Genomic DNA, 72,089 nt, shown 5'->3' with positions numbered 1-72,089 from the left:
GGGGTCTGTTTTAGTAGCACACAATCTTAAACATTACTTACTGTTGTAAGTCATCTAGAATGATTGAGAGGTCTAGCTTCAATATTAACTTAATCGGAATAAAAAACACCAGTGCTAATAGCAGTCATTATATTGTAAAGATATTTTATTCAATTATAGTTATAGTATGATTCACTTCAGCCTATCGCAGTCCACTGCTGGACATAGGCCTCCTTAAGCTCGCACCAAACATCCCTATTTTCGCAATGCTCATCCAGGCACCACCGACAATATTACGTAGATCGTCAGTCCAGCGGGCCCGAGGGCATCCCACACTGCGTTTGCCAACTCACGGTCTAGTGAACACAAGCATAGCCCGTTCCATTGCACGTTGAGCGACTTTAAGTTTGTGGACTCGTCCCCTCGTTAGTGTCCACGTCTCGGCACCGCATGTTAAAACAGACAGGACGCATTGCTCGAAGACTTTTATCTTCACGTATAAAGTGGTATTATTGGAGAAAAAATTAATAAACCATCACAGTGATCAATCTGCCAATGGTATTTTATTAAATTACCACTGAGACAACTGTTTTTACATTTCGGTGGAAAAACTTAACTGAGGTAAGGCACAGCAGGAATTTCCTGCTCAAAATCTGACCTCGACCTTACAGAAGATCACAGCAAAATAATACTGCTTTCAAGCAGTATTGTGTTCCTGTTGGTGAGTAAGGTGACCAGAGCTCCTGGGAGAGTTGGGGATTGGGTCGGCAACGCGCTTGCGATGCTTCTGGTGTTGCAGGCGTCTATAAGCTACGGTAACCGCTTACCATCAGGTGAGCCGTACGCTTGTTTGCCGACCTAGTGACATAAAAAAAAACTACAGGACCATAATGCTGTTCAGGGGCCATAGGATCTGGATCTTCGAAAATGTGGAAAAATGACAATAGTCGACTTCACCTTCATTCTCATAATTTTACGAGAAATTACTAGGAATAATTTAAAACAATAACAATCTGAATATTATTCATTTGGTCAATGTGTTTTTAATTTATATATTTTTCATTTATTCTTAAAAAAAAAGAAACTTATATAAAAGCAATTTCCATACGATTTTACGAGTTATATATTTTAAAAACCATAAGCTTTAATATTCTAAATTATTTAAAAAAATAAGTAAATGGCAATATTATTAATTATTTAATTAACGTGCTTAATCGTTTCTTAAATCAGTTAGACAGTTCATTATATTATTTAATAGACAAAATTGATTTTAAATGAAACAATACTTATTATCGATGCTATTTTTACAGATAATTATACTTGAGACGTAAAAATAATGAAATGAATCAACTTTTTCGGATTTTATAAAATAAAATCGAAAATTTGTTTCATTATAATAAGTGAAATTCGCGTAAACATTAGAAAACAATACGTAAAAATAAAACTAAATATATAAAATAATATCCTGCATGTTATATAAACAGATTAAAAAGTGTATTTATTTATTAATATTTTATTGTTAAGGACGGTTTTATGATTAATCACAACCATAAGTATAAGCAGTTATTGTAATAGCAATCACAATAAACTTATTTAAAATTTTTAACATTAGAGTTCAGATTAATATATTTGTAATTTAAAGACAATTATATGTTTTACTTACTTGCTAGAACACAGGTAGAGCAGAGTGCTATCAACAAAGATGTATACATGATGTCCGAATTGTACCAACTCTGAAAATTTTATGATAAAAATCAACCAAATTCCTCTGTTATAAGCCTTTTAGAGAACAATAGACGTATGTTTTTAAAATAATAAAACAGGTTCGGTATGATATATAATAAAAAAGAATTTTTATTGGAATTAGATATTCATATTATGTAATGTTTTTTTTTAAATATTTGAATATTAAGTTACCAAGTTATTTGTAAATATGTAATTTACATTGATTATACGTTTGAGGCTGGAAGTATTATTTTACTAAGTGTACTTCGTAAATAAGTTTTGAGATATTTTTGGAAATTGTTTATATAAAATGCCAATTAAAAAACCAAAATAAATTTTAATATACGTTTAAATTTATGTATTTATATTATATAGTTATATTCATTTTGATTGAACAAAATGAAATAGCTGACGGGGATATGTTAAATGAAGTTGAATTGGCCACGAGTCGTGATTATTACATCTTAGTACCAGTATAAGCTACAAGAGAGAGAGAGAGAGAGTTGGAAGCCAGTAAAATTTGTCCCGCTAAATACAGTTATATTTGCTGATGAAATTAATGTATTGTTACACGTTACTTTATCCTCCTTTCATATTTTAAAATGTATGTATAGAAAATTCCAATGTACCATCATAGAGACGAGTAAACTTTTAATAAAAGTATTTGATTTCTAATTATAAATTAAGGCCGGTTTTACCTGTTGTCGATTAAGTTTATACACTTTAACAGCAGGAGATACATCAGGCCATTAGGACCTGTTTTATCTCAAATAATAAACTACAAATTTTAGATTTATGGGTAGTGAACAGAAATATGCCATAAAATAGGTGGAATTCGGTTATGAACAATTATAATATATTGTAAACTTTTTTCCGACGCCGCATTAGCGCAACGGTCACAACTATGGATTTTGCCTGTTGCGCTGGCGGTTGTGGGTTCGATCCTCGCACATGATAAACATTTGTATTGGCCATACAGGTGTTTGCCGTGGTTTGGGTGTTTGTACAGTCCTTGTTAGTCTCCCCAATGTGCCTCGGAGAGCACGTTAAGCCGTCGGTCCCGGTTGTTATCATGTACACCTGATAGCAATCGTTACTCATATTAGGAATATATCCGCCAACCCGCATTGATTCTTCTCGTATACGGGGAAAGAGGCCTATGCCCAGAATTGGGATATTACAGGCTGAAGCGTAAACTTTTTTATCTATATGATATTGTCATTCGTCAAATAGCTTCATCCACGATCGATGAAATAAGCACTTAGTGTAATTCATTTTTAAAGACGAGAGTTTCTAATACAACTAAAGAATATCATGCAAAATCTCATGAACGGTACTGACTGCAAGTATTTACGGAATTAGTCCATCAACTCTAGAGATACATATATATTAAAATAATTGTGTTAGCTCGCAAACGAAAAAACAAACTGACTTCAATTACATCGACAAATAACATTATTTACCACGTTTACTGGTAATGTTGTAACATAATTTGATCGATATTCACCGAAGTAGTTTAACTGGATAATCTGATAGATGGCGTTGCGACAAAGAATGTAAACTCTTATAAATACGCATCATCCAAGGTCACTCAAAAATACTCATTATTTATTTGATATATGGCGTCGTGACAATGTATTGAACATTATCACAGGGACATTTCCGCACCGTTATGTAAATAGGCGTCATCAAACATCACTCAAAAATTGGTCTTTATATCTCGATCATATTTAAATGGGACCATATGACAAGTATTAGTTTTTTATTTATACAACAAATATCAAAATCAGTGCACCCAGTAAAAAGTTATAAGGTAAGGTTATAAGGTAAGGTAAGGTTGTAAGGTAAATAAGGTATAACGTCAAGTGACGAAAAAACAGTCAAGTAAATACGCATTTTTAGATATAATTCAAAAAGTACTTGTCAAATCTCGATTAAATTTAAATGGAACCTCATGACAAGCATCAGATTTCACGCAAATTATTCGAATTTTTCGCTGTAAAAACCATTCTTGGACTTCAACGAACATTTAAAAAAAAGAATTGGTAAAATTGGTCCAGGCGTTGTTGAGTTATGCGCTTACGAACACATTCTACGATACATTTTTATATATAAAGATTATAAAGAGGTAAAGTTTATAACTTTGTTTCTTTGTAGATCTGATTACGAAAATTCTTTCACTAACAGAAAGCTACACTATTCAGTAGTGACATAAACTATATTTTATTGTGATTGAACAAAAAATTCGGTGAAAAATCTTATATATAAAATTCTCGTGTCACAATGTTAGTTACAATACTCCTTCGAAACGGCTGGACTGATTTTTATGAAATTTTGTGTGCATATCGGTTAGGTTTGAGATTCGGCCAACATCTATTTTTCATACAGCTAAGTTATACGAACGGGTGGGGGGATTTAGGGGGTTTAATAACATATATGGCAAAACAACGTTTGCGGATTCAGCTAGTACTATAGCTAATAATACTCAGCTAGTACTACTATATAAAAACAAACAAGCTCAAATAATATAAAAACTTGCTAAATAATAAACAATCACAAATTATTAAAATATTCCTAACAAAAACATATAATACGGAATCCTAAAATGTAAAGGATCTTAAAAAATATCTTAATCTTAATTTCATGTGTTTACGGTAATTAATTTTGAATCTACATACGTTCGTATAATAAAGAGGTTTTGGATTTTAACTTATGACAGTCTAAATTAAAAATATTATCACATGCATAATGCATAAAACATTTTTTTAATTTCTGGCATTCGTGGAACAGTCAATAATATGTATAATTATTTTACATGTATGTTATTTTGTTGTATGCTGTGTGGTTACGGCAGTAAAGAATATAGTTATGTTCTCTTCCCGTCTTCCCGTGGGTGTCGTAAGAGGCGACTAAGAGATAACACAGTTCCACTACCACCTTGCAACTTAAAAAGCCGACCTATGGCGGAGTATCCATCCAACTGCTTTAAAATACATAAAGAAGAAGTACTGAAGAGGGGCAGCAGCGTCTTCGGTGCGACAAAGCCAGCCTGGCGGTCACGAACCCGCCTGTCCAGCCTGTTGACTATGGGCGAAAAACGTGACTTCACACAATTTTTAGCGCGGACTTGTTGAGGCCTATGTCCAGCAATGGACTATATAATATAATTGATAAATTATAGTTTTAATCTAATCCCATCCTACCAAATGTACTTACTATAAGTAATAAAGTAAGGTTTAAAAATTCACCCGAATACCGACTAAAGTTCGGAAAAAAAATTGTCGCCTTGAATAAAGCACGTTTTGTCTAAAAAATAATTTACTTTAGTATTTAAATACTATCATACAATTACGAATGTATATATTTTTAATTTATTGTAACATGCTTAATAAGTACGGATTACGCTGTTGCACTGAAAAGCACGTTTTTATTAAGTGATAATTGGTATTTTCCTCGCTAGAGAGCTCTGATAAACGCGTGCGATCGCTGCTAATCATAGTGTTATAGCGCGAAGCGCGTTTTTTTCAGACTGTCTAGTGCTGTTGGCGTTAGCAGCCTTGACAGCGTCACTGGGTGGGGTGGCCGGGTACTGAGACCCAGCTGTGAAGGAAAAAGTGGAACCCACTTACTCGTTACTACTACGTTAATCCTTAAGAGATAGACAACCATCGCGGACTCTTTTGTAGACCTTTATAAGGTGTACAATACTGTAGTACATTATTTGGATCCCTTTCGTAGGGTTCAGCCAGCGTTTGCAATGTAAGCGCAAAATGATGTGTCTATTTACGACACCATATTAGAAACCTCTTAAATCAACAGTGTTTCTCTACTATATTATACATGTATTATACATATAGCCCATGCACAAGATGCGTGAACTCATGTGTGTTGCCCAGCGTGGTGACTATGGGCAGCACACATGAGTTCACGCATTTTTGGCGCGAACTTGTGGAGGCCTATGTCCACCAGTGGACTGCAATAGGCTGAAATAATAAATACATATAACCCTTCCTCTTAAATTACTTTACTAGTAGAAAATACCGCATCAAAATCCGTTGCGTAGTTTTAAAGATCTAAGCATACATAGAGACAAACAGACAGCGGGAAGCGACTGTTTTGTATAATGTAGTGAAGTACATTATTAATGTTCTGTTGTCAAGAACTACGGTCGGTACGGTACGGTACGTACGGTAGTACTGCGGTCACCAACCCGCCTGCCCAGCGTGGTGACTATGGGCAAAACACATGAGTTCACGTTATTTTTGGCGTTAACTTGTGGAAGCCTATGTCCAGCAGTGGACTGTATAGGCTGTAATGAATGAATGTCAAGAACTATCATCATCATTACAGCCTATACAAGTCAAGAACTATACTTCTATTATAATAAACAAAAGAGTATATATGCGTGTGTGTTCTTCAAATACATGGTAGTGTGTTTTAATTTAATTAACTTTAACTTAATTGACTTTATGTATTTTTTATACAAAATAATAATATATATTAGCATTTTGTACTCCTCTATATAAACTATACTATAAACCTCCGTCCGCGCAATTTTCGTAAAATGCACTTCACGTATTAATATATCGATCACTACTTTTCCTATTGCTATTGCTTTTAATATCAATTTAAACTTTTCTTGTTATTATAACAACATCTATATCTATACAAATAAATAAAATTGGAGTGTCTGTTTGTAATATTAAAATAACCGCAACTTTTTAATGATTGTGTCTTGATAATTTTTGTCTGTCTGTCTGTTTGTTCCGGCTACTCTTTGAAACGGTTGGACCGATTTTGACGGGACTTTCACTGGCATATAGCTGATGTAATAAGGAATAACTTAGGCTACTTTTTTTAGATTTTTTTTTTATAACTCTGCGAACTGAACTATAACTTTTTTTTAAATTTCACGCGGTCGAAGTCGCGGTTACAGCTAGCGCGGTACTGCTTTTAAGAATTTAAAATACAGAGGAATTGGAAAGTCAAGACAGATGATCAAAGCTTGCGATTCTCTCATGTCGATAAAACGTTTTATATATATTAAGGCTTCCACTGTGTTAAAATTTACTCGAATTTAAAAATCAATGAAATTTCAAGTGATTCGACGTAATCGATTAGTCGATATTTCTGTCTTAAGCTCTGTTCATTTATAGTATTTGGTGACTTTCCACCTTGGAAAATAATTTTCACTATGTGTTATTTTATTTTAATGTTTAATATGTTGTACGACTGTCAGTTAAAGCTATTGTTTTGAATAAAATATAAATACAGAATATAGTATCCGCCACCCAACAGTAAAGGAGTATGGCTAATTAAGCTCTCATTCTTCTCCTACGCGGAAAAAGAGATCTATGCTCAGCAAGTGGGGTGAAACGGGATGAATCAATCAAACAATCCATTTAGCATCTCTGTTTGCCTATAAATTTGATGTTGATTTATATTTTTAACATTTGTATATACCTATATATACATGTTTTGAACATGGAAAATATACTTAGACTTCAACCACACTTGTGTTAAAATCAAAGACATTTAATGAGCATTAAATTTGTATATTATTAATAAAAATAAAATTTGTACATTAATAATCCTCTACCATTGCGTACAATTTTAACCGGAACCAATCAATTAATTTAGAATGAGGTCTTCAAGTGCGACAGTTTTCAGATATTTGTTAACATAGCCGAAGATTTTTTTTGTACAAGTGTTCCAGACTGGTTCTTGAACTAGCTCCGTTACTTCTAGCCAATTTTCATTAGCAAACTTATGTACTGCATCAGCTGTAACAAATTTGGCATTAAGTTTAAGGAAAATTTGTCACTTAATAAATATTATTATAAATCTTATATAAAAAAATCTCGTATCACAATGTTAGTTACTATACTACTCCGAAACGGCTGGACCGATTATGTGCGTATTAAGTAGGTCTGAGAATCGGCCAACATCTATTTTTCATACATCTAAGTTATAAAGGAGGGTGGGGAATTAAGGGGGTTAATAACATATTATATGGCAAAACAAGGTTTGCGGGGTCAGCTAGTACTATAGCTACTAGTACTCAGTTAGTACTAATATATATATATATATATAATGCGTTTTACCTGCCTATTAGTAGAAAAACACAAATTTGGGTCAAGGGCTCAAAAATTACTTTTAATTTCGTTTGAACTTATTGTATTATAAAAAAATAAATTTAGGTGCGTCATCGATTTAATTTTAAATAACGTATATATAACGAAAGTGAGTAATGAGAAAAAGTTATTAGTATTTTTATGTATTTTTGTAAAACAAGTTCTATATGCATATAAATTGGGACAAATGTCATACTTTTTTTTATACGTCAAGATCGGCAACAAGTGTACGGCCCACATGATGGTAAGTGGTTACCGTCGCCTATAGACTCCCACAACACCAGAAGCATCGCAAGAAATTTGCCGACTCCACCCACGACACCACTAAACTCACCAGAGGAACACAATACTAATTAAAAGCGGTATTATTAAGGTGTGAACTTCTGTAAGTTTGAGGTACTTCCACAGACGGGGTGCTCCAGATTTTTAGCTGAATATGTGTGCCCTACTTCAATAGAAGTTAAGAAAAAAGTAAGCAAACGAGCGTAAGTAAATAAGTTGGCAAAATCTACATACTATATATAAGCATATTTTTTAAACACTTAGAAATAACTTGAGACAGATATTTCAGCCTAGTTTCTCGTAAGATAATGCGATCAGCCCAGTTAATCCAACTCTATGTACGTTGTAATCTTGCCCAATCACATCATTGTGTGATGTACTATGTAAAGTTTTTTTAATGATTAACTGTGAACGTTCTTGCTAAATACTCTCTGCATAGTCTTTATTCCGAATCGGTGGTAGTCTCACTTTTAACTAATTAAAATAGAATCAATTAAAACAAAATACAAGCAATTAAAACAAAATACAATTTTGATTTGTATTTACATATGCGAATTCGTTTTGGACACCTGATACTACGCTCTTTAGACATAGTTACTTGATTACTTACATAAGTCTTTTTGTCCGTTAAATAAGTTTTGGAACCTGAATTTTATAGGAGCCAACGGTTTCATCGTCAGTTTGAAATTCTTTATTGATAAATGAGTTTTTCCATCACTCCCTTGGATTTTCTTCAAATCACATTCGGCAGTCATTAAATATTTTCCTAGAATTAAGATTATAAAGTTTATTAGTAGAGGGTCATTTTGTAGAAAAAAAAAAAAAAAAAATTATATTCATAAATATATATATATAATTATTTATTTCTTAACTACATAATAAAGTTCTAATAATTGGGTTAACGATGCGAAATCTATTTTATATTATATAATAATTGTAAATAAGCTTAAAATTTGTGAAACTTTAAACTTTGTAACGTTATAGATATATTTACCTGCAACCAGATTAAAATCTCCTTTTCCCTCCACTGGTAATACAATGAGACGTCCATTGACTTCGTATTTTCCATTTAATTGAAGTTTAGGACAGTTCAGATCATAATGTAGTTTTGTAAGTTCTTCGTCAATTCTGAAAAATTGATGAAATTAAAACAAAAGTATAAACTTTTTTGAGTTACAGTATTTAAAATGTTCAAGATTTGATACAAATATATCAATACAACGTTTTGTTATTTTAAATAAAAAAAGGTTATTTTAGAACACATTATTTTTGTATTGATTTAATTGTTGAGTTGATCAGAATTAATGTCAAATCAAGATGTTACACATCCATCCGATTTTTGGAGTTATTTTGAAGTACATTGACAATATATATTGATTGATTGAAAAAAAAAAATACAAGTAAATAACGGATAATTGTGGTTTTATCGCTAAAAAAGCGATCACTAACTGGCAAAATATGAGCAAAGGATATGAATAAAATAAAGCGCAAAGAGGATGTAGCAATGTACTAATAATTAATAGGTATATACACACATACATCTATACGGAACAAAATATTGTTTATTCATGGTTAAGTTTTGTTTTTTAATTAATATAAACATACTTACATTATAATTATGCTACCTGCAATTGTTTTATTTCTTAACTAAGTGTGTGTAAAGTGTAAAAAAAGCAATAATACGGGTAATATGTAAAATATTAAAGATACAAGGGAAAACCAAAGGCTGTTATTCAGTGTCATAAATGTTAGGTACATTGTTACTTCTGTCTACTGTAGACTTATAAATGGAAAAGGTAAATTAAAGTCAAATAAATATAGCATATCCATTATAAATATTACATACTAACTTTAATTAAATTATTGGGAACTGCTTCAGCATCGACTGTTACCAATTGCTAATTTTATTATACAGTCGTATTAATATAAACCACACAGTAGTATTAAAATAGTTTCGCAAGTCAAAATATTAGTTTGAAACAAAAAAAAATAATAATAATTAGGTCCATTGAAATGGTAATAATAATAAGAACAAATTTACTTCATAAAAGTATGTTCGTTTTATAAATATCAAGAACTGTACATGCGACATAATACTACTCATACTTTGAAATATTATAATTAGTTTACAATAATGACCGTCATTATTTTAATAAGATATAATATGACTTGTTGTTTAATAATTATAAAAAAGATTATGAAAAAAAAAATATTAAATAATATTATATCATTACAGTTGTTTGTAACTTACAAATTTATAGACTACAAATTAGAACGACGAACAAATTAGTTGTGACTATTACTTTGCCGCGTTAGCGCAACGGTAACAGCCATAGATTGTATCTGTTGCGCTGGCGGTTGCAGGTTTGATCCCCGCACGTAACACATTGTAAACATTTGTATTGGCAATACAGGTGTTTAACGTGCTCTGGATGTTTGTGCAGTCCTTGTGGGTCTCCCCACCGTGCCTTGGAGAGCACGTTAAGCCGTCGGTCCCGGTTGTTATCATGTACACCGCGATCGTTACTCATAGTATGGAATATATCCGCCAACCCGCATTGGAGCAGCGTGGTGGATTAAGCTCTGATCCTTCTTCTACATGGGGAAAGAGGCCTATGCCTAGTAGTGGGATATTACAGGCTGAAGCGTATTACTTTGCACTTTATTAACCTGATATACTACTAACCACATATTAACCTGATAATAAGAAAAATAAGAATTACAATTATAATAATTATTGTGATATAATATCATAATAGTTATTAGCATTAACGTATAGTCTAGAACTTAGAACGAGTTGTCAAGTACAGTGTAATTATTGTGTTTGTAGCATATTATAAATTGTCACGATTAGTTTGTTGGTTATTATTAGAGTCAACGATTATGGCAGCTTCGTTACGCGACTTAAAATTACGCAACAGAAAATTACAATATTTGAAATTAAAAGGTCGACAAACAAGGTCGAATGATGATCTTATCCCTGATAGTATTTTTTTTAACAAACATGCCTGGCTTTAAAGAAAGTATTGGTAACATAAAAAATTTAACATAACATTATAAGATGCACGATTCTAGTAGTTTTTGTATGCAAACGTATTAAAAACATTGAAATATGAAAAGTTTTTATGGAGAATCAGTATTCTTTGGTTTAGTCTGTTGGTAAAAGTTATTTTTCAATAGTTGTGATTGTCTTAAGATGTTTATGTAAATAACACCAATTGACACCTGCTCTCAGAAGCACGGTCCTCAAACAAGGCACAAACATAATATTTGTATATAAAGTAATATATATAAAAATAGCTGCTGACCGCAGTCGTTCAAATAAAATATTTACAGTATCCTAAATATTACACTATCAAAAGCAATCATTTTTTTTCCGTTTTGGAATTATTTTCATTAATGCTCCGCTCCTTTTCGTCATACTTTAAGGCGTAATATAGCTAATAGACTTCCTAGAAAATATTAATATATCCCAAAACTATGAATTTAACTTGTATCATACCACTGCTGGGAGTAAACCTCTTTCTCCACGTAGGAGATCCAAAACTGAGGGTTATTTTTGATTTCAAATGAATATTTTAAAATTAGTACATTCAACTAATTTTTGACTTTAATAATGTAAGTAGATATATAATTAGTGACGAAATAAACAATTGAGAAATGAGCCAAGACAAATTCTTATCTAATTGCGAAATTAAAAATTTACTCTCGACTATAAGTAGTCGTGATTAATTTTAAAATAATATATTCTACTATAATAACATATTATTATTTTAATAATATAACCAGTTACTAAAATTGGGTTTTTTAAATAAACCCTAAAAAAATCGAGCCATTTTAGGGAAATGGCGAAAAGATCTTTTAAAAAATTGTCACAATTAAGTATATTTCTATTATTATAATTATTTCTATAAGTAGTTTTAATATTCTAAGCACGTATTTTTTGTCTATATGAGTTATTGTAATTTATTAAACGGGTATAAATTATATGTATACATCTACTTGTGTGTAGAGATACTTACTTTAAATTTGTAACTGTGCAGTCTTTATATCCATCGATTGTAGTATTGAAGAATTTGTACGTTATGATAGATAAGTTTCCTTCGATTAAATCGACGAACATCGGGTCAGAGGATTCAATACCGAGTTCCGGGATCCCGGCAATTATTTTTGGTAGCGCAAGGTTTACTGATTTCTCTATACAGGACTTATCGTTCAGTTTGCATGGTGAAAATATACTATCTGAAAAATAAAAAATAAAAATACATTAATCACAAAATATTATTTTATGATTCTATATTTAATTTAGAAATTATACTAAAATTATATTTATATATATACGTGATACACGCAAAGTGTGACTATTTTAATTTTTTACGTTTACTGATTACGCAATAATTTCAATAAAAATAGGTCCTAGCTCGTAAATTACTATGAGCTAATGATCATTTGAAAGCCACGTTTCTATTAAAATGCGATTATCGCCCAAGCGCAATGCTCACCCTGCTCAGGACCTCCGGCCATCATACTCAACACAGGAATACAACACTACTTGAGACCAGTATTGTGTGGCTGTGACCTTCTGTAAGGTAGAGGTACTTCCCCGGTTGGAATGCTCCGGATAATAGACCAAGATAATTCCTGCGGTACCCTATCTCAATTTTTTAGGGTAAAATTAATAATTAATTGCTAATTACTACATTTAGCGTCGTAGTCGCCCTGTGGGCTTCGCACGGTTGCAAAAACTATCAGTATTCCTTTATTATATTATGCATGTATTATATTATAAAGATCTAAGCATACAGACAGCGGGAATCAACTTTGTTTTATTCTATGTAATGATTATACATAAACATATCAATCTATATATATATATATATATGTCAGCAATAGCACTGTCGTACGCAATTAGCAAGGAATTTATAAACAACACTTGCACATCCTTCGATAGTCAACTACCCTCATTCGTTATATTACTCGAGTTATTCTGACGTGTATAAAACGAATAGTGCAACCGCCGCTAAGGCAGTTTTGGCTCTGGCTTGGCGCGATACATTTGTTGTATGCTGCTAGTAGCTTAACCTAGACTCATTCGATAATTAATTTGTGCATACGAATTAATTGTTACATATTATGGCGGACAACTCGAGCAGTGACGGTGAGCGTTGATACGTATCTCAAAGGGGGCCTCCTTAAACCTACACCTGGGTCGCAAGTCCTAGGCACTGCTCTGAGGTACTCCCTCCGCCACACGATAGACTCGATCGGAACTCCGAAGAGCGTGCACGCATACACGTGTTCGGTGTACGTTACAATTTTGTTATAATCTTTTTAAGTACTACCTACATAATATTGTAAAGAATGCGAGTATAACCTACGTCCGCGCCCTGCGAATATAGAAAAAGAGCTTCCAAGAGTCGAAAGACTACATATATATATATATATATATTAATATTTAAAAGCTTTTATTAAGCTTTATTGTTTATGCATATTCATAAAACTATCCTTTAAAACCTGTTAGACTTGAACATGGCAATGTAGATTTAACGCTTACCTTGTAAGTCGAGTAAATACATATTAATTGTTAAGTAATTACGTTTTTTACAATACAACTAATTAATCGATTACCAGTATTACGTAGTATTAATATAAAACCTTAGGTTATAATATTAACAAAGTTATTCTTTTATTCCTATACTTCTTACTTACTTAATACATTTTCAAAATACATATATGTATAAAAAATATATAAATAAAAATATTTAAAAATATAAAAAAAATAGTGCTCCTCCGGTATCAGGTTGAAAATGCGTTTAAAAGTATTTTTTATCATACGAGTCGATTCAATGGTTTAATAAGAAAAAAAAAACCGAATGAAATATTAAAAGTATTATAAAATAATTATCTTAAAATTAGACAATAAATCTTAATAATATATGTATACACTTACATTTTTTGTTAGAACGTTTTTAGGGTTTCGTAATCAAAGGGTAAAAACGGGATCCTATTACTAAGACTTCGCTACGCTTTCTGGCCGTCCGTCCATCTGTCTGTCACCAGGCTGTATCTCAAGAACCACGATAAAACAAAATAAATTGAATATTTAAGGGGGCTCCCGTATAACAAATATGGCTCTCCCTCCTTTTTTGCTCGATATCAATAAATGCAACAGGCAGGCACTTGAAATATTCACAAAATACTCAGTTGTATTTTTACCTTAATAATAAATAATAAAATAAATTAAAATAAATACTTAAGGGAGTCACCCATAAAAAAAAAAACGCCATATTTTGCCTATTTTTGCTCGATATTAATAAATGGTAACAGGCATTTGAAATATTCACAATATACTTAATTGTATATTTACTTTAATAATAAATAATAAAATTAAAATAAAAAACGACACACACACGTAACGATACATGATAAGCAATAAGACGTACATAATAAATAATAAAATGAAAATAAAAAAAATTGTCTAAATATTTTACCTAGTCGATGGTACGAAACCCTTCGTGCGCGAGTTCGACTCGCACTTTGCCGTTTTTTAGAACGTATAACATGGCGATCAACTATAATATATTCGATACCGGTTATTTTTTGTTTGTTACTTTTTGTAATTTTGTTACGATGATTCGATTTTTACGATTATGATAATTATTGATATTGGTTTGCGAAGTAGTTTGACCTTAAATTGTAAATCAGTAAGCTATTTATATTTAAAAAAAAATGCACGAAACATTATAAATATTTAACCTTGATCTGAACTGATTCAGTCTGTAAATGTCTCCCTGTTTGGCAAAGACCATGTCCTAGAAAGGTTCCAGCTTAACTCGCAATGATATTTCACAGCGGGTTGGCGGTTAATTTCCCTCCATTATGACGCCGCGTTGGCGCAACGGTTACAGCCATGGATTGTACCTGTTGCGTTAGCGGTTGCGGGTTCGGTCCCCGCTCATGACAAACATTTGTATTGGCCATACCGGTGTTTGCCGTGGTCTGGGTGTTTGTGCAGTCCTTGTGGGTCTCCCCACCGTGCCTCGGAGAGCACGTTAAGCCGTCGGTCCCGGTTGTTATCATGTACACCTGATAGCGATCGTTACTCGTAGTAGGGAATATATCCGCCAACCCGCATTGGAGCAGCGTGGTGGATTAAGCTCTGATCCTTCTCTTACATGGGGAAAGAGGCCTATGCCCAATAGTGGGATATTACAGACTGAAGCGTTCCCTACTTTGACTCACAGTTGCTATTAAGTATTTGTAATTAGCACCAAGTCCGAGCTTTACCTAGCCTCCGAGTCACTTTAGGGGGATTCGCAAAGATATACCCAGACAAAACAAAAAATTTATACAAATCCTCAGTATATCTGTCCCTAGCACAAATCGTACCTGCAATCGATAGCATTAGTATTACGCAACACCAGAGTGGTTGTCCTTTTCTTATTGAGTTCAAAAAAGGAGATTCTCAATTCGAATCTATTTTTTATGTGTGATAAATCATATTTTTATTGGGTGCACAAATTTTGTTGCTTCGATTTTTAAACGAAAGCTGGTGCTTATCATGTGTCGTTGCGTGTGTGTGTATCGTTTTTTATTTTAATTTTATTATTTATTATTAAAGTAAATACACAATTAAGTATTTTGTGAATATTTCAAATGCCTACCTGTTACCATTTATTGATATCGAGCAAAAATAGGCAAAAATGGCGTTTTATTATGGGAGACTCCCTGAAATATTTATTTTATTTTAATTTTATTATTTATTATTAAGGTAAAAATAAAACTGAGTATTTTGTGAATATTTCAAGTGCCTGCCTGTTGTCTTTATTGATATCTAGCAAAAAAGGGCCAAATATATTTACATATGGGAGAGCCATATTTGTTATATTGGAGCCCCCTTACGTATTCATTTTATTTTGTTTTATCGTGGTTCTTGAGATACAGCCTGGTGACAGACAGACAGACGGACGGATGGACGGACGGACGGACGGACAGACAGCGAAGTCTTAGTAATAGGATCCCGTTTTTACCCTTTGATTACGGAACCCTAAAAACGTTCTAACAAAAAATGTAAGTGTATACATATATTATTAAGATTTATTGTCTAATTTTAAGATAATTATTTTATAATACTTTTAATATTTCATTTGGTTTTTTTTTTATTAAACCATTGAATCGACTCGTATGATAAAAAATAATTTTAAACGCATTTTCAACCTGATACCGGAGAAGCATTATTTTTTTATATTTTAAAATATGTTTATTTATATATATATATATATATATATTTTTTATTTATACAAAATATTATACATATTTACAATTCACAACTTAAGAACTAAATATTTACAGATAGTTTTGATATAAATCATGTCCGCGTGGAATTGTGCCAAGAATGCTGGTAGCATTATATATATATTTTTATATATATATTTATATATATATATTTTAAAAATGTATTAAGTGAGTAAGAAGTATATAAATAAAAGAATAACTTTGTAATTCTGGTAATCGATTAATTAGTTGTATTGTAAAAAACGTAATTACTTAACAATTAATATGTATTTACTCGACTTACAAGGTAAGCGTTTTATCTACATTGCCATGTTCAAGTCTAACAGGTTTTAAAGGACATTTTTATGAATATGCATAAACAATAAAGCTTAATAAAAGTTTCTTAAATATTAATATATATATATATATATATATATATATATATATATATATATATATATATATATATATATATATATATATATATATATATATATATATATATATATATATACTATGTAGATTGATATTTTTTATGTATAATCATTGCATAGAATAAAATAAAGTTCATTCCCGCTGTCTGTATGCTTAGATCTTTAAAACTATGCAACGGATTTGATGCAGTTTTCTTTAGTAAATAGAGTGATTCCAGAGAAAGGTTTATATGTATAATACATGCATAATAAAGTAGAGGAACACTGATCGTTATTGCAACCGTGCGAAGCCAGGGCGGGTCGCTAGTTATATAATATAAGATAATTCGCTGCGACATTTGCTCATGTAAATTGATTCTATATGTATATAATTTGCTTTTATTAAAGTTTATCACACTTTTGAATTAACTCTGCAATTATAAAATTGATATTTTAACTTGCATTCCCGTTATCACTCCCTTGAAAAGTATAGATTATTTCCACATTTATTAAAAATTTACCGGGCTATATTTCAAAAACAGAATATATCGCCAGATAAAAAACGATTGACATATTGCTCGTCTTGATATTAATAAAAGAGTCTAATTTAAGTCTGTCACTCGTTGATATCGTTTGACTTGCCTTAATCGATACCCAGTAAACTTTATGTAACCTAAAACTTAAAGTTTTTTCTATAACCAAAGGTTTTCTTAAGTTTTTCTTCTTAGACCACTTGTATATAGAAGCAACAAAAAAAAAACTTCGGATACTTAGAGCTTACGGGATAATAACGTAATAACGTATGTCATTTGTTTTATGTTCACACATAGAAAATTATTGTGATGATTATATGTAATGTCAGAAATATTATATGTATAGTATAAATATCTTCTTAGATATTTTCCTAGAACAACGTCTGTCGAATTCGCTATATTTATTTAGATTTTTTTAACAAGTAGTACATCACCGCCCAGTAGGACTTACGATACAGTTGGTAATATTGAATTATTATGTATATATATATTATAAAAATAAGAATAAATAAAGCAAATTTATGTTTAAAAAACGCGATGCAACACTATGTCACATAAAAAGTCACTATAAAATAAGTTTGTAAGATAACACATAAGAAAGATACTAAATAAATTTAAAACTTACTTGACAAAACTCCACTCGCAAAACCAACTAACGAAATAAATGCTGCGACATACATAGTGTCTGGCCTTCTTCTACGGGATGAAAAGTTAATCTGGTACAAGACGCTGTACACACGTTGAATATATAAATGATTCATACCATGATAAACGTTTTGTAATAAGGTTCCGTGTAGCAAAAAATGGTGATTTTCTATTATTTTTTTTTTGTTTTTATAACACATAAAAACAAACTGACACAGAGTCAGGTTCTCTATATGATGCCTCAAGATGTTTTTTTTTTGCCTACGAAACTAAGCACATGATTGACTACAAAGAAAAAAACATAGGAATTATTTCAAAGAAATCTTTTGAACCAGAAAACCGGTATGTTTTAAAGATATTCTTGACATTACTTGAGGAGAGGCCAAAGCTGTATGACATTCACTGGTTAATACAATGTTTATTCTATAGTTATTATAATTAATTGTATTCTAAAATGTACAAAATAATTAACATAAAAAATATCTAAACAAGTAAACTATAAAATGGTTCTTCTGAGCTAGATGGGATAAAATCTCTTCCATAGCATCACTTTGGTGCCAATCACATTCCGTGATACAAAAATAAAGTTTTAAAGATCATTTGCGATCAAAATAAATTTAATGTTTAAATATATCTAGGTTAGAGTTAAAATTGTTACGTAGATGACATAGTCATAAATTTAGTGTTAGGTGTATACCTTATATTTCTGGCTGTAAAAAGTTACAGAAAAATAATTTTCTGTATGCGGAACATCATAATTATGTTGACTTATATTTATATTAAGTCAATACAGCCAATATGTTAAAGTTTTATTTTAAATAATAACAAATTATAATCGCAATCGTTGCGTGTATATAATGAGTTCAATTAAATATTCCTTTGAAATTATTAAAAACTAGCATGACACAAATAGTCTTTGATGAGAGTTTTTATCTTTAATTCTTCCGCCTTAATTTAGAGTTAATAATAACATAGAAAATAATTATATGATGTCAAAAATTATTACCAATTAACTGCAAAACTCAATAATTATTAACTACAAATAACTTTAAAATAAATTTTGTAACTGTTCAATAAATAGTCTTCTAAAATATCCACGTTTCATGTCTTGTACATAACTAAGTATAGACCCATTTGTATACTATCTGTTTTCTCAAAGATTTTTGAAATAATTATATGTAAATCGCTTAGTTGGCACATTAAACCTGTTGTTATTGATAATCAACATGGATTTAAAAAAAAATTAAATCCTCAATGTTAATAATGTATATGTCATATAATGTAGAATATAATGTCTAATTTAGCCTCATTTGTAACGGATGTATCTGAAGTGCTGGACAGTAACGGGCAAATAGACTGTATCTACACACATTTGCTATACTACAGGCTTTTGACTTAGTTGACCACAATATTTTACTACAAAAATTAATTAATTATTTGTCGGTATCTGTGGAAAATTTATTGACTAGATTACATCCGTATTTGCATAATCGAGAAATAAACGTTGTAATTGGTGGTAAACAATCTGATACTTTTATTACTGCATCCGGTGTATCGCAGGGATCATACCTTGAGACAGTACTCTTTGGAATTTTTATAAACGACGTACTAACGTGTTTTGAGCATTCTAAAATATATTTATTTGAGGATGATCTAAAAATGTTTAAACAAATATCAACAACAGATGACTCCATAAAAATGTAAGCAGATTTAAAAAGACTTATATCGTGGTGTGAACGGAATCACTTAACATTAAATCACCAAAAGTTACAATTTATAACAATAAAATTACATTTAGTCGAAAAATTCGAAATATTCATTATGATTATAATATAAGAGGCGATAACTTGGTATGTGTTAATGAAATATACGATCTGGGAATCTGAATGCATTCGAAGCTAAGTTTTATCCACATATAGAAGATATTGTTAAAAAGTCCCTTAAAATGCTGGGATTTGAAATACAAAAGATTTCAAAAAATCATATACAAAAATAGAGCTTTTTAATTCATACATCAGGATCAAAATCGAATATTGTTCAATTGTCTGGAACCCATACTACCAAATTCACGAAAATAGATTAGAAAGAATATAAAAAAGTTATTACCTTATAAGAACAATCTAGAATATAACTACAATAAAATGTTGAAACACTATAAAGTGTTGTCATTGTCTACACGAAGAGATGTTTTGGATCTTTGCTTTTTAAATAAAGTTATTAGAGGAGATATTGACTGTCCTGATTCGGTCCGAAGATTAAAACTGGCAATCCCTAGAAAACCTATGAGGACTTCCAGATCAAAACAAACATTCGTGAGCTGATTTGCTAGAAACGATTTGGGCATGAATACATGCTTTAATAGAATCATAGATTTGTATAATTCAATTTTAAAAGAGGAAGCAGATATTGATATTTTTAGATATTCTGAGAAAGCTTGACGTTGTTGATTGCGCACTACTACCAACATATTTTTTATATACTACTTTTATTAAAGGTTGCTTGGAAGAGATCGCTATAAGCGATAAGGCCGCCTTTGCATACATTACTTGTTTTTGTATCTAATCGTCCTGAAATATATCTTTTTTTTTGTGTGTGCAATAAAGTTTAATAAATAAATAAATAAAGCATTCAAGAGAAAAATTATGATGTTTTTATATTTTTACATTTAAACATAAATTAGTTACGTATATATGATATGTATATACTGTATGAAGTTTATATACTTGTCATTATTATACTTTAAATCAGCTGATTTCTTGTACCCCAAACCGTTTTTACTAATAGATAGATTATATTTATAATTTTTATATATATTTACAGAATTCGCGATGTATTATTATATTAACTGTTGTCTTTCGTTGTTTTTTTTTACACATGCCTACATATTTTTACTTTTTTCTTTTAAATATTTTTTCTGGTTTAGCACGGGTATTATTGTTGTACTTTTTTTTAAATAGTTTGTTTTATATTTTTATTGATGAGTTAATTTGTCATAAGATAGATATTTATTGTTATTATAAGTTTCTAAACAACTGCTTAAAGTGTATTGCATGCCGAGTTAGCTTTTAAGTGTTGTGTATAGTGTAAAATATTCTGTTTAACTATGATAGAAACCATTGTATACTACGTTGGCTTCCTATATAAATAAATAAATCAATAAATTACTAAAAAACGTAGATATGATTGGGTCTTAGAACTAAGATTTAATGCCTTAGAAATCTAGAAATTGTTATTAATACATATATGAAACAGAGTGTTCTTATATTTCTACCAGCCATTCAACATTTACAGACAGTGATTAAACAAGATAATTTTATTTAAATTTGGTCGAGTTCAGAAACGTACTTTTTCAGTTATGCCTAATAACGCATATTTTATTGACTATTTTTTTTTAACTACCCACCTAGTATTACTTTTCGATGTTAATTAAAAGTAGGTTTTTTTCGTTTACGAGCAAACATAATTATGCCGTACATGGTATCATTCTTCGAATATTTATATACTTACATAATTGACACTATATAATCACTGTTATAATTCATTGGCGGTATTTGATTGAGTTTGAGATTATGACTAAGCACGTAGTTGAAAATGCTTGATTAATTTGCGATAAAAATCAACTACTCTACCTACTACTTAATATTAAGGACAAGCTTTAGCGGACATTATGTACAAACATAGTAAGGTTATCTAAGCCTCTCTTCTATGTTACATTTAAACTACCTAGCTAATATTAAATTATCTATATATAAATACGTGAAGCAAAAATGTTGCACCCCTTTTTACAAAAATTGCGCGGACGGAGGTGTATGAAATTTCACACACTTATAGTTTATATAGAGAAGGAGTTCAGAATACTAATATTTCTTTTAAAATTATGTAATAAAATACACTATATCAATAAAAAATCATTACACACACTATCATGTATGTGACACACGCGCATATATACTCTTTTGTTTATTATATCATAGAAGTATAGTCTTTGACAACATAAATTTAAGAATGTTCAAACATATAATTTAAATTAATTGTGGTCGAATTTCAAGCACTGTTCATCATCATCATCATCACAGATGCCTTTTGCAGTCCTCTACTGGACATAGGCCTCCACAAGTTCATGTGTTTGCCCATAGTCACCACGCTGGGCAGGCGGGTTGGTGACCGCAGGACTGGTTTTGTCGCACCGAAGACGCTGCTGCACGTCTTCGGCCTATGTATTTCAAAGCCAGTAGTTGGATGGTTATCCCGCCATCGGTTGGCTTTTTAATTTCCAAGGTAGTAGTGAAACTGTGTTATACCTTAGTCGCCTCTTACGACACCCACGGGAAGATAGGGACTGTTCAACCACTAGTACTTATTACTAGCTACTCGTATAATTAATATGTGCTAGTATTAAATTATTTATTGTTGTTGTGTCGGCTTTTACGGTACGACTGAATTTCAACAGACATTATAAAAGGAGAAAATTTTCGAATTTTTATTTTTTTAACTAGTAAATTGGTAATTGTTTATTTGCTTATTTAGACAAAGGCTTACCCATTTCATTAAATATTACTTAAAATAAGATAAACTAGTATTATGACAAATTACGTTAGTGCATTAGAGCGTCTTGTAATGGTTGTAGGAAGATTGTATGAAACTAGCTGACCCCGCAAACATTTTTTTGCCATTTATGGTATTAACCTTTAAGTATGGACGTCATTTTTTCTTAACACTACTGCGGACGTGTAGTCTCACAGGCTCCTATATACACACAATTTTTTTTTGGAGAATTTGATATAACATCGCTTTAAAAGTAATTACATATTAAAGTTATGTAGTTTAGCAATTAAATAACGTGCTTTTATAATCAAATTTTATTTAAAAAATCATAGAAATATTAAAAATCCAAAATTATGGCTCTTTTCAATCTAAATCTACTTAGGTTACATTTTTAGGTAATAAAAGCAGCCAAACTTATTTCTATAACAAAATAAGTCTTTTTTTCTCAAAATATAATGTATAACAAACCAAAAACATAAAAGAACTACTTCATATAACAAATATAAAAAAAATTGACAACAGTCAAATAACGTAAATTTATTGGCAGTCAGTGCACAAAGATCTAGAACATTGGAGACACACAGGTTTGTTGCACCCAATACAAACATGAATAATCATCCTATGTTTTTTCGTGGAATAGATTTTATATACTCTTAATAATAATAATAATTAAGAGTATATATTTTATTCTTAAGAGTATATACTCTTCTGGTTTCTTGACTGGTTTCTTGATCCTAGACATCTTCTGTAACCATATAAATACCTTAAACTAGAGTCATGGTCAACCTCAGCTCTCCTGGCAGTCGTGTATTTATAAAACGTCTTTGCACATAAGGCACCACAAGCACATGTACTAATTTTTTAAATCTCTTTCCGCAGCTTTTGTTTGGTGCATCTAAGGAAAAATAAATTAATTAAGAAGAGTTTAAAAAAAAAGCATTTTTGCGTGCGTTTTGGCGTGTGAGTGTATGTGCGCGTTCCCACGCATGTGTGTGTGTGTGTGTGTGTATGTCAATACCTTCGGAATAGAGTTTGTATTTTTTTACTTGTAGTTGCTAATATTGCCAAAACAAGGAACACCAGTTCCATTTCACGGCCAGTGTCATACAATATACAAATTTGTTAGCTAGTTAATTGATATACATTTATAAAAGTAATATAAAATTAATCACAATAAAAAGTTACTATTTTAATTTATCCCATTTATCAAACTAATGTAAGGTTTTTGCTATAGTAACCAATATAAAAATAAGTTTTAAAGATATATTTTTAGAACTGATTGTAAAGTAAGAAGTTTTCATTTTTTTTCTATTTTTAATTACCTGCGATTGTTTGAAATTGATTAAAGTCCTCTATACATATTTATGGTCTAGAATAATCGAGACGTCGTATATCTACGAAGAAGTTGTTTAAGTCATTTTCCTTGACTGGTTTTGTTAAATATGATTTCGCGTTGGTTTTAAAAATATATACGAGATGCTAGGTTGAAATAATATAAGCGCTTAGCATAAGTATGTATCCAATCGTATCTATTAGTTAAAAATAAATAATTTTTAATTAAAAATAAAATAATGAGACCAAATTTTCTCCCGAAGCCTTGGATCTGATGCGGCAGAGGCGCGAGTTGCTGGCTGCTTCGCCAGAACAGAGGAAAAATTTTTTAATCGAAAGGTGATGTGTGTCATTTGGTCACATTTAAATTTCATTGAGATCTGATTACTACTTTTTGAGTAATCTTAGATGACGCGTATTTACTTGAATATTTTTCGTCGACCTACTTTGATTTCTTTTCGTTTGCGAGCAAAATACGATTATTGAAATGGTATCAATATAATTTTTAAATTTAGTATAACGGCCTTTATAGAAAAAAGCTTAGTAAGTAATGTCTTTAGGTCATACTTAAAATCACTGTCGTTAAACATTTTTGATATTGAATCAAAATAGTAATAATAATAAAACCGTATTAAATAATCAAAATAATCGCTCACCTTCTCTGTTTGGTGTCACCTGTCCCGCGAATCACGAATCGCAATACCCGTGTTGTCCGTACAAAATGACCGCACAGCTTCGTCTTGATTTAGCTGAAATAGTCAGCAAAAAAAAAAAAAACTTTAGATACTCATATATTTTCAATAATTAAAATATATATTTTATTATACTTCGTTGAAACAAAAGAAGGCAAATACTTATATCTTAATAAATTATTTTTAAATTTTTATGTAGGTAGATGCATATTCTCATATATTAATTTATCGTGATATATAATTTTTACTAGCTTATAAAAAATTAAAGAACGTTTTAAAATAAAATTATGTAATTATTTAGGTATAGGTAATTTTTATATGTATTATTAGGTATTAGATGTAGGATTGAGTATAAAAATTGGAAAATAGCAGGGCACTTAGCTGATCAGATTGAAGCGCTGATTGTATTTTCGCCCAGATTTCTGTGGTGTCCTTCTATCTTTAGAAATACGATCACTTTTCCAGCTGGGTTTCTCCGGCCACGGATGATGCAATAGTTAGATTGTTGAATAATCGCCGAAACGTAATTGCGCATTTCTTATTTCTCGTTGGTCGTTTCCGTAGATTGCAATTTATGTATTCGTTTTGTCATACGGTCGCCAAAATGTTTGTATATTGTATATTGTAGTTGTGGAAATTAACCCTAGAACCCTACATGGGGTGCTGGTGTACCCCAAAGCGATTTGTTTTGTAATTATTTCTATTTGTATAGAACCCATAGGTTTCGACATCCGTGTATTTTAGTTTTGTGTTGAACGCTTTCGATTGATTAGTGCAGCGGTGACAGTTACACTGTGTGGACATGTTTACAAGCTACGTGGGGTGACCCCGTACCCCAGTGTAGGAAAACCGTAAGTATTTTTTTAATGTTAGTGTTATATCATTCATTTTTTTTGAAGACTATTTTTAAATAGTTTTACTATTTAAATTACTTTAAGCTTTGTATATATGAAAAATCGACGTTTTAACCATTTTTGCGCAGCAATTATTCAGTTAGTGAATTAATAATTCATATTTTTCAAATGGCTGTCAGTTGAGGATTGAATGACAACGACATCAGTTCTATCTTAGACCACGAAACTGGTGACGAAGAAGAGGGAGGTGTGATAATTCAAAGTCTATTAGCAGAATTATCTGATGATGAACCCGAAGGTCTAATAGAAGATTTTCGCATAAACGTAGACGAAAATGCTGTAATTGGTACCTGTGAGAAAGCACCTACGGATACGACCTGAAACGAAGAGATTGTTAATAGTGATGATAAGGTGACTTTACGTGAATTATCACAATATTTGATAAAGAAAGAAAAAGTAAAGGTTTTGGAGGTGCCAAGGGTTCTTTATGGAAAAGGAAAGAATTATGGAAAAAATACTTAGTCAAAAAAAACCCCACGTTGGCCAATGAGCTTATTTTATGGATGTGGTATTAACTCTTGGGTCCTCAACAAGTGTTCAAGAGCAAATAATAAACAAACATAAAGTTTAGACGCACTTTTTTGAAAAAGATAGGCTTAGTTCTCATTGGTGAAGATTTGGAAGAACGTTATCAATAACCGAATTTGAGGAGGGATATAAAAGCGTCTATTGCAGCAATCCTCAAAAAACAACCGGATTTTCCCAGGTCTGTTCCTGTACAACAGACACAAGGACGTTGTGGCTTTTGTCCAAGTTCCAAAGACATAAAAAGCAAAACGACGTCCCATTAGTGTAAAATACCTATTTGTTTGGAACACTAGATTAAAGTCTGTGAAAAATGCTCAATTTTATTCTAAGACTGATTTGTTCATATAAGTTCTTTTTATTTGATAATAAAAAATATATTCATACATTGGTTTCTATTTACAAAAATTACACGCGATTTTGTATGGGGTACTCTAGCACCCCAATATAGGAATAACTAGTGCCCAGGATAGTGTAGGGTTCTAGGGTTAAAGATTTTGGTTTTAGAACATAGATTTTTTTTTGTTGTGTGATAAGAATAATTTGTAGGTAATAAGTTAAGAAAAGTATGTGTAGACAAACATAATAATGTTGCCGTTATTAAAATGGCGAAATTTGAATTTAAATTTTCAACCCTTATTTCACACATTTAAAAATAAATTGTGCACAATAAATATTTATTCGTTCTTAATTAGTAGTCCAAAAATAAAACTCATGCTTCTAATTTAAATTATTGTTTTGGCTTGAGAAAAAAAAACGACTTCAAGTACATTGACAAGTAATACTACGTAAGTAGACGAAAAAATAGACTTTTTTCCACGTAAGAGAAGGTTACTGGGAGCTGGCGGGCTTATTATCTACTACGAGTTCCGACCGCTATCAGAGATCTATAATCATAATCAGGACAGGTAGCTTAATGTGTCTTGCTCCGAAGAGGTTAATGTGCCTCAGAAGGAACGAGGGGAGATTCACCAGAAGGTACACCTAGACTTACTCCTCTGGCTCAGCGACCCGTAGTGGATCTTGGCTTCCGACACTAAAAGTCTCCAGCGATCCCGGTTTAGAGCTATCTCGCACCAGCCCGCTGTCACCAGCTCACACAGGTCTCTCTGTACCTCGTCCTCCTAGCGGTACTTGGGGCGCCTACGGGCCTACAGCTGTTAGGTTTCTCCAAGTATTCTCTCTTCGCTACACGATCGTCACCCATCCCTATTACGTGGCCGAGCCAGCGAAGTCGCGCTGCTTTGGTTGTACCGATTATATTGGGTTCAGCCACAAGGTCTTCAATCTCTTGGTTCTTTCTCACCCGCTATCTTGCGTCAACTTGTTGGGTCGGCCCTAAAATCTTTCGAAGTATTTTCCGCTCTGCCATAAGAAGCCTGTTCTCTACTTTAAGGGTTAGTACCCAAGTTTCGCATCCATACATAAGGATTGGTCTGCTCATAGTTTTGTAGATCCTAATGTTAGTTTTTCTGCCAAGTACCTTAGATACTAACACCTTATGTAGGGATGCAGTACATCTTAGTTTAGTTAGGTAGTTTTGAATACGAGTATCAAGAGCTCGAGATTGATACACCCTGACTGGAAACAAATATTTGTAGAAATACAAATATCCATCACGGACGGATATCAACCCGCTACCAGCGGTGTTTAGGCAATAACACTTTAAACTTAAGCTTATAGGTACACATACACGTAATTTTAAATTAATTTAAGTAGACTGTACATATATTTAATTAATAAATTTGCTAAGTCGAAAGGTGGTTAAAGATAATTAAGAGAATACTACTTCAAATAACAATCTTAATCAACAATCGTAATAATTTAAAATAGCATACAAAAATATGAAATGTCTAAAAAATATCACCAGGCACTCAGCGACAAAGCAATATATAAAAAGCTAGCGTTCGTATCACAGATTTTTGAAGCTTTGAAGATCGCCTTTGGTCCACGTGTCGCGATCGTCTAGCTACTGATATTGTGTTTGGTAAAATTTGTAATAGTGTTCTACACTCTAAAAGAGCGATCTCTTCCAGACAACCTCTAGCATGAAAAGTACATGACAAAAGAATCAGACGGAATGGAGGTATACCTACGTAATATATACATATAATCATTCACGAAAATATACATACATATACATATTACATATATATATGAGTAATAAGAATATGAATTAATAATTAAGATGAATAACTACCGGAAACATATCATGTAAGACGGAACCCCAGACATATGCCGAGCTTGTCATAAGCCTGGAGAATCTGTTAGACATGTTGTTTCCGGATGTAGTCATTTTGCTAACGGTGAGTACTTGCACAGGCATAACCAAGTAGCCAGGATTATCCACCAACAACTGTTATTCAATACGGCTTCATTTAAAATGATTTGCCTTATCACCTGGTCATGTATTGCGCTACTGGGATCCGTCTATTGTCACTGCAGGCTTATTGCAGCCAATAAACTTGATATAGTGCTAGTAGATCGTTTAGCGCGGCAAGCAATTATTGTTGATATAACAGTCCCACATGACGATAATCTCGTAAAGAGGAAAAAGAAAAATGAAGTAAATATTTAGACCTTGCCCACGAGATTACCGGCATGTGGAATGTAGACTCAGCAATTGTTCCTATTGTGGTGTCGGTCAATGGTCTTTTAGCGAAGAGTTTCAACCAACACCTTAAGAAACCTTCGTTTGACTGTTGAATCAAGGGTCGGATACAAAAGGCAGTGTTGCTTGAAACAGCCCGTATTGTGAGGAGGTTCCTCAGCCTGGAACCTTAACTACCGGTGACCTGGGCCTCAACTTGCTATCGGAAGACTACTGTTTTTATATTTTTAAATATTTTTATTTGCCTTTTTTTTATAATTATATTCAAAAATGTAATCATAAGGAAATGTATTGAATAAAAGAAATAAAACTAATAATAATACACTTTATTCTACATTAAAAAAAAAAAAACAGAAATAATACATAGTAAAGAAAGAAAGATTTTAACAATACATTCATTAGGTGCAAAGGGTGGCCTTATCGTATTTTTAAAAGTTGCAAGTGTTTGAACACGTATAATATTGTATATTTTACTTATCAAAATTATTTAAATAAATATAATTTTGATTTAAATTGTTATGTTTTTATTACTAACTATGAAATAAATATTATTATTAACCCATAAAAGAATTTTAAAGTAAGTCTTAGTTTGGTTATCAACAATGACTCAAAGCGTCGAAAATTATCTTACATAGACTTCACGAGCACAATAATGTAAAATTTGTGATTATATAGGCGTTTACAACATTTACATAGTAAAAGAACATTTTAACTGATTATATTTTAAAACTTTATGATCTTGGGTTCATTAATGGTAATTCTTTATAAAAATATCAAATATCCATGTAATTGTCAAGTAGCATTATAATTATTAGTCTTTTAATAATTCAGTAATTCTCGAAATATTAGGTTAGGTGAAAACAATAGTTAACTGTTGATTAAAGTATCTTCGAGCGGGGACGTTTCTAGGTATTTATTAATGTTCTTAAAAATTCCCTTTAAGAAAGCATCCCAGATAGGATCCTGGATAAGTTCAGTGATAGTTTTCCAGTTTTCTCGAGCAAACTTATGAACTGCTTCCGCTGTAATACAATCGAGTATTATACAGTCGTGATAGATTATTAATTAATTTGATAAATTATGTATCATATTATATATATATATATATGTACATACATACATATATATATATATATATATATATATATATATAAATTCTGTATATAAAAATCTATTAAATACTTGAGTCTTTAAGTATTTGTGGGACAAATACTTAAGCTTTTATAGTCCTTTTTAGACTTCAATAGTCTATGTTCTATCTTGAGAATAATAAAAATAGTCTATAGGTGTGAGATGATTATAAGAGTTTGCATTGTACTCAACAAACTCAACAGTTTATACATATATACATAATGTATTATTAAATACTTACCCAAATCTTCACGTCCGTTGAAAAGATTCTTAAAATTGAAAAATATTTGAGTAAGAGGTGTTGCAACAAACTTAAAATCTTTAATAACCATAAGAGTTTTTCCATCATATATTATATCTTTTTCGACATCAAATTCCACGTTTACAAGTAATCGTCCTGTAAAGGAACAAAAAACAAAACGGTTCATCAATACCCACACATCATACATATAAAAATATTGTTTCTAACATTTTTCTATTCTATTTTCTTACGTACCTGAAATTAATTGAAAGTCTCCATTTTCTTCTAAAGCTAATGTTCCAATATGTCCTTTCATGTCATCCCAGGTCCAGGTACCAGGCCATTTGCCGTGAGTTTTGGGCAGTTTCAATAGAAAGATAAGTGTGTGAAATCCGATTCAATTCTGAAATAAATAATTTTTCTTACATATTTATTTGAAGAGTTGATTTAAGCGACTGCCGAGAACATTTCTTGCTTACAAATAAATTTGCTTATAAGACTTTATTTCTTATGTATGGTTAACTTGAATAGACTCAGTCAGTCAGTCAGTTCAGTCTATTGCAGTCCACTGCTGGACATAGGTCTCATCCCCCCAATTCAAGATGTCCTCCAGTGCAGTGGTAAATGTTTCGGCGGTATTATATCCTGGATATGGACGGTCATCGTCACCGCGTCGTACATAGATCTCAGTACTTCGATATATTTCCAGTCGATATGACATATATACAGAGAATCCAGGGCAGACCAGATCTCGACAGAGTCAAAGGCTTTCTCGTAGTTCACAAAATGCCATACATAGTGGCTGATTATACTCTTCAATCTTTTGTATAATCAGCCAAAAATTATGTATGTGGTCTACGGTGCTGTAGCCAGTTCGAATCTCAGCCTGCTCCGGTGGTTGGAATTTGTGGGTAACGATCCTCGAAAACAGCTTATATACATGGCCCAGAAGTGAAATTGGTCTGTAATTCTACAAGGGAAACTTATCGCCTGTCTTGTTGTATTGTTTCCTCGAGTACATTTTAAATTTATTCATTATAATTATCATAAAGAACTTTTTCCTTATAATTTTAGTATTGAAAAAGCATAAAAAAATTAAAACGATAGTGTTATTTTAAAATTATAATAATTGTGTTTGCAAATGAAAAAAACCAACTTCAGTTATATCGACAAGTAATACAACGTAAAAAAAAATAACAAACGCACTAGTCATCTCTACGATTTTTGAGGGTTCCCCTCGATTTATCTGGGATTCCAGCATCAGATCCTGGTTTCCTTATCATGGTACAACCCTTGGGATATCTCCTTCTATTCTCCTCAATCTATCTCCAACAAAAAAAGAATTGTCAAAATCGGTTCATAAACGACGAACTTATCTTCAAACGTATATACAGTCGAATTGAGAAATCTCTTTGTTTTTTTTTTTAAATCGGTTAAAAAAGTCAAAAACTTACCGTAAATTTGTGAGAGTGCACGATTTGTAGCCAGAGATAGTACTATTAAAGAATTTAATGTTCAATTTTGGTACGTTTATTTCTATAAATTCATTGAATTGTAATAATATTGTAATTTAACTAAAGTTACAATACTCACTTGAAAAAACTCCAGACCCTACACAGACAAATGATGCAATAAAAAATAGAAACATGACTACTCTTTACCGCGCATCGTATCTGTTTGTTATTATGAATATTTTATATCTCGATTTTATAACTTCATTACTTGATAAATACGTAATCGAAATGCGTATGCTGAATTTATTATTTTTTATGCTCTATTAAAAGTCATATCGGTAGGCTTTTTGGTGTTTTTAGTTCATAGGCAACTAAAAAAACCCACTTAACAATAGACAAATAGTTCTAAACATATTGAGTATTGACGCCGCGTTGGCGCAACGGTTACAGCCATGGATTGTATCTGTTGCGCTGGCGGATGCGGGTTCGATCCCCGCACATAACAAACATTTGTATTGGCCATACAGATGTTTGCCGTGGTCTGGGTGTTTGTGCAGTCCTTGTGGGTCTCCCCACCGTGCCTCGAAGAGCACGTTAAGCCGTCGGTCCCGGTTGTTATCATGTACAGCTGATAGCGATCGTTACTCATAGTAGGGAATATATCCGCCAACCCGCATTGGAGCAGCGTGGTGGATTAAGCTCTGATCCTGCTCCTACATGGGGAAAGAGGCCTATGCCCAGTAGTGGGATATTACAGGTTGAAACGTATTATTTGTTTGACTTATGATATCGTCTAATTAGTATCGTCTGTTAGTAGGTAAGACGTGTTTTACGTTGTTTTAGCTGTATACGTGTTGTTTTAAAGCGTCAGTGATCACAAGTAATCAATAACTTACTGAATTATAATATTATATTATTAAAATTATATAGTATGGATTTTCGAATGCAATATGTTTGTTTTACAACACATGTTTGTCAACACATTCGTTTGTGATGTAATTTTATCTGGCAGTTAATATATTAACTGCCAGATAAAATTAGCCACAAGTTTGCCTATTGTACAACACAATCAGTAATTAGTTTTAAATATTTGTTTGTAATTTATTTGTAGCGTGCAATAACTAATTGAATATGTATATAAAATAATTAAATTTAAGAAATAGTAACTTTGTAATAAGACAACTTAGAATGCGTAATGTGCAGAAGCTTAAGAACGTAGATATAAAGTAATTTTAGTTTCTGCATGTCTATCTACTTCAATTTATGAAATTAATGAAAAGATTGGCAGTGGTAAACGAAGTCGGATGAATAACTAGTATGTATAACAAAATTAAATAATATTGGTTACCACATGAATACACAGATATTGGTCAAATTTAGCAATTTTTTCCTTATTTTAATTATAATTTTACTGAAACAATGATACAAAATTTATGCAAGTTACGTGATTGATATGCGTGCGTATGATAAATAAAAAATAAAAAATAAATGTATAGTTGTAATGAATATAAAAAAACAATACATGTAAATTAATTAATAATATATTTGCTTATAAGTAAAAACATAATTATAATTAACAAAGAACAAGTTTAAGGTCCATGTTCGTGTTTTATTCGGTTTTAATTATAAGAGTTTTTTTTTTGTCTCGATGAGAACAATCCGCTTCGGCTATGTGTAAAGAAACAGACGGTCAACGGATACAAAAAAATATAATCTCGCATGTGAGTATCGTACATATAAATTTCAGTTCATTAAATATATTTTTTTATTGTTATATTTACATTATTCTCATTTTGATTCGCTACTGGAGTTCTATGCATATATTGTTTACTCGAAATTATATTGCGTCTTAAATATTTCTTCAAACAATACTAAGGATGTGTGTATCCTGTAATTAAGAGGTCAATATACATAAAAAGAAAGCACTCTGAGTTGTGATAACAGAATTAACGTTACGGAAAATCATACCTTGAGTTGATCAAACTTGTGGGAATTGTATATATCAGCATCACGACTTCAACCTCCATCACTTAAAAAAAGTAGTAGGAGTTTCGCAAGGTTGTTTTAGATGGCTGGATGAGATTTTTGTAATAAATACACTTCGATATAATCACTTTTCAAATAAAAAGTGTGTTATATATCGTATATAATCGATTTATTTGTTTTCTACTACTTCTTCTTGACAAAGTATAATAAGTATATAGTATTTGAGAATGATTGATGTAATATTTTAAAGAATAAAAAAACAACCCAAAGAGGTGCGAAGACACTAAAAATTAATAAAATTAACATTGGTTCCAAAAAGATACGAGTCACGCAAGGCATTGTAAGGTTTTTGAAGTGAAACTTCTTTAGGTGCATGAGGGTAAAATTTTTACGGCAACATTTTGATGAAACGGCAACGTTTTGATGTAACGGCAACGTTTTTGTCGATGGCGCTGGATCGGAAAGCTAAAGCTTTATATTTATATGAATATAAATGAGACTTAAAAATTAGTTTACCAAAGAAGTATCACTTCTAATATGTGTATTTTGTACGCAAGCACTTTTATTTAATTTTAATTAATTTAGTTTTGACCTTTAGTTTTTCTTAATTTGATTATCCTTTTTATGAATACTAGTGATTTTTTTTTTATAAAACTAAGTCGGTAAACAAGCGTACGGCTCACCTGATGGTAAGTGTTTACCGTAGCTTATAGACGTCTGCAACACTAGAAGCATCGCAAGCGCGTTGCCAAATCCTACCCCCAATTTCTCCAGAAGTCCTGGTCACCTTACTCACCAACAGGAACACAACACTGCTTGAAAGCTGTATTATTTGGCTGTGATCTTCTGTAAGGTCGGGGTACTTCCCCAGTCGGGCTGCTCCATTTTTTGAAATTTCCTGAGAAAATTTCGGGAAATTTCCTGATGTTTACCTGAGGTTACCTAGGTATAATTATTTTTTCCCCTATTTTTTCTTGACAAATCATAATAATATTCCTTATCATCTAGCCGTTAAAAAGTCAAAGTTAATTATCTAAAGTAAACATAGATTTTACGAGTCTATAATTTCAAGAAGTTTCTTGATTTTCCTGAGATCTTACTATCAGATTCTGATAAGCTTGAACACCTCAAGAGTTTGAATTTTATGCCTTTTTCACTGGACTATGTGTGTCCTTTTTCCGTACCCAGGTGTTTATCCGCTCTAGCTTTGGAAATTGCCAGCCCACGAGGCACGCGTAGGCATTGAGTTTTGATTCCACTGAGATGGATTTTATGCTGTGTGGTTTCGGCATTAAAGAATATAGCCGCCTCCTCTCTTCCCGTGGGTATCGTAAGAGGTAACTAAGGGATAACACAGTTTCACGACCACCTTAAAACTTAAAAAGCCGACCGATGGAGGGATAACCATCCAACTGTTGGCTTTGAAATACACACGCCGAAAACGGGCAGCAGTGTCTTCGGTGCGACGAAGCCAGCCCTGCGGTCACCAACCCAGCAGCAGCAAGCAGGCGAGTTGGTGACTATGTACTTGGATGTATGTAATGAGGTACTTACTATTGTATAATTCGAGATATCTCAATGCAGAATCCTTACTGCATGAGCTTGCTTTGCTCTTAACCGGTTTTCATTTATTTGTTTTTGTAATCGCAATATTTAACCTTTTGATAAAATTTGCAAAAAAATATAGCCTTGAGCAAAACAATTAACTACATAATATAAACAATATTTTTACGCAGTTCTGTTGTTATTTGTTGTCTATCTGTATTCTGTTTATACCTTTTTGTCAATTTTTTGACATATTGATTAACTAGCTGTGCCTGCGACTTCGTCCACATGGAATTAAATAATTGTATTTGCTCGCAAATGAAAAAAAAACCAACTTCAATTATATCGACAAGTAATACAACGTAGATCGACGAAAAAATAGTCAATCATTTCGCGGTATCAAAGAAATCTCTGAAATTATATCAGCTATAAACTTGAAATTTGCCAGACAGGTTCCTTATAGGGCATAGATATTCGCTAAGAACTGCTTTTATGAAAATCAACCCCCATGGGGATAAAACGGGGGTTGGAAGTTTGTATGAGAGTCCTATGTTTTTAAGGTAAGGGACTTGAAATTTATAATGTATGCTCTATAGATGGTGAGGAGGTGTCCAAATAATGTATCGTAATCTGTATATATAAAAGAGAAATATCACAGACTCACTCATCACGAGAACTCAAAAACCGCTGGATGGGTCCATTCATCCAGGATTGATAAAGATGAAATTTGGCAGGGAGGTAGATTATAGTTAGTAGACGTCCGTTAAGAGCGGATTTTGCAATATTCCTCCGCTAAGGTGGTTTAATTGGGGTTGATTGTTTGTATAAAACATATACAGCAGCTATAAGTTCGCCTGATAGGTCATTTATACTGCAGCCGGATAATAAAACCAAAGATGTGGTCTGTAGAGAGGTTTTTAAAAATAACTATTAAATTATACTAAATTGTGCCTTTTAAAATATTTCTCAGTGTGATAAGCATTTCAAGTGACTGAAATAAAAAATAATTTGCGTTACACATCTTAATAGAAACGAATATCTTCATAACCATGCGGATGTAGTCGCGGGCAACAGTTGGTGTATTATAAAACAAAGTCCCGAAAAGTATATGTAATCGATTCCTCCAAAATCTACTGAACGGATTTGTATGCGGTTTCACCAATGGAGAGAGGGCTTTAAGAGGAAGGTTTACGGAACAGGTAAGCCGATTTTGTTGAGAGTTTCACTGGCAGTTTGTCGGGAAAACTTTGTGAGACACTGATTTCAACGCGGGCGAAGCGCGGGCATAGCTAGTATTTAGTATTATTATTATTTATTATATTTATAACGCCCATAACGGGTGTTTGAAAATTACATAATTGGTCTAGCCTGTAACATCTCAAAGTTGGACATAGACTTTTTTCTCCATGTAGGAGAAGGTCATTGCAAGCTGGCGGGCTTATTCTCTATTACAAGTTCCAATCGCTATCAGAGATCTATAATGATACCAGGATAAATAGCTTAGTGTGCTTTGCTCCGAAGAGGTTAACGTGCCTTAGGTACGGTGGAGAGATACGCGAAAAGGTACACCAGACTGGAAACAAATATTTGTAGAAATACAAACATTCATCACGGACGGATATCAACCCCCTACCATTGGTGTTTAGGCAAAAACACTTTAAGCTTAAGTTTATAGGTACACATATCCGTAATTTTAAATTAATTTAAGTAGACTGTACACATATTTAATTCATAAACTTGGTAAGTCGAAAGGTGGGTCAAATTATATGTTGCTTATTTTATTTGTTTTTATTTCTTGTTGATTACTTACGTTTTTTATGCACATGTGTTTGGTTCATATTTGACTTAAGATAAGAAAAGATAATTCAACGAATACTACTTCAAATAACAATTTTAATCAACAATCGTAAAAATTTATAATAGCATACAAAACTATGAAATGTCTAAAAAAAATCATCAGGCACTCAGTGGCAAAGTAAAACATAATAAGCTAGCGTTCGTATCGCAGAAAAATCTTTCGTTTCTTTTGTTTGCTTTGAAGATCGCCTCTGGTCTATGTGTCGAGATCCTCTAGCTGTGTGTGTGTTTAGTGTGTTTGGTAACATTTGTAATGACGTTTTCTATGAATTATAAAGGTTATGGAAGTCTCCTGCAAGATATAGAATTTTAGCCTACTAATAACTGCTGCGCCTAGCTTCAATATTATACTCAATTTTGTGTATAAGCTTTAGATTTGTACTAAAATATTACCTCCTTGTTGATTAAAAAAAGTTTAGGCTATTAAAACGCGTTTGTTTTAATTTTATTTTTTAGATTGTATTTCTAATGAATATTTTCTAGAAAAATTGCCATTGTCGTGTATTTCGAAATTATTTGTAGATTTAAATGTTTTTCACTATACCCAAGTTCTTCTAAGTAAGTAAGTGACTGATATGATAGCTAATAATGTTGATGTCAAAGCAAATCAAACTGTCGTTTATACATCGGAAAACCTCGTGTTCCGTTCCGCAGAGGTACCACGTGCAGGTAAGATTTTTAAAGATCTTAGAGTTGGATCGAGGATCTTTAGACTTACTAATGGATTTAGATGACTTTAGTTGACGTGACGTTGAAATGGCTAATTACTTTGCGGGTATTAATATTTATTTATTTATTTATTTAACACCAACAAGATAGACACTGACAATAGACACATATAATCATAAACAAAGTATCTTAAAAGGTAAGCGTTATCTTAATTATAGGTGTTACACGCATTCTATTAATTTAAGCACGTATACATAAAGATTGTTATAACAAACAATATTAATTAAAATACATCAAAAAACAATTCTAACATAGTAAAATAAAGTCCCGATCAATTGACCATACAGTTGAAATGAAAAACAATTTAATATGATTTCATTGTAAAATTAAATTAACATTAATGAATAAATCGCAGCTATTATAAAACTAAATAGTACATCTAAAATTGATAATTGAAAATCTATTCACATAAATTAAAAAAAAAAGATATATAATAATTAGAGAATAAAAAAAAAAAATTAAGGAATTATGTCATGCAATTAAAAAAAAATCATCAGCTATTATATATTTAAATATTGATAAGTTACTCGAAAAAATGTCAGTAGAAACATTAGGATCGGGTTGTTTTACCCTTTTTTCAATGTTTTTTCTGCAATTCGATTTGTAAAGCGAATTATAACTCATCATCAGCCTGTTAATTGGTGAATGGCGTCCCTGACGAGTCCGGGTGAATTTCATTTATTTAATAAGTAAGAACTGTCAATGACACCATTCACCAACTTGTGCAGAAACACAAGATCGTGGAGACGTCTTCGATTCACAAGTGGTGAAAGTTTAAAATACTTTAGTTTTTCCTCGTAACTATTGAGCGACCTAGGTATATCATGATAAAAGGAGAGGTGCTGTAAGAATCTTTTCTGTACCTTTTCAATTCTTTTACAGTAGATATCGTAATAAGGATTCCACACGACACTACCATACTCCAAGTTGCTACGAACTAGGGCTGAGTAAATAGTAATTTTTGTCTGGGCATTTTTGAAATCTTTACAATTGCGGATTAAAAAGCCAAGGGTCTTAAGGCTTTTGCTGACAATATTGTTAATATGAACATGGAAACGGAGCCGATCATCAAGCACTATCCCCAAATCGCGCACATGAGACACCTCTGATAAAATGCTACCCTCGATAAAATAAGACCTTCTAAGCGTGGATTTCTTTCTCGAGAAAGAAATAGCCTGGCACTTATCCGTATTAAGGACCATGCCATTGCTCTGACACCATAATACCAATCTGTCCAAGTCGCCCTGCAACAGTAAAGCATCAGCATTGGAACAAACTGGTCTAAATACCTTAAGATCGTCAGCAAATAAATAACAATTCGAATTGGTGAAAAAGCTACTGATATCGTTAATGAATATGTTAAATAATAAAGGCCCTAAATTGGAACCTTGAGGTACACCTGTACGAGCGACAAATCGAAATGAAGCATAACCGTTAACGACAACAGTCGATATTCTGTTTGTGAGGTATGATTGGAACCAAGCCAACAGTGGTCCCTCTACGCCGATGTTTTTTAGTTTTTTCATTAAAACGACATGATCAACCTTGTCGAAGGCCTTACTGAGATCAGTGTATATTGCATCCACGGATTTGCCATCATCAAGAGCCTCAGTAATTTCCTCAACAAAGGAAATAAGATTCGTGGTTGTTGAACGAGCCCTCACAAACCCGTGTTGCTCCTCTGCTACATGATGCTTGAAATGCCATGTGATAATCGGGCAGATGAGTAATTCAAAGGCCTTAGCGAAAACTGAAATGATAGAGATGGGTCTGTAATTTTTGACCTCCTCTCTATCCCCGCTCTTAAACAATGGCAAAACCAATGCCTCCCTCCACAAAGTTGGATATGTGCACCTATGAAGCGAATTGTTAATAATTAATGTTAGCAGTAAAGCCAAATAACTAGCGCAATTAGAGACAAAAACAGATGGAATACCATCTGCACCAGCCGCCTTAGAAGGGTCAAGTCTTTTTAACACTTTATAAACTTCGTCCACAGAAAAAGATAGTAAAATGGGAAAATTATTACTGCACACTGGGGCCATATTTGATGATGAAAATTTTGTTTTCGTATCATTACTGTAAACCAAAGAAAAGTGCCTCGCGAACAAATTACAAATATCCGTTCCGTTGACCGCGACTTTATTACCCAGTTTCATTTTTGAAGGGTAAGAACTCTTACCCCTCTTATGTTTTAAAAATGACCAGATTAGTTTTGGATTAGATTTTAAGGATGCTTCAAGTCCATCCAAGTATTTTGCGTAAGCAGATGACAACAGCTTATCGCATCTTCTTTGTAAAAGGTCGAAAGTTAGTTTATCGCGAGGATTATTATATTTGCGTAACCTCAATCTGTATTTATACTTTTCTTTGATGCAGTTAATAACACATGGAGTGAACCAGACCGGGTAGCGACTACTGCAAGGTTTAGACTTAGGCACATATTTTTTAATTAAAATTCGAATCTGCTCGTAGAATTTGTCAACCATTTCATCGACAGAAGGGCAAATGCTTAAGATCTCCTTCCAGTTGACCTCATTGAGAGCAATTTTTATATTTTCGTAGTCCGCCTTATGAAAACAAAATTTTGTTACATTACAGTTAAATGGCAAGGTCGAAGATTAATTAAAATTCAATGAAAAAATTAATGGGGGGTGAAGGGGATCGAGAGAAGTCAACGGATCAATACAGGAAGAAACATCACGAATTGGATTGTCGCAAAGAATTAGATCTAAGATTTTATTTTTAATATTTAGTATATTGTTGAACTGGCTTAGGTCATTACAAGATAGAAAATCCAATAACATATTCTGTAAAAGACTTATAAGAGATAAATCAATCCGTTGTCATATTTGTTACCTGCAACTGTCATTGCCTACTTTTTGTGTCATTCACTTGTATCCGTCAAAATATATCTTATTCTACCTGGCGCTATATTTTGATTTTTTATTCAGCTTATTATTATTATATTCTATTAACTGAGCTAGGGCACAGCAGGAATTTCCTGCTCAAAATATGGAGCAGCCCGACTGGGGTAGTACCTCGACCTTACAGAAGATTACAGCTAAATAATACTGCTTTCAAGCAGTATTTTGTTCCTGTTGGTGAGTTAGGTAACCAGAGTTCCGGGGGGGGGGGGGGGGTCGGCAACGCGCTTGCGATGCTTCTGGTGTTGCAGGCGTCTATAAGGTACGGCAATCTCTTACCATCAGGTAAGCCGTACGCTTGTTTTGCCGAATTAGTGATATAAAAAAAAAGCTTGTTAGTCTCATGATCATAGGGTTATTTATTTTTATGAGGATTACTATTACATGTTAATTATAAATAAAAAATATTTTATACTATTGTTTGACAAACGCTTGAAATGGGCATATACGATGGCTGCTGTGTATAACAATAATTAATAATAACAGGAATAAATAAGAAATTCATTCTTGAAGTACAACTTCTTTACGCACGCTTGGATTGTGGAGTAAGCTGGTGAATGCTTGACGAGAGCGTTACGAAAAGTTGATCGGGCGAACAGAAGGTGAGAGGGAGATATAAGCTAGATGGAGCTAAAGAAGTTAAACTTCAGTCGTGTGATTTAAAGCACACTCGTTTTTGTGTTTTTATTTCATTATTTTTATTGGAAATTGTATACTTATGCTAAAGTTATTTCTATTTTCCTCGTACTAAATCGATTTCAATTACATCAACAAGTAATAGAACGTAAGTAGACTCGACTATATTAGTACCCGACTATATTAGTACCCGACTATTTTTTCGTCGACCTACGTTGTATTATACTTTATAATTAACTTCAGTCTCGTTTCGGCGCTAATAGAGAATACACGCTTGTTTGCTTTTCTATCGAAACCAGTGATTCTCAAACCTACGAAATGGTGACGTGTGCTAGTTGTGGATTGCAACATACAGATGGACCGGTGTGCAGTCTTTGTAAACAGCACTTTGATTTTTCTTGCGCTGGGATCACAGAAGGAGGATACAGAAAGTTAGGAGACAGGAAGAACTCTTGGCGATGCCCAAAATGCAAGTCTGGCCTCTCCCCTTCACCAGTTTCACCTTCCCCTCTAACTGACCAGTTGGACAGGATTCAAGCACAGCTGAACGATGTTGTGCTGCAGTTGGCTCCTCTGGCATCATTGGTAGAAGACGTGAAAATGATTAAATGTGATTTGAAAGATCTAAAAGAGTCACATGAATTGGTTCAAGAAGCCTTAAATAATTTTTCAGTGACACTCCAAGCCTTGGAAACAAGAGTTACTAAAGTTGAAAATATTGCTCGGGACGTACCCACCCTCCAGGCTGAGATTGCTAAGCTTCATCACGAATTAGAAGATAGAGATCAATGGGCACGAGCTAACAATATAGAAATAAGAGGAATCCCTCAGAAGAAAAACGAAAATCTATACGAAATTGCCCACAAAATTGGTGTCATATGCAACGCTCCTATAAAAAAGGAAGAAATCAATTATATTGCGCGAATCCCAACGCGAATACCCAATATTGAGAAACCCATAATCATCGCGTTTAACAACCGCTACACTAAGGAGGAGTTAGTTGCCTCGTCACGCCGTAATAAGCAGCATCTTAACTTGTCTGGCCTGGGTTTCAGTACTGCGGGAGATTTCTATATTCACGATCATCTGACGCTACGAAACAAAAACCTACTCAGTAAAGCAAAAAAATTGGCGAAGGAGAAGAATTTCAAGTACATCTGGGTCAAACACTGCAAAATCATGGCCAGGAAATCGGACACATCACCAATATTTTTTATAAAAGGCGAGAAGGATCTCTTGAAAATTACTTAAAGTTTAGCTCATTTTTATTTAAACATAATAATATAATTAGTTTGAGAATCATATTAATAACCGGTGTCTTTTGTTCGTCTTACCTCTTGCCGAGCGTAATAACTAACGAGAACGGGGCAGTCATTCAGTTATCACACGTAAGTTTACACCGGTGTGCACAGCTAACGCCGATATGCGCTTGCGTTTGCGATGTCATAGCGCTCATTATCGCTTGCGCACGTGCATTGCTGAGAATAGATTCGCTTACACTTAGTTATTACACTACTACCGTCTATTATACGCTTGCCGAGAATGTAACAAAATTACAATTTAAATCATATGATTTTATATACTTAAAAGTCAAATCATTTTTGCGTTGTTCTACATTTCTTTACGCCTGTGTGATGGCGTGTATCGTGGGCTATGTAATTCTCATTTTAGATAAGCATAATCTCACAAACAATTATGTTTGGTACCTACATATTATATGTGCAGGGATTTCGGCTTCGAATAGTGTCTTTTTATTACGCTGTAAATACCTCAACTCGATTTGTTTAAGCTATGTATTACTATCTATCAATAATGGCTTCATTTGATCTTAATATATACTATCAAAATACACGAGGTCTACGCACAAAAACCCATCTTTTCAAGCGAAATCTATTGCTTAAATCTTATGATATTATCTCATTGACTGAAACTTGGTTGCATGATGGTATATATAACAGTGAGTTATTTGATGACCGTTATATGGTTTGGCGCAGAGATAGAAATTATATTGCTACCCAAGAGAGATACGGAGGGGGTGTACTGCTGGCTGTACGTCGCGAAATCAGTGCGGTGGACCGCCCGGAGTGGTCCTCGTCGGCTGAAGACATGTGGGTAACCGTTACTCTTAAGAATGGTAACAAAACCTGTAAAATGCACGTATGTACAGTATATCTCTGTAGCGAAAATCATGGTAATTCTTATAACTCACAACTGTTTAATTTCACAGATAATCTTGAACAAATAATTAATTCACATCCAAGTGATTTATTTTTAACTATGGGCGACTTTAACCTTAGCAACGTTAGCTGGTTCCTTGAGTGTAGCACATACCCGCAATACTCCGGAGTAACAGGTGAGTCACAAACTTACTTCTTTGACACATTATCGGAATGTAATCTTAATCAATATAATCTTCACCGTAACATAAATAACAGGATTCTAGATTTAGTATTATGTAACAAAGGCTTACGAGTTTCTTCCTGTGACGACCCACTAGTGCCAGAAGACCCTCACCATAAGTCCCTTGACATAATAATTGAAAGTGTTCATTACGAGCAACTCCCAACCAAGCCGAGACTGAAGTACTTTTTTGAGGCAGGCGACTATGTAAACATTAGGCAACACTTAAATGATTTGAACTGGGATAAACTCTTGCAAAAAAATTCGGTTGAAGAAGCTGTATTTAATTTTTATAATTGCTTAAATGAAGTGATTAATAAATATGTTCCCCACAAAGTTATAAAAGCTACTAACTTTCCACCATGGTACAATGCCTCTCTGAAAAAGGTACTCAAGGAAAAGTTTAAATTTCTTCAAAAGTACCGTATTTATGGTAACACTGAGGACTATGATTCCTTCTCCTTACTCCGTCACAGGGCTAAATCGTTGGAATCAAATTGTTACGCTACTTATATTAAGAAATGCGAGGACTCGATAACCAAAAACCCAAAGTTATTTTGGTCTTTCATAAAATCAAATAAACAAAGTTCTAGTAATATTCCTTCCTCCGTGTCTTACGAAGGAGATACTGCTGATACAGGGGATGATATTTGTACATTATTTTCAAACTACTTTCAGTCTACATTTCTGTCATCTACCACCTCCAGCATTCGGTCTAATACTCATGCTCCGCCTCCCAACCATAGTAATGTAATCACAGACATAGAAATAACCCCCGAAACGATTAGAAAGCTACTAAAATCCTTGGATTTGACTAAAGGGGCCGGTCCCGATCATATACCACCGTTATTTATTACGAGATGTTCGGACAGCCTAACTAAACCCCTAGTAATACTATTTACACGCTCATTAAAAGAAGGTAGCATTCCCAAAATCTGGAAATCCGCCTTTATATCCCCAATCTTCAAAAGTGGAAATAAGAGTGAGGTGAAAAACTATAGGCCGATTTCCAAATTATGTATATTCGCAAAAATACTCGAAAGGATAGTTCATACTCAAGTCTATAGCTTTTTGTCATCTTCGTTTATCCCCGAGCAACATGGTTTTGTTAAGAGACGCTCAACAGCTTCCAATTTGCTGCTCTTTACAGACTATATTACATTGAGTATGGATTCAGGTGCACAGGTTGACTGTGTATTCACTGATTACAGTAAATGTTTTGATCGTATTGATCATCAAATACTCTTGAAAAAACTTTTAGATGCTGGTATTCACGGAAACTTATACAGGTGGTTCAAAGCTTACATTGAAATGAGGTCTCAAGCTGTTGTTCTCAATGGCTATATGTCTTCATGGAACTGGGTACCATCTGGAGTCCCACAAGGCTCACTGCTGGGTCCATTGCTGTTCAATATTTTCATAAATGATATAGCTTCTTGCTTCAAGCATTCAAAATTCCTACTTTATGCTGACGACATGAAGATCTTTCAAAGTGTACGTATTGAAAAGGATTGTCATCTTCTACAGCAGGATCTCTTAAGATTCGAAAATTATTGTTTCATAAATAAATTAGATATAAACGTCGCAAAATGCTTTTCGATCACATTTTCACGTAAAATCAATAACATCAAATTTAAATATCTACTAAGACAGCAGGAGCTTAAAGTAGTAAATGAAATACGAGACTTAGGCGTTACTCATGACTCTAAGCTGACGTATGAGTACCATATAAACAATATTGTAAAAAAAGCGAATAAGTCAATGGGGTTCATTCTACGCCAAAGCACTCAATTTAATAGTATTAAGCTTGTCAAGATCCTTTATTGCTCATATGTGCGTAGCATACTCGAATACTGTTACACAATATGTTGTATACATCAATAGGTTAGAAACAATCCAGCGTAAATTCATGAGATATCTTCAGTTCAAGTCTAACAAGTTTGACGAATGTTACGAACATAGATGCAAAAGACATCATATATTACCGTTGCATGAAAGGCGTAAAATAGCAGACATTACATCGTTGACCAGGATAGCGCAAAGTGAATTAGATTCTCCCGATCTTCTTAGCAAAATTTACCTAAAACTACCTAAAAGATCATTAAGACATCCCCTCAACTATTTACATGTCCCTAGTTGCTCGGCAAACTATAGGCAAAACTCCTTTCTTTTGAGGTCCGCAGATCAAATCAATAAGCTGAATGACTTCCCCGACTTTGACCTATTCAACACTTCTGTAAAAACAATTAGAACTAAATTGGCAAGACACTGGTTCGATATGGTATCATAAACCTCTTTTCCTTATTTAAAGTTCATTTAAAAAAAAAATAAGTGTATGTAGTTAATTTCATGCTGGATTTTTTTTTTTAATTTTTTTTTTTTAAATTTTTAACTGTCGTAAATTTTTAAATTTTAAAAGCATTCAAAATAATAGATTTGTACTTGCGAAAGCAACTAAATGGTGCTTAGATATTTCCTTTTTTTAAAGCAATTGTTAAAATGTATCACTGTATGCTTTCCTAATAAAACAAAATAAATAAAAATAAATAAAAATAACCTTCCACTGGGTATACTGATTTGATGATTCTTGTTTTAATCGAAAGGTGATGCTTGTCTTGTAGTTCCATTTAAATTTAATCGAGATCTGATGGCAAATTTTTGAGTAATCTTATTTACTTGACAATTTCTTCGTCTAATTACGGTATGACTTGTGTATGTAATTGAAGTTGGTTTATTTCGTTTGCGAGCAAACACAATTATTTTTAACCTTTAAGGTGAACACACATACATATTAATTCTCGAAATGTTAGGTTACGTGAAAAAAATAGTTAACTGTTGATTAAAGTATCTTCAAGAGGGGAAGTTTCTAGGTATTTATTAATGTTCTTAAAAATTCCTTTTAAAGAACCATCCCAGATAGGATCCTGGACAAATTCGGCGATGGCTTTCCAGTTTTCTCGAGCAAACTTGTGAACTGCTTCCGCTGTAATACAATCGAGCATTAAACAGTCTTAATAGATTATTAATTAATTTGATAAATTATGTTTCATAAAAATTTGTGCTGAAATTATAAAACTTTTTACTTTTATAGCTATTATTCTTATTATATATATTACTTATTGAAAATCAGAAAAATAGTCTGTATATATAGGTGTGAAATGATTATAAACTTTTGCATAATAGTTGAGTATATATGTATATAATGTATTATAAAATTCTTACCTAAATCTTCACGTCCATTGAACAGATTTTTAAAATTGTAAAATATTTGAGTGAGAGGTGTTGCAACAAACTTAAAATCTTTAATAAACACAAGAGTTTTTCCATCGCTCCTTTTCACTTTTTCGACATCACATTCCATGTTGACAAGGAACCGTCCTGTAAAGAAACAAAAAAATCGGTTCATTAATAACCACACATCATACACATAGAAATATTTTTTCAAACAATTTTCTATTCCATTTTCTTACGTACCTGCGATAAATTGAAAGTCTCCATTTCCTTCCAAAGCTAATGTTCCAATATGTCCTTTCATTTCATACCGACCATTTGCCGTGAGTTTTGGGCAGTTCCAATCGTAAGCGAAGTGTTTGAAATTCGAATCCATTCTGAAATAAATAATGTTTCTTACATATTCGTTTGAAGAGTTCATTTAAGCCAATGCCGAAAATATTTCTTGTTTACTTGTTGTATGTGGCTACGGCACTAAATAATATAGTCACCCCCTCTCTTATCGTGGGTATCGTATGAGGTGATCAAGGGACAACACAGTTCCATTACCACATTGGAAGTTAAAAAGCCGAGCGGTGGCGGGATAACCATCCAACTGCTGGCTTTGAAATACATAGGGCAAAGACGGGCAGCAGCGTCTTTGGTGCGACAAACCCAGTCCTGCGGTCATCAACCCGCCTGCCCAGCGTGGTGACTATGTACAACACACATGAATTCGCGCCATTTTTGGCGCGAACTTGTGGAGGCCTATGTCCAGCAGTGGACTGCAATAGGCTGAAACGATGATGGTGATGAATGACGAATATACTAATGCGAGATATGTAAAAATTTCCAATAACAATGGAAGGAGGCGCTTGATATTGTCACTTTGGCAAGCAATAAAATTTGAATATACGTCACAGAAAATTGAAAGCGACAAGTAATTTAATTTATTGGTATTAGGTAGTCAAGGTTTTATAATATTAAATTTCCGACTATCCGGCTCACCTTCGAATAATCCCGACGACGCCATGTCTAGCAGGACCGGGTTCCCATCCCGGCCCGACACGAGCACAGGGGCGTTACTGGAGGCGCATTAAGTAGCGCCTCCTACGCACCCCCGTTCGTCGCCTGCGGACGGAAGCCTCGTCGGTGGCCTCCTCTCTCATCCGCTCGTCGTTCTCCTTCTAGGACATTACTATCTCGCAGAAGGAGACCATCGCCGTCCAGGACTTGTCGTCGCTGAGCATCGCGGTGCCCCAATGTATGCCAACCAACACAAAATTTATTGAAATCTTAATCAGTAATAAAAATATTCAACAGAGTTTTACTAATATAACGTGAACGCTCGTCAAAGTTACAACGCGGAAGATTTTTGCTAACACGGTCAAAAACCTGAGCGCCTACTCCAATGGCTTATGTGGCAATAACGTCTACCCGGGGTGCACTTCCGATTATGATGAAAAGCTAACAAAATCAACAATCCTAAAATAGTGCATTCGAAACTGAGGCGTGTATTTTTAAGTAAATTATACAACAAATAAAAAACCTTATTTTATTAATTATTGATATAAAGAATGTACATAAATGTATATTCACATGTAGTATCGTATTTAATATTAAATATTTTAATTTATAACATACAACAACACAGAAAATGATTTTCGTGTACGTTTGCTCTTATTTGTTCTTTTTTTACGCTTTATGAGAATGGAATGTGTAGTTTGTATTCTTTTTGCGAAGATGTTATTATCTCATCTCTTACGATCTTCTCTATCTGGCCATTTTCTCACGTTTGGCATATCGACGGCAGTAACGAGAAAAGAGAAAATTGTTTTTAGCAATTTTAAATTTTTACATAATTGAATTTAGAATTTATAGGTCTGGTGATTTTTTTCAAGTCATATTTTTTTGCCACATTTTGCCATAATAAAGACACCTGTTTCTAATTCTAAATTATTTTAAAACCCAATTGTGTAACTGACTCTTTTATTACAAACGCAAGTTATCACTGGTTAATTTCACATTTGACATGTGATAAAAGCTAGGAATGTGCTATATGTGGGAGAGGGTTACAAAAAGAGGATTCAATGAAGTTGCCATGGCTGTTTGTACTATTATATAACAAAAGATGCAGAAAATAGTAACACAGATATACATCTTTGGTCAGATAATTGTAGTGGAAAGAATCATAACAACTCAGGTTTTTCATATGTGCATAATTATGCATTTTAACTAACACTAATCTATAGTTATACAATAATAATATAAATATATTATTTGTCTGACTCATAATATCGTCTAATATATATATCGACTATAGACCGAGAGCCCAGGAGGGTCAGACTTTCGTCATTTCAGAAAAGCTGAAAATTTCTCAGTGCATGCTCCCAACACTGATAGAATCAATGGCCTATATGAAGCTTAACTCATGGTTACTTTGGCAGATACCAACTAACTTAAACAACTAACTTACTGACCAGCTGCTGAAATTGATCGGCTACTGAAGAAAAATCTTCTAATAGGTACCTAAGTAACACGTATGAAGTTCAGTTTTATACTATGACGTAAGTTTAGGTACAAAAGTTAGTGGTTCTGGTTAACTTGATATCTAATGTTACTTCGAACAGAAATGACGTAAGTTACTTGCCCTGGTACGCCTTTGGTACCTGGTATCGGTATCTGCTAAAGTAGCTACGAGTTAAAGTTCATATTGGGCCATCGTATCAACTTGTGTTGGGAGCATGCGCTGAGAATCTTTCAGCTTTTATAAAATGACGAGGGATTGGCCCTCACGGGCTTTTGGGTTATTACTTAAGAGCCGTTTTAGGTTGTTTTAGCGGAAAACATGTTGTTATAGAGCGTCAGTGATCATAAGTAATCAATAAGTTCCTGAATTATATAGTGTTAAAATTATATAGTATAGATTATGGATCATGTTGAATACACAAAATTGAGTATTATTTGTTTATAGCGGGTGTGAAAAAAAACTACCTTCTTTAGTTTTCGTTTTATTTTGATTTTCTATTTTTAGGAACTAACATTTTTAAAATGCTAACAGGATTATTATGCTTAAACGTTACAATATTATAGAAAATACAATTATTGTTATAATAAATACCAATTTCCGTAATTCCTATTCATCCCATGTACAATTTTACATAATTGGTGAAATTTTCACATGACAAAAATGAATTGAGAATCATCTTTTGTGTATTTGGTTAAAATAACATGTCTAAATTAGGGAATCTTCCACTGCGACGTATTCTAGGTATTTGTTGACACTTTTTGATAGTGTATCAAGAGATTTATACCAAATAGGGTATTGGATTAAGCTTGTGATTTTTAGCCAGTTGTCATTAGCAAACTTGTGAATGGCATCCGCTGTAGACAAACAAACAATAAAAGTTTAAAAAATAGTGTAATCCAGTTTGCAGCAAATATAAGCAGTATAACGATTTATTTTAATCTTTTGATAGCACGCTTGGATTTTTTAAGTGTCCCATTTTAAAATTTGTAGTCTTACTTATAGGTTAATTTTGAGCTCCATCAACTGATAAATATATATATGTAGTTTCAATTCATTTTAATTTTAATTTCAAAACAACTAGGGCTGCAAATAAGCGTACGCGATTACCGTAGCTTATTTGCCGAAGACGCCCGCAACACCAAAAGTATCGCAAGCGCTCTGCCAACGCTACTATCCCCTAGGAGCTCAGGTCACCTTAATCGCCACAGTATTACAATACTGCCTGAAAGCAGTATTTTTTTAAGGTCCGAGGTATTTCCTCAGTCGTGCTCCAGATTTTGAGGAGGATATTCAATACCTCAGTGAAATTTAAGTTTAAAGTTCTCCTTTTTTATTATGCTTCATAACAAATTGTGTGAAAATGTAGAAAACATAATGACCAGCTATAACCTTTCGTTCATGTTAAGATATTGATACCTATAGTATGAGATTTAAACATACAATTTTAATGAAATATTTTTAATAATTTTTATTAATTTTATTTTGTCTTGGCAATTTTTTTTTACTGTATACTTACCTAGTTCTTTTTTACCGTTGAACAAGTTTGTAAATTCATATGTAATAGGTTTTGTTGGTACACTATTCACTTTGAATTTTTTTATTAAAAAATGAGTTTTTCCATCGTTCCCTTTATTTTTTTCTAGTTGAGTATCAACGGTCACAAGAAATAATCCTGTAAGTAAGAATTTTATGTAATTTATTTTTAAGATTTATTAAAAAAAAATACTAAGAATTTTTCTGGGATTTTTATTTTCAATTTGATAGCAAATAAACAAAGTTTTAGTCTTAAAATGAGGTCATCAGTTACTGCATAATTTAATGAGTGAACAACCAAGTTGATCACGTTGTATCAATTTATTAACCCTAATCATATAAAAAAGTGAAAGAATGAAATTAATAAAAACTATTTATATTACATATATACTTATTCATTATCACGATTCAGCGTATAACATACTACTGGTATATACTATAGATATAGATACATATTTCTCCATATAGAAGAAGGGTAGGAGCTTAATCGACCACGATGCTCCTCTGCGGGTTCGCGGAGATGATAGAGAATATTCTCTACTATGATTAACGGTGTCTATGATAACAACCAGAACCGACTGCTTAACATGCTCTCCGAGACATGGTGGGGAGACCCATAAGGATAGATAACCAGACAGGAAAGAAATATCCGTACAAATACAGATATCCCGAGCGGGAATCGACCCCGCAATGGCGGTATTGATGGTATGTGGGGCCGTCATAATAATTATACACTGAATCAGGTAACTGGGACGATGTTAAATCATAATGAATGACAATAAAATCATATAATAGGAGATGCTTCAGACAATTCTCTATAAAATAAATATTTTATATTAGGAGTGCACTTTATCTCGTCTCCTTTTTCATCTTTTACTAAGTAATTAAATATGTATATGGGAAAAGTTATTTCTGCCAACAGCTTATACAAATTGTTAATAGAAATGGGATTGGCACAATTAACAACTTACTGTTGTTATAAGTATTTTTGATAAATACAAATAATTTAAAGCAAGGACGTAAATGTAACATATATTTTACCTTAGAATATTTTTAGTATATTCAACAATTACCTGTATGAAATGAAAAATCTCCATTTCCTTGAATAGGTAATGAGATAAGTTGTCCGATCATATCGTACTGACCATGTAGATTAAATGAAGGGCAATAAGCGTTGCAGTGCACGCTTGTCATGTCCTCGTTGAATCTGAATAAATTATAAGTTTACCTTAAAAAATATTATAATTACAGCTAATTTATTTTATGAGTTTTGTTTTTAAAACTAGTTATACAAATTCTTACAAATGAAGCTAATATTCTTAATTAAACATCTTTTGTAGAATAAAAGATAATTTAATACAGTCAAGAGTAATACAGTCTCCATCTTTAAATAAATATTAATGAATAGCTTAAATGTATAGTATCTACCTGGGTGACCGAGCTTAGCTTGGTATTTTTAGTAAATCGTGTTTCTTGGAAATCATCATTTATAAAATATGAATAATATTTTTTTTACCGACAATGATAAACAATTTAAATAAATATAAAAAATCAAAGAAAAAAATTAATAAATAATAATGATAAAATATGAATAACATTTTTACATACATTATTAAATAAAAAATACCGAGTGCAATTCGAAAAAAAAAAAAAAGAAAAAATTATAATCGACCAAGGATTTGAACCATGGTCTTTTCAATCGCACCCGATTCGGTTTCTCACCTGAGCTATTACATTCTTACTGACCAGTGCGAAATTTACCTTCGTATTCTAACAATATTTTTTAATTGTCTAAAAACTGGGATAAAACGACATCGACATCCTAGCTAGATTTATTTATCTCCCCCGAAATTCCCTGCATACTAAATTTCATGAAAATCGTTGAAGCCGTTTCCGAGATTCAGATTATACATACACACACACACACACACCCATATACAAGAATTGCTCGTTTAATAGTATAAGATACGGGCATGACTTCAGAACGACTATATCAAATTGGATATTTTTTGTGTGTCTATATCGTCATGACAAGGTTTCTATAAAAGAAAGATTAAAAAAAATATATTCATGACAGAAAAAATAGTTCGCTTAGAAGTTCGACGGTCGGAAAAATTTATTTGTGATCTATCATAACCAAGACTCCGTTCATTTTCAAAGTCGAAAACACAACAATCTTTACTAAGCTACGAATTCGAGTACCTAACTTCATTTTATTAGTTTAAAGTGTGTGACACTTCATTTAAGTAGTTAATAATATAATTTGTAATTGTTTTTTGACGTAGATTTGATCTGAGAATAGGTTGCTATGTAGCTGTTATTTCATACTAAGCGATTGTGAGAATTATATTGTTATTGTAAATACTTAAATAATAGTTATTATAAGAACTGGTGAAGCTTTAAATGTTGTTTCTCTTTTCAGGTTAATAATTTAAAATTAAATAATGTTTTGTAAAATTACTTTATATGATAAAATAAAAAAATAAAATAACTCTCTTTTCAGAGCAACTCAATTACAGTTTTATTGTTCATCTTAATATCCAAAGGATAAATATTAATTAAGATATTATATATTTACTAGCTGAACCCGCAAACGTTGTTTTGCCATATATGTTAGGGGTATGAAAAATAGATGTTGGCCGATTCTCAGACTACCCGATATGCACACAACATTTCGTAAAAAATCGGTTCAGCCGTTTCGGAGGCGTATTGTAACAGGTATTTTATATATAAGATTACTTCAGTTTGACTTATTTTGATGGAGGAAATTTAAATGGTAACAGCTTACTTACGTTATATTTGATAGTCTACAATCTTTAAATCCAGTAAGAGTACTGTTGAACAGTAGCAATTTTAATGTAGGCAACTTTACTTCAATAACATCATTGAATTGAGGATCAGCGCTGTCCACTCCGAGTTCTGGTATACCAGTAAGTATCCGAGGTAGTGCAGCATTTACCGTTAGCTCTAGACAAGACGAATCGCTTACTTTGCATGGTGCAAATAGGCTAGCTAAAACATATCGTTAAAAATTACTGTTTCAAATTTAAAACTTGCCTTTTATATAAATTCAACAAGTGCCAATTATTTCTGAATTTAATGTTTATTAATATACACCGCACTATGTTTTTGTTGCTATTGTTAGTATAGTAATTCTCCTTGAAAATATATCAAAATCCTCTGCAAAACTCATTGAAAATGGCATTATTAACAAGAATTCACGATTTTAATGTTTTCTATATCTAATTCATGATTGATGATGTTTTTTAATTAAAGAAAAATAATAATAAGTTAAGTAAGCTATATAATAAGTAAGCTAGCCCTGCGGTCACCAATTTGCCTGCATAGCATGGTGACTATGGGCAAAACACATGAGTTCACTCCATTGTTATGCGAACTTGTGGAGGCCTATGTCCAGCAAAGGACTGTATATTTTCTTATTGTATTCATTCAAATATTTTTATCGTTTTTTTTTGGCTATGTTCATTCTAATATTGAAAATGTTTGTTCATTTGTTACTGCCTTGCGGTTTCCTTCGTGTAATTTTCTATCTCTTGAGAATGTCTAGACAAAAAATCCTATGTACTACCGCGATTTATATTTGACAATTCCAGACATTTCGGCGTTGTTGGTCGCGGTTTAAAAACTTCTATCTTATGTGCTATTTTGAATGTCCAGCCATATCTATACATATAGCTAGACATTCAAAATAGCACATAAGCATATTCATTACCAAACAAACATTTATCAAACCTCAAAAACTTTCGAATTTATATTATTGGCGGGATAGAGAATAATTATATTTTTTAAATTCGATTTACATATTGGTTATAAGTTACTTAAATAATACAATACAAATATCTACAAACAGTTAGGAATTTTGTGAACAAGAAAAAAGTAAAAAACTGACATTTGAATATCAAAATTTAAATGTAAAGAAGCTTATTGAAAACATTCCCTTATGATTAGCGTTCTGAAAAGTTTTTTAAGTGTCCATCTATGTCAAATTAATCATAAGAACTGTTAACAAAAATGTACGTTATAAACATGTTCAAGATTCTGTTGTCAATTATTCGAAAGTAATGTATTCTTGGTCATTACAAATATAAAAACGTACTATATTATTAAGGGCAGCGAATAAATTTAACCTTGTAGAAAAATCGGAAAAAAATGAAAATATTATTAAAGGCGCTTTTGTATTCACCGTAATTTCGAATTTAGGTAAAATTGTCAGAAAAAAAAACGATATTTGATTCGATGTACGTGAAGCATTTTCGTTTTTACAATAGAAACACGGATATAATGTACAAAGAAAGCGACACAAGAAGATAATCGGAATGTATATGTATATTATTAGAATTCTACGAGTAATGTCACAAAATAGTGTCAAAGCGCTGTACGATCGGCATAAAAACTTGGAAAAGCTCGTACCTCAAGATGAATCTACATATTTCACCCATTCGAATGTAATTAACTAAAATAAAGAAATTGGTAAACTCAAGCACAAAGCAAATACAATAATTAACATTTTCAAATGAACATTATTTACAAGCAGAGAGAGAACTCGTATCGATTAGCGAAAAGTCTTCTTTCTCTTATTTAATTAGCTGAAGCCTTAAAATACGTAAAACAAAAAAGTGAAAATTAAATCATTGAGAAAATTATTTTATCATAATTGTTTTACTTACCTGATAATACTCCACTAGCTAAGTATATAATTAATAAAATTGGCAACAATTGAAGATACATCTCGTAGTGGTTTCAAAACGTATTGTTCCCAAGCAGTTGAACACACGTTATTTATATAATATGTACCTACTTACTTTATGATATCATGAATAAATAACAATTTATTCTAAATAATTACCATTTAGTAAAACTTTAGGTACAAAAAAGATGCTTGTAAAATTTATTTTTCAGGTATCGTTTTTAAATTTATGCTTAAAAATATCAAGTAACGAAATGGAAGTTTCTTGCTCAATATCTGGAGCTGTCGAAGTGGGAAAGTAATTCAAACTTTTAATAAACAATTAAAACTAATCAAAATCAAATAATAGTGTTATTTAATGTGTTTTTTGTAATGTTAGTAAGGCAGACAGCGCTCTAGTACGCTTTTTTTATTGCTGAGGTAGAATCGGTAATACGCTTGTGATGCTCAAGGTGTTGCACGAGTCCGGTAATCCCTTCCGGCCGACCAAACGCTTAATTGCAATTTCACTTGTTTGCCTACATATAAAGACATATTTAATTTCCAATATTTATTAATATCAAATCCTTTTCCTTCTCTTAAATCCTACACCTACAGTACCTATAACTAATTAAAAAATAAATATTTTGTAATACAATATAAGAAATAATATTTTTAGATCATCTATACGACTTATAATAAAACTGTAGCGGATATAGTTTTGAACTTTGAAGATGATGATGATAATACAATTTACTTAAAAGCAAAAAATGTAAATCTTCTCACAAAACCTACCAGATGTATTAAATTAACTGCCAGATAATTAGCCATAAATATGTCCATTGTATTACACAACCAGTAATTAGTTTTAAATTTTGTTTATAATAATTATTTCTATTAAATTTAAGAAATAACACCTTAAAATTTAGTAATAAATTCAAACAGCTTAGAACGCGCAATGTGTAGAAGCCTATAAAGGTAGAGCTCAAGTAATTTTAGCTTTTGTATATGTACTTACGCGTTAGCACAAACGGTCACAGCTCTGATTTGTGACTGTTGCGCTGGCGGTTGCGGGTTCGATTCCCGCAAATAATAGCGTCCTTACTCATAGTAGGGAAAAAATTTTTTTTTGGTATCGCAGGGGAACCCATTTACGGGTGATATCCAGGATGTCCGGGTAGGCATTCCTAGACCGTATGTCGACTTCAGCATTTGGGGGTGTAATACCTACCAAAACCCCTGCAGGAGAAGGCTCCCGCAGGTCGCTTTAATTGGAGGGTCCCGAATCTGCAGGCAACAGGATCCCTTCAGCGACAGGCTGGCCTCGGCGAAAAGGTCAGACTTCTCCTCCATGGGCACTGTCCGGCTCACCTCTGAACAATCCCGACGACGCTGTGTCTAGCAGGATCAGGTTCCCATCCCAGCCCGACATGGGCACAGGGGCGTTACTGGAGGCGCATTAAGTAGCGCCTCCTACGCACCCCTGTTCGTCGCCTTTTTTTTGATATAAGTAGGTCGGAAAACAAGCGTACGGCTCACCTGATAGTAAGCGATCACCGTAGCTTATAGATGCCTGCAACATCTGAAGCATATATTATAAAAATATGTTATTTTGGTATATGTACCGTGTAGACATTTAGACATTGTGTAGACTCCCTTAAGTAAATACAAACTTCGTATATAAAACAAAATAATAGATACATATTGACTGTATTTGCTATGATGTTAAGTACAGACATAATTATAATCAATAAGAGTATTTAAAGTCCGTCTAATTAACATTGTTTTTATAAGGTTTTAATTATGGGATTTGTTTTTGTCCCGCAGAGAACAATCCGTTTTAACCACGTACAAAGAAACAGACGGTTTTAACGGATACGGAAAATGAGAACATGTGAGTAAGTACCCTATAGGTATATTAATTTCCGTTCATTCAATCTTTTTTTTTTATTCTTTAATTTACATTATTCACATGTTGATTCGCTACTAACGCTCTATGCATACGAGTATATTGCTTACTCGAAATTTTATCACAATGAAAGATTGCGTCTTAAATATTTATTCAAACAATACTAAGGAAGTGTGTATCCTGTGAGTTAGAGTTCAATATACATAATGCTGTAACCTTAGATGTAAATTTGATAGAAAAGCACTCTGAGTTGTGATAACAGAATTGACATTATGGAAAATTATACCTTGAGTTGATAAAACTTGTGGAAATTGTATATATCAGCATCACGAATTCAACCACCATCACTTAGAAAAAGTAATAAGGAGTTTCGCAAGGTTCTTTTAGATGTCTGGATAAGATTTTTGTAATAAATAACACTTCGATATTATCACTTTTCAAATAAAAAGTTTATCTATATCGTATATAATCGGTGTATTTGTTCTCTACTACTTCTTCTCGACATAGTTTATACCTATATAAAATAGCATATAAATATTGATTCAAAGTGGATGCAAGTTACGCATGACATAGTAGGGTGAATAGAATGCAGGTTTGGCAACGTCTTAATTTTTTTTCTATTTAATTTTAATTAAGTTAGTTCTGACCTTTAGTTTTTCTTTAATTTGATTAACTTTTTTATTAATACTCGTGAAATATTTTCATATTTTAGTGTTAATATTATTGCGTAGTTTACTAACAATTTATAATATTTCCTATCTTCTAGCAGTTAAAAGGTCGAAGTTAATTATATAAAGTAAACATATGTGATTCTAATATAATTATAAGAAGTTTCTTGATTTTTCTCCGAACCTACCACCAGATTCTGTTATGGTTGACAACCCCAGGAGTTCGTCCTTTTTATTAGTCCATACAAGTTAATTTAGTTATGAAGTATCGTTAGTAGTATGATTAACATTCTCGTGTTAATTTAAGAAATATTTTATTGTCTTCTGACTTCCAACTTCTACAAGGATAATCCAATAAATCCCCCTTAAAACGAGGCTATATCTTGAGTGAAGATTATTCTCAGGCGTTTGCAGCAAGTACTGGAGATTTAATTTTCTGAAGAAATTAAAATGGACAAATAATAAACATTTGATTAAAAATGCAAAATTTTAGTTAACTGCCTGTGAGTTAAGGTAGGTCTTATAGGACCATTATTACTTTTTTCAGTGTACTGTTTGCTGATGATATAAAATTATTGTAACAGTTTCAGAAGTAATAAAGCTATAGTAGTAGTAGTAGTTAGTGGGTTGAGTGTGGGTTGTGAGTTGTTAGTTAGTTGAATGTTGTTTTAACTACAATCAAATGATTAATCTTAAACACGTTATTGTTAATTTTCCTCATAATTTCATTAAAAAAAATCTGTTTTTGAAAACTGATTAAATTAAAATCCAAATTAAAAGAATAACGTTCCAAATTGGAAAATAAGCAATAATATATTAATAATTCACTTGAATAACTAGAAAAATAGTGCATATAACTAATATAATCATAAGAAACTACAGTTTATTTTCGCTTTTCGCAAAATAACATGCAATCTTACTAAGTATTACGCGCATTATATTGTTTTAATGTGTAATAACACATTATAATGTTTTGTTTAATATTAGGTATGGGGTAATTTAGTTAATTTAATATGTTATTGAACCTTGATAGAAAATCACAAGCTTTTTATGATGGAAAGTTTTTAGAAAATAACAGGCGACATCACTTAGATTGTATGCAATGAATATCAATGATAGTTAAGAAATATCCAATTTTTTTTCGAAAAGATGTATCGTAAAAGCTTTTTAAGAGATCCCACTACTCTGATTGTATTTGCTTGTAAAAGTTACATAGTAATATGTGAAAAAAATGCTTAATAATGTAGCAAAAAATTAAGTTATCATTAAAATTATACGGTACAAACTCAAGAATTTGTTACTTGATGTATAAAATGTAATATATCAAGTAAATAAAATCTAATATAAATTTGTAATGCACAAATGATTTTTTGATAGAAAAATCAATTGAACGAGTAACGACTTTGGTGTAATATGTATACATAGAATATTTTTTAAATACATCTTTGAATGTATAATTTTTTTTACCCAGTGTTGAAAACTTTTTAAATGTAATGTAGTTTAAATTGGATGACACTTAATTTTATGTAATTCTAACGATTTTGTATTGTTTAACTGCTTTTAAGGTGTCAACATCGCCAGCTTGTAACTTTCATCTTTTTTCAGTTAATTAGGAGGACAGTATAGATAGTTTAATTATATTGTTACTTGACTTAGCTGGGACCGTCCTATGCTTCACTTGCCAAGGACTGGTCTCCTAAGGCGTATATTCCTACAGTTGTCAATTTGCGCCCTTTAGCTTATTAGACTTTTGCATATGTCTTATAACTTTGGTTTTTTGTCGACAATCAATCAATAATTAAGTTTACAATAATGTGTCAAACTGGAGAATAACGTACGGTATAATTTATGAAGTGAGACCGAATTATATCCGTGTGAACCGTGTATGTGCTGTCTTTGATGAGTATAGTAATACCTTGTGAATTAATGTTATTTTCCATCTACCTTTATCTCAATATTTTTTTAAATACACACATTTTAATACCCACAAAGCAGTCAGCGGAATTACACATAATATTTTGTAAATATGCAGATTTTATTGTTCGAGTACAATAAAGGTTATACAAAAATCATTGTATGAAAAGTGAAATATCATCCGCATCTACTAGCTTCATAGAATCTTCGTAATTTTTTTTTAATTATAATAGGGTTAAATTATATTAGAGTTTATAAATCCATTAGCCCCCCCCCTCTTATAAGTTATTGGTATGAAAAATAGATGTTGGCCACGAGAATTTTATATACAAGATTGATAAAAATTGTTAAATGAATTTTCTGGTTACATGTGCGAGTTTTTGTTGCATTTTTTAATTCACAGCTAAAAACTATATACTTACAGATATTTTCAATATATATTATGTTCGCGTGGAATAATCCCAAGAAAAAAAAAATTAAATTTATAAGTAACAAAATCATCCCGTATCGAGGCATGTACCTTGAACTTACAGAAGATCACAGCTAAATTGCAAGATTGTGATGCTTCAGGTGTTGCAGGAGTACATACTATAGGATACGATAACCGCTTGCCGTCATATTAGGCTTTCCAGTTGTTTGCCGATCTGGTCGTATAAAAAAAATGTCAGCTTCTACCTATATATATATGTATAAAAAAAATAATCGCCGTAATGTATATAAGCGTATAACTTCTGGACAATTGCAAAATTGAGTAGCCTTTTTCTTTATTGTCAGGACAAGGTTGGGATATAAGAAAATAAAACAAAATCGATATACTCACAAAAAAAAAACAAAGAAAAATATAATTATAATGATAAGAAGGTCGTCAGGTCGTAGTTTAAACAATTGTTAAATTTTATGCTGTTTATATTTTTTTTGAACAAGTGCACAGTGGTTTAGGTAGATATCTGTAAAAAAAATATTGGTTGTCTTTAAAGTCGTTTACGGACGATACTTTTACGTGATAACGTCATAAAGAAACATTTATAAAAAATTGCATACTTTTATGAATTGAATTATGATCCCTGAATTATCATTATGTATTAATTATTGAAAATTACAATTATTTCGATAAATTAACATTTATTTATTCAAACTGCTAGCTCTGACGCCATGCGAGAAAACAGTGTGTCATTAGCCAACGCTTGTTCCGCTTGTTTCTCTATCGCTTGTTCCGCGCTCTCGCATGCACGCTCAGGCTCAGGCGGAACGTAACACTTTTTCTTGCGTTCAGCCGGTGTTCATCGATTGATAAGACATTATCACGACAAAAATCGTTGCATACATATTTTCAATTTGCAGTGAAACTTAACATACAAAGCTCTAATTCTTCTCCTTTGGTACTGAAATTTATACGCTACTTCCGAAATGAAAAATGGTGATATTTTTACAATAAGAGTTGTTAGTTATGATAATCGTTGTTGTTGTTCTTTAATAAGGATTCATTCTTAACTTGTACCTAACACAATAGCTATATATTTTGACAATTGACGTCATCGTGCGCCTTTTTCATTTGTTAATTTTAGTACAGTTATTAAGCGTAACGAGTGGTTAGTAAAAAATATTGTAAATTTTTTTATGAGTTTGATTAATTAATTTTTAAGTTGAAAAAACTCAACGTTGTATTCCTGCTATAGAATTAAGAGTGTTCGATGATATTTCAAAGTATTTTTAAGAATAAATAATTTACGTTATCTATATTAAGAATTGAAATAGGTATGTTTATTTATTCGGTGCATTTTGTACAAGAAAATACAGAAATTTGAATTTAGTTTGAGTTACTAAATTTATATTCAGAAAAATATATATTATGTATGCGATATACTCTCCGATGTCAAAAACCGGTTCCTACGAGTTGCTTCTACTTTATTATTAATCTCTTTAGTCAAATTATTCTACGTCTGGGTGGCTGTCATTAAAGTTTAAAATTAAGAGTGAGAAAAAACGATGTCAGAAGAAATGCTAGCAACAATTTGTGTTCAAAGCTATGGTCGGCAGTCGGAAGAATTTGAACGATGTTTCCACTTCCTGCAGCGACGTTATGCTGCGGTAGGAAGCGGTAGAACGGAAGCTAGAACAAGGTTCGAATTCGCTCCCGATTCTTCGCGGAAGGCGCGGTGGGCGGTGCTGGTCTGACTTATTGTTAGCCAATCTGCTACCGTAACGCTGGATCAACAAACGACGAACGGGGGATCTATCGTCCACATTGCACGGTTCCGAGGAGAGAATCGACCTTATTGTTTGAGAAAGTCTCTCCGGAGTTGCTTATTGCGGCGAGCCCTATTTTGGGTGATCGCCGGTGGAAACGCGAAAGTGCAAAGCGTCCCCATGATCTCGCCCTAGACGAGAAGAGCGAACACCCCAGGGGTTTTAGTCGGTGCGAGTCTGACATACCCTGCAGCTCCTCTGGGCTAGAGACTTCCATAATAGACTTCTGCTGAGTCAATAAAAAACAATTTATATAGGCGTTTGTGCTTTGTGTACGTTGGGATCCTGACAATGGACTCTTACCCATTTACCTGCTAAACATGTGTGGATATAGTGCCGCTATAATTTATGCGAGATTTGATTAAATTTATAGTAAAACAGTTTTCTTTTTAATTAGCACAGGGGAATCCAGTAGAAAGTTATGCGGTATAATAGAACGTGGGTCGACGAAAAAAGCGTCAAGTAAAAACGCATTATTAGATATAACTCGAAAAGTAGTTGTTAGATCTCAAATAAATTTGAATGGGACCAATTGACACACACCACCTTTCGATTAAAAAAAAATTGTCGAAATCGGTCTACACGGTCAAAAGTTCAGATGTAACATACATAAAAAAAAATACAGTCGAATTGAGAACCTCCTCCTTTTTTGGAAGTCGGTTAAAAAATATACGATTATTTATATATAACAAGTGTTTTAAGTGAATTGAACAAAGTTTTTTTTTCATATGTGTTGGTTCTGAAGTGAAAGTTGATGATTCTTACTCTTTTATAAATCAAAAGTTGGTTTGGTCTTGTGTTTTCGTTTAAATTTGATCGAAATCTGACAAGTGCTATTAAAGCTACCTCCAATATGCGTATTTACTTGCTTATTTTTACGTCTACCTTCATTGTATTACTGGTTATTTTAACTGAAGTCCGTTTTTATTTCGTTTGCAAACAAACATAATTATTTTGTTTTATCATTATGTTTTTTTTTTACTTAATGTACTAACTCATATTGCAGTAGGTATAAACCTATCTTTAAGCTTCTAGTTTTGCATCGAACCATAAATTTCTGTGTTATTGTAATAGGAATAATAAATATTCTTTCTATTCTGAATATATGTAAATATACATAATTAAATATTCAGAATAACGTTCTCTTCGCGCGGTTTGCGCATATGCCACTGACAAAATATCAACTGTTTGTGTGTGTGTGTGTATTTTTTTTCCATTCGGTATATATTCTCAAATTAATTTAATATACTAGAACAATTTGACATTTTAGGCCTCTTAAGCTTGGGTAGACGTGGGATTGGTTAACAATCTGATATAATTATTGTATTTAGTTTTTGTGGTAAATTTGGATGCATGTGATTTTTTACTCAGTTTTTACTAAGCTATAATATAGCCCACCCCCTCTCTTCCCGGGGGTGTCGTAAGAGGCAACTAAGTTATAACACTGTTCCACTACCACCTTGGAACTTATAAAGCCAACCGATGGCGGGATGACCATCCAATTTCTGACTTTGAAATACAGAGAGAAAGGCGAAGACGGGCAGCAGCGTCTTCGGCGCGACAAAGCCAGCCCTGCGATCACCAACCCGCCTGCCCAGCGTGGTGACTATGGGCAACGCACATGAGTTTACACCATTTCTCGCGCGAACTTGCGTATATCCAGCAGTGGACTGTGATAGGCTGAAGTGATGATGATGATGATTTTTCACTGCGTAAGTGTAAATAAATGAGCTATTATATTATATAATATATCTGAATCACTTAATGACTTAAAGCAATTCAGTAACAAAAATTTAATTTGTAAATATAATTTAGAACAAATAAATCAAAGAAAGCCGAGGCAGTTACTACATAAAGCACGTCATAGCTTTAATTGCTTGAATTTTTACCCTTCGCATTTGTACTTAGAAATGTACATTGCAGGCGTGTTTGTTTCTATGGCTATGTGTGTTTGCCTGTGTGTGTTTTTACGTATGTGTATGAGAGAAAGAGAAAGAGAGAGAGAGAGAGAGAGAGAGAGAGAGAGCAGCAGTTATATTTATGTCTCTCAAATACAAACTTTGACATGTTGTAATTTTAAAATATGAATAGATTACAATAAATTTTTGTGTAATATGGTGTTTTTTTTTAAATTAATCCTGTAATTTTATACTGAATCAGGCATGTATTGGGTTTAATGGATTTTTTTAAATATAAAGTATAAAAATATTGTGATCTAAACATGATATAATAGAGATGTAGCAAAAAAAGAAATAAAAGAACAAAGTTTGTTTTAAAATAAACTTTACTTTTAAACTTGATTAATGCCACCTTTGCATTTTATTTAACTTTCATCAATTAATATTTACACCACCGAGAGTTGTGCGGATTACAGTTTTCACTGACATGAATCTTTAATTTAGAAATTGTAAAAGCTGATCAATCTTCTTTTCTTATTTCTCAATATTTATGTGATAAAACTTGAGAATTATAATGTGAAACGTAACAATTTAGCTAAGTACGTATTTTTATTTTCATCCTCTCTATCAAATGAACCATGCTGGATTTCAGGATAAAACTGTCTTAGTTTTCAGTATCAACTCAAACGATGCCAAATTTAGTTTCCGATTGTATAGATTACGGCGAAGGTAAAGATAGGCAAAAATATAACATATAAATTTTTGGCATCAGTTGTTTAGAGATTATTAAAAGATTAACTTTAAGGAGTAACGTCTAAAGTAAAATATTCTAGGAATTTGTTCACATTATTGACCATTTTTTGGAAGGAAGCATTCCAGACTGCATTTTCGAGCAGCTCGGTTATTTCTTGCCATTTCTCTTGAGATAATTTGTGAACGGTGTCTGCTGTAATTTTAAGGAGGTAAAATTAAAGATACAAAAAATAGAATCACTAAAATTAGTCTAGCGCTACAAAAATGTAACAATAAATATATTACATAATATTCTTGTATAATATTGTTGTCTGTTTCTAAGGTAGGCAACTAAATACCACGCGCATTAATATACGCAGCAGAGCGAAGCTGACATCCGTGCTGCCCGCTCCGTAGGAGACTACCATAGGGAAGGCGACGCTGATATGCGCTCCTTCACGAGCGTTCACGGTGTCTGCCGGTGCTGTGCAAGGTCACCGCTGGGTTTAAATGTGTTGTCTGGCACATTTTGACAGTATTGGGAACCCTACGGTATATTATATCCGCGCACACTCACCTAAGTCCTTCTGTCCATTGGATAGGTTTCCAAAGTGAATTTTAATACTTAACAGTTCTGGTTTAACTTTGAAATCTTTGACATGTAAATTACTTTTTGTATCAGAGCTTTTAATTATTTCCGTGTTATACTCGGATGTTAAATTATATTCTGCAATTAAGTAAAGCTTATTTTAATGGAAATAAATGGAAGAATGGAAATAAACGGAAGAATGGAAATGATTCACATAGATGCGATGGGCTTTAGGGAAACAAAGTTGAAATAAAAAAAAAACTTCAAAATATTAAGGTAAAACATATTACAGATAAAAAACCCAACCTTAATATTCTAAAAAAATGTATTCATACTCATATATAAATTTTTTAAAAGTATTTTAAGGCAAAGTTTATTTTTACAGATATTTATGCTAAAAATGGCGATAAAAACAATAAATATTACCTGACTCCGCATTAAAATGCCCCTTTTCCTCCACAGGTATTGAGATGAGTTGTCCGCTTATTTCGTAGTCGCCACTTATACTTAGATGAGGACAGTTTACTTCAGAGTATACGTGTCTGAAATCTTCTCTAAATCTGTTTAAAAACAAAAAAAATAACATACATGCATGTCGATTTTTTATTTTTTGGGACATCTTGACACAATACTTACAGATAATATACTTTACAATGATACAGGTAAGGCCAAGAAATATGAATCAGCTAAATCAAAATTAATACACCCAGTGAAAAGTTATGCAGTATAATACAAACGTAGATTGACGAAAAAATAGTCAAGCAAATACGCGTTATTAGATATAACTTGAAAAGTACTTGTTAGATCTCAAACAAATTTAAATGGTGCTACACGATACTCACCACCTTTCTTTTAAAAAAGAATAATCGAAATCGGTCCACCCAGTAAAGAGTTCTGATGTAACATACATAAAGAAGAAAAAAAAAAAAACAGATGAATTGAGAACCTTCCCTTTTTTCGGAAGTTGATTGAAAATAATCTACACTTTCGTAGTAGTATTCTCCTATATGAAGGAAAGGCCTTTACTCACCTGTGGGATGCCTAAAAGGGGAATATATACAGTAAAGGGGAAAGCCTTCTATTGAATAGTACCTATTTGACGATGCGTTGGCGCAATAGTCACAGGTCTGGCTTGTGGCTGTTGTGATGTCGGTTGCGGGTTCGATCCCCGCACTTCGCAAACATTTATAGTAGCCATACAAATTTTTGTCGTAGTCATGGGTGGTGGTGGGCGTTTGTACTTATATATTGAGTGTGTTTCCGGACCCCCTACACAGAAAAAAATCCTATAGAGGGGTATGGAGTGTGGGGTGTTTATATTTATTCATAAAACCTTATCACATATAGAGAGTTTACACTTGCTATACCTATTTTCTAACATATAGCTGAATTTGGACACTCGCATAAAAAAGTATCGATTACCAAACTTACTTTAAATTTATAAATTTGCATTTAGCATAACCAGAAATAGTGCTGTTGTACAATGTATAGTTCAAGCCAGATAAAACTCCTTCAATATTTTCCAAGAATTGAGGGTCAGAGCTCTCAATACCGAAATCTGGTATTCCTCTGACTACTTGTAGTACTATAGTTTTTAAGCCATTCTCAAAGCACTTTAGATCATTTCTTTTGCACGGTGAAGTGATACTACCTAAAATAAAACATTCAAAATTGAAGTGAAATGATAATGATATTAAAAACCGGAATGTTTGGCGAATGAAGTAGTGACGCTTACACATCTTTATATTCATCAAGAGATTGTATATGAGTATAATTAATGTTCTTCTTTTTTGAATATTCGAAGACACCGTCTATCAATGTAGTAATGTTCAATTAATCAAAAATCTTCAAATATTTGGAAAATCCAAAAGTACATGCCTCCACGTCCTCTAGTAGCTTGTTAAGAAACTAATGGTCGAACGTACAATGATTGTAAGTTCGATTCTTAACATAAACATACTATTTTTATAAAATTGTACAAAAACGTAATTAGCGTTTTAAGCTACTTTCAATAATTCAGTGTTTTACTAAACGAATAGATGAAATATTTAAAACTCATCGTAATAAAGCGATAAGTCTTTTAATTAATAAAAATAATTAATTGATTAAAATTAAATTAAACTTACTTGATGAAGCTCCATTTCCAGCACATAATGTTAAATTGCAAACTATAACAAATGATAAGAACAGTGACAAACGCATTGTATTAGTTCCTCGTGTAATAATTACAACATTAGTGTGTGACTGAAAGCAACATAAATGTCGATTATATACTATCTTATCTCAATTCCTAATTAAACCGAAATAAAAGAACATTAATAGAATAAGTATAATACATCATTAAAAATAAATGTATATCTTTTTTTTAATGAATGTTAAAATAAGTTTATACCATTAATATACAGGCTGGATACAAACAAACGACATTTAACTGAACTAAGTAGGCTGCTACATTCAATTATTATTTCAAAATTGTATACAAAAAGTTAGTCAAAAATAAGAAGGCTACATTCAATTATTATTTCAAAACTGTATACAAAAAAAAAGTCAAAAATAAGCAGTGCTTTTAGTTCAAGTCGCATACATAATTATGTTATGCCTAAACTAGGTACTGTTGTTTATATTGGACTGATTTATTGTTTGTAGCATGCAAATTGTACGTATTGTATGTGGTTTGATTTAATGACTTTCGGTTTAATTCACACAGAATAATTATGCTTATTTGTCTGTATTTTTATTACATTATAGAATATTCGCATATTGTATATATATATATATATATATATATATATATATATATATATATATATATATATATATATATATATATATATATGTATGTATGTATGTACATATATGTCAGTGTTTATTAATTTTCACATTTTGCCTACTTTATCAAATTGTATGTCTACCTCAGTTTTCATGGAAGGAACCCACGTTTTAAAGCCCTGGTACATTTCTAGTTTTATTTGCTATTGTTTTGATGTTAATTAATTGTGGTCTGCATTAATGATAGTAGTAAATTACAGAACATTTTTTGTTGTGTTATTTTATAATGTTTGTTAAGACCATATGTCACTGTTTGTCAGTTAAGGTCTTATGTCACGGAGTTAATTTTTGATATATTGATCCAGTTCTGGACAAAATTCACTCATATAGTCAATCATCAGAAGCCAATTCTGTGCTGCCCGTCTTTGGCCTGTGTTTTTTAAAGCTAGCAGGTAGATGGCTATCCTGCCATCGGTCGGCTTTATAAGTGCCAAGGTGGTAATGGAACAGTGTTATCTATATATGGGTGACAATATTCTTTACTACCGTAGCCACACATAATTAATCAATAGGATACTGAATTATAAGTATTAATATTATATAGTATGGATTATGAATCATATAGCGTACACAAGATTGAGTGTAATTTGTTTATAGCGGGTCTGAAAAAAAAACTACCTTCTTTAGTTTTCGTTTTATTTTGGTTTTCTATTTTTAGGAAGTAACATTTTTAAAATTTTAAATAGAATTTTTATACCTAAGCTCTACAATATTATTATAGAGAATAAATTTATTGTTACAATCAAAATTAAAATCAAAATCAAAAATAGCTTTATTCAAATAGGCCCCAAGAGCACTTTCGAATCGTCATTTTACAAATTAAAACGTTAAAAATAAATTATTATTTTTGTAAAAGTTAAGCTACCACCGATTCGGAATGTAGATTCTGCAGAGAAGAATCGACAAGAAACTCCGCAGTTACTCTTTTGAAAAATAAAATATAAACTGTTTTTAGTACCAAATTAGTAACATGTTGCATAAAATACAGCGCCACAAAGTCCGCACATCTTTATCAACTATGTAATCCTGCACCGAATAATAAACTTTATCTATTATTATTTTTTAAATAAAAACTTTAAATTTATGTTGAGACAATTCCAAAATATACCAATAAATACCAATTTCTGAAACTTCTATTCATCTCATGTAGTAATTTTTTGGCACAATTTTAACAAAAATTGGTGAAATCGACACATGACAGAAACGAATGGAGAACACTCCTTTTGTGTATTTGGTTAAAATAAAATGACTAAATTAGTGAATCTTCCACTGCAACGTACTCCAGATACTTGTTGACACTTTTTGATAGTGTATCAAGAGATTTATACCAAATAGGGTATTGGATTAACTTTGTGATTTTTAGCCAGTTGTCATGAGCAAACTTGTGAATGGCATCCGCTGTAAATAAAAAATAATATAAATTAAGATTGATCAATTTATCGATATTCATTATCACAGCCTTTCGCAGTCCACTACTGGACATAGGCCTCCACAACTTTACACCAAAAATGGCGTGAACTCATGTGTTTTGCCCATAGTCACCACGCTGGGGAGGCGGGTTGGTGACCGCAGGGCTGGCTTTGTCGCACAGAAGACGCGGCTGCCCGTCTTCGGCCTGTGGATTTCAAAGCCAGCAGTTGGGTGGTTATCCCGCCATCGTTCAGCTTTTTAAGTTCCAAGGTAGTAGTGAAACTGTGGTATCCCTTAGTCACCTCTTACGACACCCACGGGAAGAGAGGGGGGGTGGCTATATTCTTTGATGTCGTAACCACACAGCAATTTATCGATATTAACGACAGTGAATTTCAATAAAAGGTCAAAAAATAGTGTAATCCAGTTTAAAGGAAGCATAAACAGTATAATAAATTTGTTTTAATCTTTTGATTGAACGCTTGGATTTTTTAAGTGTCGGTTTTTAAAACTTCTAGTCTTAATTATTGGTAAATTTTGTGCTAGAGCTCCAATAGGTAATATAGATTCAATTCACTTTGATTTTATTTTGGAACAACAAGGATATATAGACACCTGCAATATCAGAAGCATCCCTATTCCCCTACCCCCCACCACCCCAGGAGCTCTGCTCACCTTACTCGCCACAATAACACAGCACTGCCTGAAAGCAGTATTATTTAGCTGTGATCTTCTTTATGACCGAGGTATTTCCTCATTTGGGCTGCACCAGATTTTGAGCAGGATATTCACTGCTGTGCCTACCCCAGTGAAATTTAAGATTAAAGTTCTCTTTTTTAATGTGCTTAATACTAAATTGTATGAGAATGTAGGAAACATAAAATACATGCACGAGATTTAAACATACAATTTTAAAGATATATTTTCAACAAGTTTTATTCATTTTATTTTGTCTTGGCATTTTTTTTTTTGCAAAATAATCTTTTTTACTGTGTACTTACCTTGTTCTTTTTTACCGTTGAACAAGTTTGTAAATTCGTATATAATAGGTTTTGTTGGTACACTATCCACTTTGAATTTTTTTATTACAAAATGAGTTTTTCCATCGTTCCCTTTAATTTTTTCTAGTTGAGTATCAACGGTCACAAGAAATAATCCTGTAAGTAAGAGTTTTATGTAATTTATTTTTAAAATAAAATAAATCGACAAGTCATACAACGTAGGTAGACGAAAAAATAGTCAAGTCTCATTATCAAAGATCACTCCAAAAGTTGTAAGCAGATTCCGATGAAATTTAAATGTGACCACATGTAAACATCGGCTTTCGATTAAATTAAAAATCATCAAAATCGGTATACCCAGTAAAAAGTTATGCGGATTTTCAAGGGTTTCCCTCGATTTCTCTGGGATCCTATCATTAGGTCCTGATTTCCTTATCATGGTACCACACTTAGGATAAAAAAGAAATCAAAATCGGTTTAAAAATGAGGTCATCAGTTACAGCATAATTTAACGAGTGAACAATCAAAGTGATCACGTTGTATCAATGTAGTAATCCTAATCATATAAAAAAGCGAAAAGAAGGATAAATAAAAACTATTTTTATTATTTACTTATTTATATATCACGATTCAGCGTATAATATCCCACTGGTAGAGTATAAAAAGCCTCTTTCTCTATGTAGAAGTAGGGTCGGAGTTTAATCGACCGGTGTCAATGATAACAACCAGAACCAACTGCTTAACATATTTTCCGAGGCATGGTGGAGAGACCCATAAGGACAGATAACCAGACCAAAAAGCAATATTTGTACAAATACAAATATCCATCCTGAGCGGGAATCGACCCCGCAATCGCCGGTGTGTGAGCGACCAAACGGTAAAGGCATCACTAGACCAGAGCGATGTTATTATCTATGTATGATAATGTATTAAACTTAGGCCGCCTACATCAAACGTCAATTTCGTCGTCAGATCGTCAGCGCACGACGTTGCAGCGCGACAAAGTTGCGCATACTCTTGCGCATACGTGTTGAGTTTGATGTCGATGATAAGTGGATGGTACTGTCGCTTGGGCACGTTTTCTAAAGTTTGTTCTATTATATATATGACAATTTTATGGTGGAGTTTGATAGAGTGACCAGAAAGAACTTTGGTTGATTGTCTCCAAATATGGATAATAAGTGTGATAAGGAAATATTAAAAATACTAGGAGGTGCTACGTCTGTCTACGTTTGGGACATAAATATATATTTTTTATATTGATGGTATGTGGGGCCGTCATAATAATGATTATAATAATGATACTGAATCAGGTGACTGGAAAGATTCTAAATTATAATGTATGATAATAAAATCATATAATTAAGAGATGCTTCAGACAACTCCTGGTAAAATAAATATTTTATATAAATAAATATGCGT

At 32.4% G+C, this 72,089-nt stretch overlaps 6 protein-coding genes across 6 annotated transcripts in view; 1 reads left to right on the top strand and 5 right to left on the bottom strand.

Annotated features, from left to right (window-relative positions):
• LOC123658682 overlaps nt 1-18,087 on the bottom strand; it is a 24,027-nt gene extending 5,940 nt beyond the window's left edge. Inside the window, exons 1-5 of the mRNA XM_045594037.1 lie at nt 17,966-18,087; nt 12,143-12,362; nt 9,115-9,248; nt 8,731-8,886; nt 7,338-7,487 (exon numbers count right to left, since the gene is read on the bottom strand). Coding sequence (XP_045449993.1) covers nt 7,338-7,487; nt 8,731-8,886; nt 9,115-9,248; nt 12,143-12,362; nt 17,966-18,020 — 715 coding nt within the window. The 5' untranslated portion in view covers nt 18,021-18,087. The remainder of the gene's footprint in view (nt 1-7,337; nt 7,488-8,730; nt 8,887-9,114; nt 9,249-12,142; nt 12,363-17,965) is intronic.
• Nucleotides 18,088-29,471: 11,384 nt separating this feature from the next.
• On the bottom strand, nt 29,472-30,292 carry LOC123658681. Its single transcript, XM_045594036.1, has 3 exons — nt 30,232-30,292; nt 29,977-30,132; nt 29,472-29,626 (listed from the first exon to the last, which is right to left on the bottom strand). The coding sequence occupies exons 1-3, from the start codon at nt 30,290-30,292 to the stop codon at nt 29,472-29,474; spliced, it is 372 nt and encodes a 123-aa protein (XP_045449992.1).
• An 11,136-nt stretch (nt 30,293-41,428) lies between these two features.
• Nucleotides 41,429-42,361, top strand: LOC123658680. Its single transcript, XM_045594035.1, has one exon. It carries the CDS (start codon nt 41,429-41,431, stop codon nt 42,359-42,361), a length of 933 nt encoding a protein of 310 aa, XP_045449991.1.
• Nucleotides 42,362-46,338: 3,977 nt separating this feature from the next.
• Nucleotides 46,339-47,117, bottom strand: LOC123658679. Its single transcript, XM_045594034.1, has 3 exons — nt 46,985-47,117; nt 46,733-46,888; nt 46,339-46,493 (listed from the first exon to the last, which is right to left on the bottom strand). The coding sequence occupies exons 1-3, from the start codon at nt 47,115-47,117 to the stop codon at nt 46,339-46,341; spliced, it is 444 nt and encodes a 147-aa protein (XP_045449990.1).
• Nucleotides 47,118-49,955: 2,838 nt separating this feature from the next.
• LOC123658678 (protein takeout-like) lies at nt 49,956-56,902 on the bottom strand. The gene is made up of 5 exons (XM_045594033.1): nt 56,842-56,902; nt 53,576-53,795; nt 51,857-51,990; nt 50,767-50,922; nt 49,956-50,104 (listed from the first exon to the last, which is right to left on the bottom strand). The coding sequence occupies exons 1-5, from the start codon at nt 56,900-56,902 to the stop codon at nt 49,956-49,958; spliced, it is 720 nt and encodes a 239-aa protein (XP_045449989.1).
• An 8,004-nt stretch (nt 56,903-64,906) lies between these two features.
• Nucleotides 64,907-72,089, bottom strand: part of LOC123658676 — a 9,893-nt gene continuing 2,710 nt past the window's right edge. Inside the window, exons 4-8 of the mRNA XM_045594032.1 lie at nt 70,668-70,823; nt 66,859-67,078; nt 65,854-65,987; nt 65,416-65,565; nt 64,907-65,052 (exon numbers count right to left, since the gene is read on the bottom strand). Of these exons, the coding sequence (XP_045449988.1) occupies nt 64,907-65,052; nt 65,416-65,565; nt 65,854-65,987; nt 66,859-67,078; nt 70,668-70,823 (806 nt within the window). The remainder of the gene's footprint in view (nt 65,053-65,415; nt 65,566-65,853; nt 65,988-66,858; nt 67,079-70,667; nt 70,824-72,089) is intronic.

Source organism: Melitaea cinxia, chromosome 12 (assembly GCF_905220565.1).
Source record: "Melitaea cinxia chromosome 12, ilMelCinx1.1, whole genome shotgun sequence".
Classification (NCBI taxonomy): domain Eukaryota; kingdom Metazoa; phylum Arthropoda; class Insecta; order Lepidoptera; family Nymphalidae; genus Melitaea; species Melitaea cinxia.
This window is presented reverse-complemented; position numbering and strand designations above follow the sequence as displayed.

Coding starts and splice junctions, on each gene's coding strand:
- LOC123658681 (XM_045594036.1), bottom strand. CDS start 30,292: ATGAAAGGACATATTGGAACATTAGCTTTAGAAGAAAATGGAGACTTT. Junction 30,133..30,231: donor AGACTTTCAATTAATTTCAG/GTACGTAAGAAA, acceptor GTTCCTTTACAG/GACGATTACTTGTAAACGTG. Junction 29,627..29,976: donor CAACGGACGTGAAGATTTGG/GTAAGTATTTAA, acceptor ATTGTATTACAG/CGGAAGCAGTTCATAAGTTT.
- LOC123658680 (XM_045594035.1), top strand. CDS start 41,429: ATGGTGACGTGTGCTAGTTGTGGATTGCAACATACAGATGGACCGGTG.
- LOC123658679 (XM_045594034.1), bottom strand. CDS start 47,117: ATGGATTCGAATTTCAAACACTTCGCTTACGATTGGAACTGCCCAAAA. Junction 46,889..46,984: donor AGACTTTCAATTTATCGCAG/GTACGTAAGAAA, acceptor GTTTCTTTACAG/GACGGTTCCTTGTCAACATG. Junction 46,494..46,732: donor CAATGGACGTGAAGATTTAG/GTAAGAATTTTA, acceptor ATTGTATTACAG/CGGAAGCAGTTCACAAGTTT.
- LOC123658678 (XM_045594033.1), bottom strand. CDS start 56,902: ATGTCGGGCTGGGATGGGAACCTGATCCTGCTAGACACAGCGTCGTCG. Junction 51,991..53,575: donor TGTAGACTATCAAATATAAC/GTAAGTAAGCTG, acceptor TAATTTATTCAG/ATTCAACGAGGACATGACAA. Junction 50,923..51,856: donor AGATTTTTCATTTCATACAG/GTAATTGTTGAA, acceptor TCTTACTTACAG/GATTATTTCTTGTGACCGTT.